The 72,089-nt window shown below is 36.3% G+C and overlaps 1 pseudogene; it reads right to left on the reverse strand.

Annotated features, from left to right (window-relative positions):
• Nucleotides 1–6,079: 6,079 nt before the first annotated feature.
• On the reverse strand, nt 6,080–17,390 carry LOC113333584 (annotated as a pseudogene).
• Between the last annotated feature and the right edge of the window lie 54,699 nt (nt 17,391–72,089).

Consider the following 72,089-nt stretch of genomic DNA (forward strand, 5'->3'; position numbering starts at 1 on the left):
GGAGTTGAGACTCTTAGGACATTTGGTTTCCATGGATTTGGGTGGCCTCGCTGTGTTTTAAGGTGGATTCACTACTTGATAAATCAATACTTTGTTTCTTTCAACAATACATACATACTCATATTCTTCCATTCAGAGACATTTTGATTGAATATGGGATGTGGGGAAATCATGTTGCGGAACTGAAGATACTTGGTGCAGAAGCGCAAATTGAGGAGATAATTAGTGTACACCGTATTTACCCTTCCCCTAAATAACGAAGATTTTAATTGGTTAGAAACCATTAACTGGATTGACAAATGGAAGCTCCCTACTCGTCCCTCACACCCCCATCAAATATTGCCCCCATCAAAAATTTACTCGTGCCGTTACTAACGAAAATTGTGGTTTATTTAGTTATCTCTGAAAACCCCAATTATGGTTATAAGTTCAAAATTGTTTTATTCTATTGAACAAAAATTGGTAAACTTAATCAATTTTTTGTGCTATCGATGATAAACAAATGGATTCATATACAAAAGTATGGGCTGGAAATATCTTCGTGGGGAATGAAGATTAGGAAAATAATAGCAATGATAATATGATTTCGAAAACACAACAAACAACATTTGTAAAAAAAATTATACTTATAATATTCGCAAAAAAAAGTACAAAAAAAAAATTATATATATCTGTAATATATATTTTTTAGAATTTGTTGAAGAGAATAAAAACCTTAGTTATTTACCGAGAAATGAAATTTGAGCAAATCTACATGGCAGAAGGATTGAGATTTAGCTGCGCTGCCATAATGAAATTCGATTCGTTGTACTTGGTCCCTGCAAAGTTAGACAGAACGTTCGAGATTAAAACATACATGTATATATCTTTTTTTGTTGTTATTGCTCCTAAAATATTAGAAGCCAGTGAAAAAGGCCCTAATTCATAATTTTTTGGGATCAATGGTTATACATGTTGTTTCTTGAGATATGCCATCATGTTTTTATCAACGATACAGTTTAGCTGCGCTGATACAATCAAGTTGGATGATATGGCATATGTATGTGTTGTAGGTGATTGTATGACCGACTTTGCAAGGTAAATATATATTCGTACAAATCGATTACTTAACAAAAACATAATTGAATTGACACGATTTTAGAAATTAACCGACATCAAGGCCCGTGCCGTTATGGCACGGGTTAAGGCCTAGTGACATATATAAAAATTAGGCATGAGGCACCACAAATCCATTAATGTTAAACAAAAATTTGAAGAAAAAATCTATCAACAATTATCTCAATCAACCAAAACAATAGTGAATCATACCTTAGTAATAGAGTTGTGCAAAGGAACTTGATTATAAAAGTGACTAAATTAAGAATTAAGTTAATTAGAGGAGTTAATGGGAGGAATACAAGTAACGGTTTGACATTAAATGGGAGGAATAACTCCCAAATAAATGCACATTAAAAATCTAATTCGTTGTCATAGGTAAAAGCAATATGTGAATTTGTTTGTCGAAAATGATATATGGCACCCAGATTCCGTGCACCCAGTGCACCCAACATTAGGTGTCATCCACATTGGAAGCCAACTCGAAATCCCTTCCTATACTCGTTTTTTTCCTTTCTTATTTACTTAACTCAATAAACAACCTAAACGAAAATTAAAAATAAATTAGAGAATTAATCACCGTGGCATGAGAACTAAATCCTGAAAATGTCAACATATATATAATCATATTAAGTTTATAATAAAAGATCATTATCTTCAAATATTGTTCAATAAAATGCAATTGAAGACTCCATATTGATTTGGGGATTATGGTAACGTAGTTTGTTTGATGTTGTGCATGGAATTTGGGTGGCATATATCATTTTTGTTTGTAGCACAGTCTGGACCATTCTTTATATGCCAGAAATGTAACTGAATAACTTAGATAAGTGCCTCAATCCGGACCGTCCTTTATGTGTTCAAAATATATAAAAAAAAACATAAGAAATGCTATTTATCGACCCAAGTTAAGGACATAACAATGAAATAGTCGTTTTCTTCGTCATTTATTTTTGCTCCATGTAAATCCTATGGTTTTGGCCTAAAGAAGTCAAAGTCTAATTGGACAATTCCCTGCCCAGAAAAAAAAATTGTAAAAAAAATAGAAATTAATTAAATGGTATGGTATTAAAAAAAACCTAACATAAGAATGAAAATGAATAGATATATAACAATCATATTTGATCAGTATCTTTTGACTACAAAAGAAAAAGCAAAATTGGGATAAATAAAATTGATGAAAAGAATCAAAGAGAAACTAAATTGTGTAATTGGACAATTCCCTACCCAGAAAAAAATAAAAAAAAATTGTGTAATAAAAAAGAAATTAATTAAAAGATATGGTATTAAAAAAATACTAATATAAGAATGAAAACGAATAGATAACAGTCATATTTGATCAGTATCTTTTGACTGCAAATTAAATAGAATAATTGGGATAAAAAAAATACTGATGAAAAGAATCAAAGAGAAACTAAACTGATATCTTTTGACTGCACCATAAAACTTAGGCATGAAGCACCATGAATTCATTGATATTAAACAAATAATTAAAGACAAAAACTAACAACAGTTATCTTAATCAACCAAAACAATAGTGAATCATACCTTGGGAATAGAGTTGTGCAAAGGATGAACCTTTGGGAATAGAGTTGTGCAAATAATGATTCAAGCTTCAGATTCACAAATACGCATCAATAGAATAATCAAAACAATTATTCTAAATCAGAATTAAAGCTGAATCTTCTACTTCGACAGAACTTTGATGAAATCAGATTTAAATATTCTGAAACTGCAATCTTCTACTTCGATGGAAGTTCGATTACTCTGAAACTGCTCAAACAAATCAACTAGATTCAACCAGATTCAAAACTGCATGTTTAAATCTGAATTTCCTCTGATTTCAACTACGAGCTCTCTCTAATCTCAGCTAAAACTCTTCCAACAATTTCTTCCTCTCTCTCAAAACTCGATTCTATCGAGAAAACTAAATCAGGGATGTTCGGACATATTAATTATAATGGAGGTTAAAAATGGAAATCAACTTTTCTTGGGTATTAAGCCGGTTGCAAAGATGCCCCTGAAGGGTGTTCGTGCAAAGCCCATGGATAGTAGGGGCATATATAACATTCCCACTAAATTAAGAGTTAAGTTAATGGGAGGAATAAAAGTAACTCCCAAATAAATTGACGATTCTCTTCTTTATATGCCTAAATGGGAGGAATAACTCTCAAATAAATGACATTAAATTAATGGACAATCAATTTAAATTCATTATCTTAGGTAAAATTAATATTATGTGAATTAATCTGGACCCTTCTTTATATGTCTAAAATATATATTGAAAATCTGAAATATGTAGCTCAATCTGGACCATTCTTTATATGCCAGAAATGTAACTGAATAACTTAAATAGGTGCCTAAATCGTGACCGTCTTTTATGTCCCCAAAATGTAGATGGCAATCCATATAGAAAAACATCATTGTCCCTTATAATATAGAAAAGGCAACATGATATATATCGTATCTAAAATACAGGATTTTATTTAGGTAATTGACCTGTAACACTTTAATCCACCAACATTAATATTCCACACCGGATGATTTTTATTTCAGAAATACTTCATCAACGCTAAATTGATTAACTTCTGCCACAAAACTCAAATCTGACTATTTACCATGAAAATGGGTGGAGATGATCAAAATGAGTGATCAGCATAAGTTTAGAAGTCCTACATTTTAACCATCATTAGTCATTCTCACTTTGGATGATTGAATCATCTTTTGGGGAACAACCAGCATTACCTCGGTACAAAATCGAGGACGTTGTATCACCTTGCCATTGAAGACAAACCAAAGTATGAGTTTGTTGATAAATTCATTTGTCAATGTACAGCCTTCGAATTGTCAAACAGCAAATCTATTTCCATCACTTAGTTTTAACCTTTCACAAAAACAAATAATTTCATAAAAGAATTGTGGTTGCTCCATGATTTATTTTTCATCATCATGATGGACATTAATCAATTGTACGTAATTATCTATTTCATGTTTTCAAGATCCTATATCTTGAAAAGACCATATATTTAAGCAATTACTCTATTACATATCTTGTTACCTTTTTTAAGATTTAAGTTAAATTAAAAAAAAAATTATTTATGAGATAACGGGACGTTTAAAACAGCCAATAGAAATACTTTGTTACGTGCACCCTTTTTAAAAGAGTGTGCACAAAATTGGACTCCACGTAACAGTACTCGGCGCTTTATGGATAGTTATTAATAAATTTTCTTAATTAATACTAATTAATGTGGTGGCATATGATGTAAATTATGTAATAAATATTAGTATTTAGAATACGGTCCGCGAGTTATAATCCCAAAGGTGTCGTTATCCATCCACAAAAAACCCGCCAAAACAAAAGTAACACAAAAACCCTAAAAAACAAAAGTAACACAAAAACCCCAAATTTTTTGATGAAACTTCATAGAATTTGACGAAACCAAATTTTGGTTTCATCATAAAATTTGATGAAACTAATTTTGAAATTTGGGGTTTTTGTATCAATTTTTTAAAATTTGGGGTTTTTGTATCAATTTAGTTTAAGATGGAGTTTTAATGAATCCCAACATTTGAGTGGGGTTTTTGTACCACAAGTTTGGTCACCTGGGGTTTTTATGACTAGTTTTGTTTAGAATAAGAATCAATAGCATGTGACGGTAATTACACGGAGGTAGTTGAATGAGATTTCTATAGACTTTCGTAGATTTTTTATTAGAGTGACTTCCAGAGATTCTCTGAGAATATAGAGATTTCTAGTGATTAACTGATGGTGGGTTTGGATGCAGAATCTTGAACATGGGATTTATGGGTACAGGGGATTTGGTGGAATTTTATTTTCCTCGATGTGTTTGGTTGCCCAAATCCGTGGAATTACATTTCCTACGGGAATCACTTTTCCACCACATCCTCCATACGGAGTCCGACCCCTCTCCCTAAGATTTGTTGGGAAACTCATCAAGGAATTTATTGACCCACTATTTTTTAACTTTAAATATCATATATATATATATATATATATATATATATATATATATATATATATATATATGCAATTTTAAGATTTTTAGAGTAATGTCAAACAGTATGTGGACTTTAAAACAAGAGAGTTCTATAAATCCTAGGAATTTTAACTGAGTTACCAAACACACGGAGCATGTACATGAATCCTTAAATTTGTAATCCCGTGGAATTATAAATTCCTTAAATTGTAAATTCCGCAAACAAATCCACCATGAGAATATAGTAGAGAGTCTTTGTGACTTATAGGGAAAAAACAATGAGATTTGTAAGGAGTCTCTGTGATGTTTATAGAAAAAAAAAATATATAATATCTAATCAAAAATTCAAAACATCTACCGGTTACTATATTATGCATGTTATAATCTTAATAAAAGTACCATATGCTTCAAAAAAAATTAAAAAAAATATCATGAATACCTAGTAAAATGTTCATTGCCAAAATAAATCCCATTGTTGTCTTATGCCTATGTTTTTATTCTCTTTTATTCCACATTTTATTTGCTATGCTATCGCCACTAGTTTACTATGCAAATGGTCTATTACTTGGTCATCAGCTCAAACAGAAAAAGAGAAAAAAAAAAGATGGTCATACTCTCAAAAATAAATATTCCTCAAATTTCCAAGTCTCCCAAGATATCACATCTTGAGGTGTTTGAGTGATTCTCATGAAATCCAATTGTACCGAATTTCTGATGATTTAAGTGACTTAAAAAAAATCTCTAACCAATAATAAGAGACATTAGGACTCTGAAAATCACTATGGAATACCAGTGGATTTCGAAACTCTCTGAAAGAAAATTTTGAAGATTCTCTATGCATTCTTCAAATTTGATGAAAAAGTTAAGGATGTCTGAATATTTGAAGGATGAAGATGGTTAATAAGGTGTTTTGACACTCTCTTTCCTCCAAATATAGGTATAGATAGGACAGAGAAGCCACTAAAAGTGTTCTTACAATGCATTTACACCGTCTTTACATTCATATACATAAACACATTTCCGCAGATTCTATAATCTAAATAAGAACATTCACCACATTGACTCCAAAACTGGTGCAGCTCAAGCCCGTTAAACGGCATATAAATTTACAGACTACAGAACTCGGAAGGCTTGAAAGTGCTTTTCTTTTTTCCAACATCTTTCAGGTCTCGGATGAAGTCAATGCAACTGACTTACCGACGCACAGTTAAAGTTGTCCAGAATATTTGATGTACCGAAGTTGCGACGCTTACCATCGGCCACATTTGAGAGCCGGAAGCCATGATTAGGGAGCTGATTGATGAGATTGGTTTCAAGCAAGCTAGCAACACTCTTGCCAGGGACTACAATGTAGAGGAATGGCACATTTTGCATACCTTCTTTTGAGCGATGTGCACGAATTCGGCCTTCAAGGTTATCCGTCTGATCAAAACATTTAATGTAGGTATTAGAAAATCAAGAAAAATTCCTGACAGCATATAATTAACAATGGGAGGAATTTTGTTGGCCCACATTCACTACAAATCAAGAAAATTTCCTGACAGCATACTATTAACATTGGGAGAAATTTTGTTGGCCCACATTGACTACAAATCAAGAAAATTCCATCTATAAATCGGCAAATTTGATCGAATCTCATGGTGAGGTTTCTCGTTACCCCCAGGATTAAGACAAGACAACATAATCAACTCTAAGATTAAGATGATTAAGATGACATATCAAACAAGTTTTTGAGCCACAATGATAAGAAATTACCTCCCCAATGTACAACTTCTTATCAGGCCTGAACAGCACGTAGACACACGAAGAACCTATCACCGCTGGAGGCGGTTGTTCTCTAGCAGCAACGGTAATACACATCACTTCTGCAGGTTCGGCTAGACTCCTTTGCTTGTGGAGCTCAGCCAACTTCTTCTGACAGATTACTGTAGTAGCAGCTGCAACTTCTTTTAGCAGGATTTCCATGGGGTTAAAAGTTTCACTCTTAAAGTTCATGGATTTTACTTCAATGGGACTTGATGGATCCTCAGTTTCACTGACCCACCCTTCGACAGAATCAGAGCTCCTATTATCTACCTCCATGTCATTTTTCTGTAAACTCAAATCCTTTCCACTGAGCGAAAGGTATAACTCACCGGCTCTCTGAATTACTGCTTCAGGAATCCCTTCCTCTTGAGCTGTTTCAAAAGCAAGGCTCTCTCTACAAATCCCATCTATCAGTTTCCATGTCGGTTTTGGATGTCCATTGACAATCTCAGTGCCCATTGCTTTGTAAACAGTATTATTTGTTTTCAATGGTAAACTGAAAATACCATGCAAGTGGGTGGAGATGATACCAAGGCAACCAATGTTATCGAGAGTTTCAATGGTGCTGCCAGCAATACAGGTCCCTTTTGCCGTTTCAGTTCCCCTACAAATTTCATCCACGAGAACAAGGCTTCTCGAGGTGGCTCCGGTGATAATAGAACGAATCTCAGACATTTCAATCTGAAGAATTGTGCAATATCAAATGAACAGAAGAATGTTCGGAGTTAGGAATACACTGATGACTAATCAATCTAAGTGCCCGGATAATAAGATAACAAATGACCCAAATGAAAAGAGAATAATAGCCGCACCTGAAATGAACTTTTCCCATCAGCAGGACTATCATATGATTTTATGTGAAGCATTATTGAATCAAAATGCGGAATCAACGCGAACTCAGCAGGCACCATCAAACCACATATTCCAAGCAATGCAACTGTGCAGATTGATCGCAGCAAACTTGACTTACCACCACCATTTGGTCCAGTCAGAATAAACAAGGATTGCATATCCACAGTATTTTGTACTGCACAGCCATGCGCAACATCAAACCAGTAAGGTGACAAGCCTGATATCTTCATCATATTCACTCCATCTACCGAGCTTTTATCCTACACACTTGAACATGTGAGAAGGTTAAAGATAAACTCCACTTGGTGTCTAGGAAAACTTTGCAGGACGTGAACAGAGAAAAAATGGCTTAATCTGTTAGAGAGCATGTTAAATTTGAGTTTGATCGGCGTTAAAATTTAAAACTTCACAGGTTTCAGACAAAAGGGTGTAGAAACTTTCAGTATTTTAGTACTACAAGAAATCCACCATTTTGCATCTCTGGTAGTGTCCAAAATACATTATTACAGAAGTTTAGGATAGCATCATAAAAAAAAGGATGCATGTTTTCATCGGTAAGGTCATGCAAATTTCTCTTGGATAAGTGAAGCCAGATTCAACATAGAAAAACAGCATAAGATAGAAAATTAGATACCATGTAGATGTTTTCGCCATTTAAACATGAATGCTGAAACATTTTTGTCAATACTTGCTTCCCCTGTCATATTTAGCAAGCAAATTTCCAAGTAAAGAAAAACACCACTAAGTTTAACCAACCTCAGCATAATAATCCACAAAACATGCTTACTAGATGGATTACTGATTTCATGCACCAGGAGCTACTAAAAAATATTACACAGTGGGTTTAACATAGATTGTACTATACCTTTGGTTTCATGAACTCGACTAAGGATGGAAAAATCCATTTCCTTCTTCTCCCTTCACTGAGAAAAATGTAAGCAATCAAGCTCATGTTGTAAAAATTGACAAGGATGTTTAGAAAAACAAACAGCAATAACCAACTAATTCACTAACATGAATAATTTTGGCAATAGAAACCAATGCAACTATTCAGCTTTCCAAACAGCATGCAGTCATGATAAATTTAATGCGGAATGAATATGAAATAGAGCTATATATATATAAAAAATAAAAATAAGAACAGTTCAGGATGAACCATATGATGGAAAAACTGAATATTTTATGGTTAAAGCTTTGTAAACAGGAATCTCAACCTCACATGAGAGAAAAGTGTCTTTGAGATGACAAGCAGCATGGAATTGAAAACAAGAACATTTATTTTAGTTTGCAACTCTGTAAAGAGTTCCTTCAGCAATTCCAAGACCCTAACTTTTGCGTTAGCACCTGCCTCGTGGTACCTGAAGCACAGACCACGGCAATGCCTTACAAATCGGTTTACTAAAATTTGACAACTGTTACTCCAATAGATACCTTGTAGGCAACCAAAACAATTACAGCGCATGCAAACCTATACCTATTTAGCGCGTCCTCGACTTTTTGGGTAGTAAACCATTCCTCCCCCACCTTTTTCCCTTTTGAATCTATAGCAGGTCTAAGCTGTTTGATTTGTTCTTCCCCAGGGGTACCCCCCCATACAGCAGGGGCAAAACGTTTACCCTTGAACCAAACTGCATCATGCTCTCTGGCAAACATTATTTCACCTTTTGGACCACCAAGAGGGGCTGTGGTAGCTTTTATTCTCGATATAATTGGAACGAAATCCCAGAAATGAAACGTAACTAATACTTCCGCCCGTTTTCATGCGTAAAACTGTTTTACGCGCGATCAAATTTAGTCTTCCACCCGTAGCGTCACACACCAGACTAAACTCAAATTTAGTCGTTTTTTTTGGTCTTTGATCTTTGGTTATACTCGCACCACTGCAGTTGCTCTTAGAGCATCCACAGTGGGCGAGTATAACCAAATTTATGGGATGAGATCGTAACACAGTGGGACGGAGTAAAGATCAAATTTGGACCAAAGATCAAATTCCAGACCAAATTTGGTCGCGACCAAATCCCAAATCCTAATATAGTCGGGCGTAAATTTAAAGTACGCTTGTTGCTGGACGGACACCCAACCATCCGCCCGTTCACTTACTCATCAGGCGGGCACCAAACCATCCGCCCCATTCAAAATGAAATTCATCAGGCGGACACCCAATCATCCGTCCGTTCACATTTCGTCAGGCGGACACCAAACCATCCGCCCCATTCAAAATGAAATTCATCAGGCGGACACCCAACCATCCGCCCGTTCACTTACTCATCAGGCGGACACCAAACCATCCGCCCCATTCAAATTTCGGGCGTAAACCAATTTTACGCCCCATTCAAGCGTACACCAAATTTACGCCCGTTTTCGTGCGGTGATTAATTTTACGCGCGACCAAATTTGGTCTTCTCCCCATAACGTCACAGTACAGATTAAACTCATATTTAGTCTTTTTTTTTTGGTCTTTGATCTTTGAGTTTAGTCGTACCATTGCAATCGCTCTTAAAGGTATAAACTACCTAGAGTAAAATGTATCCACGAGGATGTATTTTGAGGAAAGATGTAATGGTGAGTACAATCAATGCACTACTTGAGAGTCAAGGCCTTAGAGCAACTGCAGTGGTGCGATCAAAACCAAAGATCAAAGATAAAAAAAAAAGACCAAAATTTGGGTTTATTCCGTGTTGTGACGCAACGGTACATGATTAAAATTTCGTCAGACGGACTTTAAAAGTCCGTCCCATTTTTATTTTGTAAAATTTCATCAGGCGGACTTTAAAAGTCCGCCCCATTTTTTGTAAATTTCATCAGGCGGACTTTAAAAGTCCGCCCCATTAAAATTTCATCAGGCGGACTTTAAAAGTCCGCCCCATTCTTTGTAAATTTTAACAGGCGGACTTTAAAAGTCCGCCTCATTCTTTTTTTTTATTATTTAATTAAAATTTCATCGGGCGTAATTTAAATCTCCGCCCGTTAACAAGCGTACTTTAAATTTACGCCCAGCAACAAGCGTACTTTAAATTTACGCCCGACTATATTAGAATTTGGGATTTGGTCGCGACCATATTTGGTCTGGAATTTGATCTTTGGTTGGGATTTGATCTTTACTCCGTCCCAGTGTGTTACGATCTCATCCCAAATTTTTGGTTATACTCGCCCACTGTGGATGCTCTTAGTCGACCAATTATGACATGAAACCTACCAAATTTTTTAGCTCATTTGCCACCGCGTGTTGATCCAAAGAAGACTTTTACTGTTCCGGAAGTCTAAAGAATTGAATAATAAAATAAGAATATAGACACAGAAAGTGTTCCTACCAATGTTTTAAAAAGCGAAAGCGTAAATCGATACATAAATATTTATAAATCTATAGAAAAAACTTGAAAGTTGTCACCAGAATAAAGGGTGAAGATAATAGACTAATACTTTTGGTACACATTCTAGCTTGGCTAGAGTTCACAAAAGAAAAAAGAGGAAGAAGGGAAAAGAAATGTATAAAACAAGTAGCTAAATGAGACTATAGAATAGTCTGAGGGTTTTTCAATATTACTTCAAGTTATAGAAGCGCTAAACAGACGTCTAAAGCCTGTTTTGGGGCTTTAAATCCCCTGAAAAACTGATAGACAAAACTTATAAGCAAAGCGTAAGTATTAAGGCGTCTTGGAGGTGAAGCGCAAAAAAGCGGGTATTAAAGCGTAAGTTATTGCACTGGATAATAACTTGGTTTGATATAGGTCATTCTCAAGGTAATGTTTCTCAATCTGATACAGAGTATAAATTACACCTGCTTATGATAACTTTATGGTCTATCTGGAAAGATAGGTGTGCTGCTGTCTTTCAAAATGTCAAGCCAAATAGAATGCTATCCTTGGGTTCTATTTTAACTTTGGTGGAGAACTGTAAGACTAAGACTAATAATACTGACATTACTGCTGTTAGTATACAGGTACAAGATCACAACTGGGATCCTCCAGAAAGAGATTATGTTAAAATTAATGTGGATGCATCTTTTGATAAATTATCATATACAGGTGGAATTGGACTAATTTTGAGAACTTCTGCAGGTCAATGCATTAGAGCAAAAGGGTGTTTCTTCGATGGAGGAATGATAGAGGATCAAGAAGTGGAGCAGCTGGAAAGTTTGGCCATGAAGCATGCAGTGGATTGGGCAATTGCTGAAGGCTACTCTAAAGTTATATTTGAGTCTGACAATGAAGTAGTAGTAAGGTCGATAAATGAGCAAATCTCTTTAGTTCATTGGAGAAATCAAGGAACTATCCTTGATATTAAGTTTCTTTTACAAAACTATGAATTTTTTTCCTGTCATAAGGTGGTTAGGCCTAAGAACTATTTAGCAGATAAAATAGCTAAAAAAGCCAGAGTCAATAGTCTAAATTTTGTTCATGTTGAAAATCTCCCTCCAGACATCTTAGCTTGGGCAAGGGAGGATCTCACTCATTGTAGCCATCATATTTAATCAATGCAAAACCATCTTTGAATCAAAAAAAAAAAAGCGCGAGGCGAAACGCTTTTTAACACCATGGTTCCTACTAAAGTGGAATCTTCCCAACGTGTATGAAAGTAGTACCAATACATATTAAGAGAACCACCATGCATATATTATGAGAACCTGAGCCACCAGTATCTCCTTCCAACTACCCACAATAAGAAGACAATTATGACTGAAACATTAAAGATTTGTCAATCATGTCAAGGGTTGGGTAGAAAACAAGCTAAATGTTATCAATTGTGCACGCATTGCCATCGATTTTGATTAACAACACCTACACAGACTGGCACATAGAAGCTTAGGAATGATCATATGGATGTATGCTTAACAGACCTATAAAAGAAGTTACCATATAACAACCTTTGCAGCTGATACACACGTAAACTCAGGAATCGAGCATGTAACAGTGCTCATAAGCCTGCATGCCTCTGCGAAAGAAAGGACAATTTCAAATGTTTCTAGCTTCAGCTGTGTATGCAATGATAAAACAAAAAAGAAGAATAAAGAAAAGATAATAAGAAACAGAGGATCAAAAGACAATGCCTGCCTTGGATTGCCGATGCAATTGCATATGGTGGAGGGTTGAGAAGTAGATCCCTAAGATACCTGAAGAATAAACCAAAAATGGATAAAAGCCTTAAAAACGCCATATTCAGCCAGATAAAGAATGAAATAATTAACATATGAAAAGGAATAATAAAGCTGAAAAAGCTGTTATTCACTGCCAACCATTAATGACTATTTTTCAATTATTACTTCCTGGAGCTATAAGATACAACTTCCTGGAGCTATAAGATACAATATACTGTAGAAGCCTTTTGCTTACAGAACGGGAAGGCCACCACAATTTGATGGAAGCAACACCTTTAGCAAACTTGGTATTCCCTCTGTTGGTATGGCACCTAGAGAACACGCAAACACACTGAAAATCTCAACAAAAAAGTAAGTATAAAAGTGTAAGTATAGATGACAAACAAGAAGAGATTGAACCAACCAATTTGTGTAGCTGTTCCAAGGTGTAATGGACGAGGCCTTTTCTCAGAAGTCACGGTAACATTTCGAAATTCCACCTCATCATCAAGACCATAAACCTCCCTAACCTTAATAGCAAAAACAACTGCGACATATTAACGTCTTAAAATATCCCTTCAACAAACAACAATACTACAGGCCAAGTGTAAGGGAAGACCATTGATGGGACCTAAGTTTATATCTATTGAGTCTTCTTTGGTATGTAAAGTGCCAATAACTAATGTATACTAAGATTCAAACCTTGCACAAAACTTCGGTGACAGGGTTACCATCAAACCATTCGAATTGTCTTCCGTTACATTCGCCCCACAAATGCCCTCCTTCGCCAAATTCCCCCCAACGAGAAGTGCCTTGATACATCAAGTTATGTGACATATGCAGTTAAATAATGACACGTACTCAATTAACAGTAAACATGAATTTAATTACTTAAACATTATACGTAAGATAAGCCAGAACGGAAGAAAAATAACTCTTACTAAAAAGAAACGGGAAGAACAAAAGTAAAATCTCACTTCAAAAATCATGCAAACCTGAAGAATTATTTCTTAATGTTGTATGCAGATACAAGTGATGGTACCGACAAGTATGAAGCTTGGTTACTATAGCTTCTTCTGTCAAGCCATCTTCCAATGAAAATGTCTTCATGGTCTCCAGAACTGAAACTATGCAATAACCCTTTGCTGAACGAGATACCCCTGGAAATACCAAATAGAAACTGAAAGTGAGTAAGGGAAGACATTTCAAAAGAAAATAATACTGAAGACAACACTCAGTTTATACGGTGAAGTGTCCACACCAACAACAGGCATTGACTCAGGAAAATCAACATCGTGATCAACTCCAGCAAGACCAAATACATAAGGGCTACCTGGATGTGCATGCCTAAAAATTTATAACAAGTCAGATTAGTAATTAGTAAATGTGTCTGTGCAACAAACATTGTACGAATTTAGTGTTTTCCATGTTGTTTACAGTAGGTTAGTTCAATAATGAGGCTGCAACAAGATTATACGTATAAATCAAAAATGTTTACCCGGATATAAAGCGACCTTTACGAGAGCGGGCTTGAGTGGGACCCTGGACCTCTTCAACAATGCACTGCAAAGAACAAGATGGAGCGATAAATATCTCCACTATTGAAAGGTAACTGCATTTATTTTAACTAGTCTGACAAAAAAACTAGCATGGTACATTGGTACTGGTCCTACTGGAGTCACAGAAACATAATAGTTTCTAAACCGAAGTTAATCTTAGTCTTTCTAAAAGCTCCTCCGTCACCTATCCGAAGTTAATCTTAGTCTTTTTAGAAGCACCTTCATCACCAGGTATACTCACAACGATGCCAGGGAAGGTGGACTTCTAATTGGTTGAGAGAGTAAGATTCAGTTATCCGAGTGGAGTCTATGCTAAAAGCCTCGTCATTTTCTACAGACACCGGTATTTTGTACACAATTGATGCTTAAAATAGTTCTTGCATTACCAATGATTCTTTGAAGTTCACAAACACTGATGTGCTCGTCCATTGAGAACCGCATAAAATGGTTTTCAAGGCGTCATATAATCTGACAATATCTTACCAGGATCCATCTTTTTAATTTGGTACGGGAAAAGTGAAGACATGGAATAGAATCATGAACTATAAATGCATAGCAATGAATACTCATGCACATAATGAACTCAAAAATCTTTAACTAGTGATACTTACAACTGAGTACCCACAGCTTGTCAAGTCATCCAAAGTCTGCCGTAAGTTCTGTAGAAGGATTAGTTAATCAGAACACTGGCCCATGTGTTACTTAGTTGGTCATCAAAGAGGCATGCAACAATAATAATAAAGTTGAAAGTAATTGCAAATACGAAACTTAAAATGAAAGATAACATCAAATTGTCACCCCTTCATTAGAACTTCCCTTATTCTTTCTCATTAAAGAAATCCCACCATTCTACACATCATAACTCAGCCAATTATAATTGGGGTTATGTAAGTGAAGAGCATAACTATAAACAAGTTCATATAAACATCTCACAGGAGCAGGAGATACTAAGATAAACAAGTACCACTACAGGGCAGCCAGCTCTTGGAATACTATCTGCACGGACACCACCAAAAGGATTCAAACCAGCATGCTCAACTAGAACGCAAGCGCAATTCCAATAGCTTCATAAAAATCCCCAACCTGACATAGAACATTGAAAGGTTAAATCAATGAATCCTCTTACAAATGAGTATATTATTAAAAACCAGGTTTCGATCAATCAAAAACATACTCTACAAAGTAAAACTTCACGAGGAAACCTCGATTTGAATTGCAATATCTCCCAGTTAAGTGTTCCTTCTTTCAAACTACGTAAAAAAAATGGACTAAAGGTTGTCACATAAGCAAAGAAACAAGTGAGAATCGAACATACGGAGCCAAATGACATTAGTAAAATAAGACAATGGTCCATAGATGAAACAATCAGCTCAATGTCACACCTTCCGTTTCTCAGAGTGGCATCAACACCTAGTAGATTTGAGTATATGAGCCTCGTCACCAACTGAATGGTGGAAGATTTCCTAAACATTTGCATCTTCTGCAACACAAAAAAAAAAAAATTGCCAGCTAACAATTACACAAACATCAGATCAAATCTTTTAGCGCAAAACATTACTAAATATTTTTTAATAAGGAAGAAACTCCAATATGTTCTAACCTCTTTCCACCAGATAATATGACACTCATCTTTTTCATCTAAACCCTTTTTAGTTTCTTTTGATTTCTTTGCCGCAGCAGCAATAGTTGCTCTTAGAATCCTCTGTGTTTTAATAGAATTTACTGACCTTCTATTTCTGCATTTAACAAAAGATACACAAACCCTTCAGATAAACATTAAAAAATATAAAATCCAAGGCATGAATTTCATTTATTTGCCAAAAAAAAAAGGACATCAAACAATATTCTGATGAAAATTTATAACGAGAGAGAGGGATTACGATGGGAGTAGAGAAGAACTAAAAGAGTTATATTTGTGAAGAGAGTATGAATGAAGCAAAGCTAAAGCGCGTAATCTAGCGAGTGAAGTCATGACTGTTTTAGTTGTTAGCCAAATGCATTCTCCTCTGTCTTTCTCTCTCCTAAGGTTTTTCGTTTTGGTTTGTCTTCCCGCCACACAGCCACATAGAACATCACAAGAGAAATACTCCCTTCCCTATCTGGATTTTGGGGGATTGGGTTAAGTTAGAAAGACCCAATGGCCAAATCTAAATGCATGTTTTGGTTACGGTGTTAGCCTAACAGCAAGCCTCGTGTGGAACCGGCCAAGGAAGCCGAAACGGATAGGGGTTGGTTATGTCGCAAAGGGCAACCTAACTCTACCTTTAATATTAAATTCTGCAATATTGCGCCATGAGGGACTTCAAATTCTGTAACATTGTGTCATCGAGGATTCGAACATGGGACCTCCTAAAACGCATCAAACTTTTGAGCAACGGGGATGACCAGCTGAGCTAGCTACTGTCATGTACCCAAGAGTACGATGACAAGGTTGGATCAGAATTTGGGTAAGATAATCCTCAATTCTCACAAATTGAGGTGGATAGGGTTTATTCTCAAACCTCACGGTAAGAGTCTGCTAGTTCAAAGAACCAGTTTGAGACAATGTGACTGAAAATAGACTGATCGATTAATTGATAGGGTTTCTTACAGATTACTAGCATTATATAGCTAGGTCAAAAGATAAAGCAACCATTACTAAGGCACCCCTACAAATGATAATTACTAACTACTACTAACGACCCATTCCAATACGATAGGGGCACTCTCCTTTGATACCGGGTACATGACATTCCATTTCCCTTGAAAGCATCCTTGTCCTCAAGGATAAGAACTGAGTTTTGCTCAAGAAGGAAGAGTTGAGTTACAAGTTGTCTTAAAGTAACATGATAACGATGTCGATGTATAACTACTGCCCATATCAACCAGTGAAGACTTCTAAAACTGTAGCACTCCCCAGCTTTCTTTACATTTTGGAGCAAAGTGAAACTTAAAATTTTTCAGGAATTTCGCGATAAGGAGAGTTCACCTGACCGTCACAACAACTCCATCATAGATCCGCATCACAACTAGGAGTATCATAAAAAATGTGATACCAGAAATCTTTGTGTGAATCGATCTTAGCAGTGTGCTCGTTGACAATATGACAACTTCTTCGATCTCCTTTGGGTCCCATACGCCACAAACCAGTGAAAATGAATCTGAATTTCCACATGAAGTGATCCTGTTTAGATGACATTCTTTGCTTCTTAGGAGGTTATTTTCTTTTATTTATGAATCTAAAGACTATTTAGATGCCATTACTTCTTGTAGGATTGTTATTCTTGGGTACTGTTTCGATTTTCTGTGGAGCATTCAAATGTGACTTTGTTTGTTCAAAATGGTGATAGTTGTGATGATGGCCAGATGTTTCATAAAAGGCCTCAACAAAGCAATATTCCCTGGACAATTTTGATTTTTCAAGAGCCAAGGCATAGTGAGTCTGGCAATGCACAAAATTTGTTTGATCAGTTGCTTGGTGGTTTTAGATTATTTTTTGATGAGGTATTTATTTCTGGTTTATTCATTCTTAATGTGGGTTCACTTTCGCTGACATACTACAATGGAAAATTTGTTCATAGGCTTATTGGAAAGCACGGGTTTGAATCAGATTCATTGCTTTGTGCTTCAATTTTTTTGGTGTTGGTTAAATCGAGTACTACTGGTGCTAGCAGTGAGTTATTTGTTCAAATATCATAAATAAATAGAATTTTGAGCCTTTTAATGGTAATAGTAGTGGAACATGACAAGGCACTAGAAATGCTAGCTAGCATGTTTGAGGTTGTCGTGTGGAATTTGCTGGAAGGGGGTGCTTGTTTTTATCACCTACTTCCAAAGGATGCCTTGCGACAAATTAAGTTGTCAATTCAAGTGATTAAATTCTTGGACTCGGCTAGTAATTTTGTAGTGTTCCATTACCATTCTCTTATGCTGCTTCTTTCATTAATTAGCAGTGACTTCATCATTTTACGAATGGAGTTATCTGTGCGTTATATATTACATACACCTAATGTCTACAGCAGTTCTATGATACCAATGGGTATTTTGACAGCAACTCAGATCTTAGTCGTGGTATTTCAACTTCTTAATATGTTGTTGTGGGTAGGCTACTTGAGGTGGAATTTCCGATTGGTTCCATTTGGTTTGTGGTGTATAACAAGTGGTGTTGTTTTCACTTGGGTTTTTACTGATTTACTTGAAGAATCTATCTACACAGTGAGTGGCATGGGACGCTGTTCGGGTTGGGCAGAGTTTCCAGTGATGAGACTAGACCTGCTTGTTCAGATTGATACTCGTAGTGTGTTGAATTTGAAGGATCAAGGTTGGAGATATCAAGCTCTCTTATGTGCTCACTCTTCAATTGAAGTAAAGTTGCTGGTCCTTGTAGTGGAAATTGTTTTTAACTAGTGATGCTCACTTAGCTTATGTACTGCTCTTGGTAGTTACAGAAGAGGTTGTGGATCTACATTGTCCCACTGTACACAAGTTCAAGACTGGCGATGACAGGGGTACTCTTAGTACAACTTACCTTAGGGAAATGAGCACAAGGGGGTCAGGTCCACTTGTTGACCTTAAGAAAAGCACCAGAACCTTGTGTGATGGTCAATTCTTTATTAGGCTGGGAATTGAAGTTTTTAGCTTTGAGACTAAATGTTTGCTCCTGTTGACTCAAATTTTCTATGTCTGGATACGGGTTGATTACTTGATGTGAAAATTCAAATGGGAACCAACCGGTTGGTGGAGTGTAACAAATGTTGGTAGGAGTTTTATATGAGTGCTTTAACGACAACTAGAACTCCATGAGTTGTTTGTTTTGCAAAGCTACAGTCCACATTCTAATTGCAATTATTCTTATGAGAAGCAATCTGTTCCCGGTAACTTGGACCAGATGTCTTTCAAAGGCAGTGGAAAGTCATGTCTCTTCCCATTTGCTTAAAGTTCAAGGTCTGAATTATGGACATAAGGTATTTGACCGTGTCAAGGGGTTTCAGCACATGAGTTACTCTTGCTTTCTTATAAAATGTAAGTTGGCATCAACTGGTGATGCTCGGCTGAATGATGTACTGGTGCAAATTCCTGGTCAGGTTGCGATTGGTAGGGGATCGGAAACAAGGACATTTCTCTATGAAATTGATGCTTTCACATTTTTAATGGTATTCACACGAGTAGTGAGGGTTTACATTATTGGAATTCAAGTACGTAAGAACCTCACAGGAGTATTCATTGGCGTTGTGGCTACGGGTTTCTCCTGTGTACTAGACGGTGTTACAACTGCCATATCATCTGCAAGTTGGAGTGGGATTTACCGATTGCAGAACATTTCCTATTTCTACTCAATTGCTCCTCAACTATAGCAGGCGCTGACTCTCCAATTTTTGGTGATTCACTCAACTCTCATCTTTGAGGAAAAGGATGTTTTCGAGAGGACAGCAGTGTTGTGTACCCCTATGATGGGGAGGTGCCCATATCATGTGTAGTGTCGGTGTTATGGTTGGCAGACTTTATCTTATTAGTAGTTGATATTATCAATTATAACGTGTGGTCTAGATGTGCACACGTGGGCGAGTAATGGTCGTAGATATTAGGAAGGCAACCCTAGTTATATAAGTCACTGAGAGTCCTGTAATGAAGCTATGGAATTATTAATGAATCCAAATAAAAGCTATTGTTCTTCGTCTAGGTTGTGTTCTCTGAACCAGTAGGCTCTTACCGTGAGGTTTGAGAATAAACCCTATCTATCTTCACTAAATTATTAACCCAACCTTGTCATTATACTCAGGCACATCACAGCTACCCGTTTTTATTATTTTTTATTTTTTTCTCATATGATTGTGAACATGTACCACAGTAGTTGAACAGGTTGTCGTGCTAGCCTACCAGCGAGTCTCATGAGAAATCAACCAAGGGAGCTGATTATGTCGTAAGAAGGGCAAGCTAACACTACCTTACATGTCAAATTCTGTTGCGCCATCGGTGATTTGAACCTGTTACCTCCTGCAGCGCATCAAACCTGTGAGGAACGAAAATGACCAACTGAACTAGCTACCGTTACATTTATTTTTATATGAATTATTTTGAAAACCGTGAGGGTTTAATATGGAGTGGGAGACCCCAACAGCCTAACCCAAGGCGCAATGCAACAAGAAAAAGGAACTGAAAGAATTGAAAATTCATTAAAGAATAATAGTCACCTAGAAGAGGAAAATCATGAAAAATCACACAGAACGGACGCTAATAGCATGTTTGGATACCATAAACAGAAATATAGCGCTTATGTTTTTCCATAAATAGATTCGATCTCAGAAATCAGAAGCAAAAACAATTTGCTTCACAAGTTTTTGCTTATAGAAGTAATTTTGATATTGTGTTCCCAAACTAATTTCTCAAGTATTATCCAAACATGTTATAATCTAAGTCTTATGCCTTGAAAATTGCTGACACGTTAGTTAGAGGAACGCCAACGTCTTATGGTGAGTGCGAGGATCCATACCTCGCTTCACATTAAAAGTTGAAAAGGAAATTTATATCTCGCTTGACCATTGACTGAGTTGACTGGAGAGTATTAAAGTATGAGGAACACTAGTACAAATCTTCACATATGCCACACTTAATCACCGTGTCCATAGGCTTTTGGCCATGAAAAATTTTCACTCTACAAATGTGGCATCAGGTGCCATGACAATTGGGTAACTTTATGGCTACATAAACTTTGAATGACTATAAAATATGATTTATCATGGCCATAACGTTATAACCGTGTCTATATGGTACACTTTTCTTTTTGTGTAGTTGAGCATTTTTCCTTTCACCATGGTCATAAGATCCTTATAGACATGTAATTTAATTTGAACGTGGACATCGGTTACCTTAAAGCTACATGAATTTTGATTAAACCGTGGCCTTCGTTATCAATTGGACATGCAAAATCTGTTTTATCGTGACCAATCCATAACTTACAGTTACGCAAATATCATACACCATGGTTATTATTTACCTTTATTACACAGTGAACCAATAAAACCATGGCAATAAAGTCTTTATAAACACAAACTATGGATTCAACGTGTCTATTGTTTACTTTAAAAGCCACATGCATTCATTTTGTTCGTGGCCATCGTCATCTTTCAGCCATGCAGAGAGCATTTAAACATGGGTGCATATATGACCTATCAGCCATGCAGATAGCATTTAAACATGACGCATATATGACCTACGGCTAGGAGTATTTTTCGATTCAGCCAATATTTAGCTATGAATTGCTGGCCGGAGTTGGGCCGACAGATAATTATATACGTCACAAATTAATAAGGAAAACCGAGGAATATTGCAAAAGCCAAAATAAATACTGCCTCGTCCGTTTTTAAAAAATAGGCAGGTTTTTTTTTTGAATATGTCAAAAAAATAGACTTGTTTCCATATGTGTAAAGTCAAATGTTATGATTTTACTACTATATACCCATAGAGAGACCATTTCTTTCTCTCCATTTTACTATTATACCCATTAAAAGCAAACGTCTGAAAATGTCAGTGGTATACTCAACTGACATGAAGAGTTATCACATATTCAAAACAACGGAGCCATCACCTATCAGGCATCTTTTGAATAGGAAATGGAAATTAGTTGTTCTCCAGGATAAATACTAAATAGAATGGAAAAGAAAAAACCCGAAAATATTCTTTCCTTCATTTCATTTACTTGTAGGGTAGTGAATTTATACCACCATTTTTCAGCTTTACATGTTACATAGGTCCAAAGATCAAAACAATCTCAATAAACCTTATATAAAATTTGCGGAAAACTTATAAGGAAAAGAAAAATTACATCACCAAAAATTTGAAGAAAAAAAATGGGAGAAAAATTGTGCATACAATTTAAGATCCAGAGCGAATCCTTACTAAATAACTCTCACCACAAATATGTGAAACCCTAAAAATCAATCAAACCTTAATTCCCGATAAAAAATATAAAAGACGAATTACCTTGATAAGGATTGTATCACCGTGAAAGGGTTGTCACTTCTCCATGGTCTCGGGGTTTGTGGGTACAACAGAGTTATCACCATTCACCGCTTAATCCACAGAAAATTAACCTGGCGTTTTTAGGGGCCACTCAAAAGGATTTAGGGGCCAACAATAAAACAAAAAAGGTCACCCAAAGGGAAAATGTAGCCATCCCTTATCTCGCGTAATTCGTAATGGCGAAATTACCCTTATATATTCGGAGGATATGATAACATTGTTACCCTCCGAATGCAATCGGAGGCCAAAATATTTGCCAGACGTCCGATTATACGAGGTGCAGTATTTCTTGCACCATGTTTGTTTACTCCTGACTCATCTGAGTCGTCTGGATCTGAATCATCTGGATCTGAGTGAAATCACCTGACTCATCTGAATCTGAGTCGATATGTTTGTTTTGAGTCAGATCTGACTCATCTGACTCGGAAATAAGTGAGTCAGTGGGTTGGTCCCATGAGTCAGGGGTATTTTGTTACCTGACTCAAATGAGTCCGAGTCAGGGGTTATGTCTGAGTCAGAGGTCGAGTCAGATCTGACTCAAAATGGAAAACAAACGGTCTGACTACTGACTCGGTCCGAGTCAGGGGTTGACTCAGATTCAGATGTCGAGTCAGCTGCAAACAAACAAGTTCTTGGTTCGTGTTTTGGATTCAGCATTAATCGGGAGTTAAATATATTACAAAACCTACCGATTATAAGTTGCCGCAAATTCAAATTTTGAAAGCTACCATAATTGGTAGATATGCTAAATCCAATACCTACCGATTATTGGTTTCTCCACATTCAACTTTCGTCAAATTAGCCGTTGGAGTTTTTGGGAAAAACAAAAAGAGCCGTTGGACCCTAAACCTATATAAAGAAACTCATATCTATCACCCCAATTGCACCAAACTCTTTCCTCTCTTCAGTTTTAATTTTCATAACAAAAAACATGGATATTGCTTTTGCCGAAGAAGAAGATTGTGCTATTTATAGAGCGTGGGTTGTGGTAACTACTCATGATCGTGTTCACAAGCTCCACAAATCAGAATCCAAAGAGAAGATATGGAACCGTATCTTAATGGTATTTGAGGCCTTAGATGGTAATCGAATTCGAAGATCATCCAATGACATTAAGATGAGAAAGAATGCGCTAGATAAGGAGATTGACAAACTTGAAGATGAGGAACGGTTTGTTAGGAACGCTTTTCCTTGGTGGACGTATGAAAAACGAGTAAGTATCTCTGTAACTCCAATTCACATTAACAAAAGTTAGTACTAACTTGTTACTCATTCGTAATTTCAGAGAAATCTTGCGGATCGCCGGTATGTGGACCTCTACGGGAAACGATTTGAACATGAAGGATGCTACAAAATCAAGAGGGACAATTTCTATGGTCACTGGAAGTTATGATCTGTTTTAATACTTTTATGGTCAATTAGGAGTACGGATTTAGGTGCTTTTGACGAAATTGTAAGGTTAAGGCCGTTTGAACTTTATGTAATGGATGTAATCGGAGTATTATTAATATAAAAACTAGCCGATTATACGAAATCGGTAGATTATTTTGTTAAACAACCTACCGATTGTAATATTCGGTTATTTTATGAGTCAACTTTCTTTCCGATTATGGTGTTGTTTGGTTCCAGGAAATAGTTTTTTTTGAACTTGTAATATTCGGAGGATAATGTTTTTGTAAAGTTCCGAATGTACGATGGCCCAAAAATCAGAATTTGGAAAAACTTATACTTTTCAAATTTTGTCTTTGAAATAATCGGACGTTAAATTAGTTACCAAAACTTCCGAATATGGGATGTTTAACCTTCAATATGGGCCCTTGGAACCACCTGGAGCCATGGCGTGGTTTGTTTTGAACTTGTGATATTCAGAGGATAGGTTTTTTATAAAGTTCCGAATGTACGATGGCCCAAAAATCATAATTTGGAAAACTTATACTTTTCAAATTTTGTCTTTGAAATAATCGGACGTTAAATTAGTTACCAAAACTTCCGAATATGGGATGTCTAACCTTCAATATTGGCCCTTGGAACCACCTGGAGCCATGGCGTGGTTTGTTTTGAACTTGTGATATTCGGAGGATAGGTTTTTTATAAAGTTCCGAATGTACGATGGCCCAAAAATCAGAATTTGGAAAAACTTATACTTTTCAAATTTTTTCTTTGAAATAATCGGAAGTTAAATTAGTTACCAAAACATCCGAATTTGGGCTGTCTAACCTTCAATATGGGCCCTTGGAACCACCTGGAGCCATGGCGTGGTTTGTTTTGAACTTGTGATATTCGGAGGATAGGTTTTTTATAAAGTTCCGAATGTACGATGGCCCAAAAATCAGAATTTGGAAAAACTTATACTTTTCAAATTTTGTCTTTGAAATAATCGGACGTTAAATTAGTTACCAAAACTTCCGAATATGGGATGTCTAACCTTCAATATTGGCCCTTGGAACCACCTGGAGCCATAACGTGGTTTGTTTTGAACTTGTGATATTCGGAGGATAGGTTTTTTATAAAGTTCCGAATGTACGATGGCCCAAAAATCAGAATTTGGAAAAACTTATACTTTTCAAATTTTGTCTTTGAAATAATCGGAAGTTAAATTAGTTACCAAAATTCCGAATTTGGGCTTTCTAACCTTCAATATGGGCCCTTGGAACCACCTGGAGCCATGGCGTGGTTTGTTTTGAACTTGTGATATTCGGAGGATAGGTTTTTTATAAAGTTCCGAATGTACGATGGCCCAAAAATCAGAATTTGGAAAAACTTATACTTTTCAAATTTTGTCTTTGAAATAATCGGACGTTAAATTAGTTACCAAAACTTTCGAACAGTAGGTGGGCATGTGTGAACAATCGTGAGATTGTCACCACTAGAAGAACACAACTCCAACTCCAATTTGTAGTAATCTCCCATTTTCTCCAGAGGTTGATGTTGTATATACACGTGTTGTCGCATCACCCTAGAGGGGTTATACATCACATATCTTGTGGGGCGCCACAATGGTCCAAAATAAAGGGACAAGTCCGACGGAACATTTATATGCCCACTGACTCGATCTTCCTTGTATGGATCAAAGCATACGTCTGAGGCCTTCAATTGGTCCAAAATCTCCCTCATGCGAATCAAATGCTGCTCCTTTGTCCTAGAACGGTTGTCTTCAAATATATACTTTGTTCCTCTAGGAGTACCTTTGCACCACCCCGGGTTCTCTCCGGCCAACTTCAGGATAGGGAAGTGGTCATAGATCCATGCCTATATACATAAGAAACCAAGTTTTAGTAAATAGATTGTGTATATTCGGTAGTAATTTCCAAACATAATTTCCGATTATATATAATCGGAAACAAAACTGAGTACTATCCACCGAATACCAACATTCGAAATATATGGATCATTTCCTACCGAATATGCGTCATTTGGAGTTCAGTAACCTATAGTTTTTCTGGCCTGTATATTCGGTTCTAATATCAAAAGAATATTTCCGATTGTATATAATCGGAAAACAATAAGTACCTAGCCACCGAATAACCAACATTCGGAAAATAAGATGGATCAATTCCTACCGAATATGCGTCATTTGGAGTTCAGTAACCTATAGCTTTTCTGGCCTGTATATTCGGTTCTAATATCAAAAGAATATTTCCGATTGTATATAATCGGGAAAACAATTAAGTACCTAGCCACCGAATAACCAACATTCGGAAAATAAGATGGATCAATTCCTACCGAATATGCGTCATTTGGAGTTCAGTAACCTATAGCTTTTCTGGCCTGTATATTCGGTTCTAATATCAAAAGAATATTTCCGATTGTATATATCGGAAAACAAAGTAAGTACTAACCACCGAATAACCAACATTCGGGAAAAGAGATGGATAATTTCCTACCGAATATGCGTCATTTGGAGTTATGGATATGCATCATATGTATTGTCTACTGAATAACTATAGAGTGAGTTATAGAGTTAAAGAAAAAACCTGCAATAGAGCCACATTCCCGGCAACTTGGCAGGTTCCTAGCCTCGAAGCCTTTCTCAACTCTTCCATCAAGAATGCTAGGCATGCCGTGCCCCAAGAATAGTCACCGACTTCATGGAGAGGATCCAAAAGTTGTATAAGGTTGGCGTCGATCCGGTTGCCAGAAGTATTGGGGAATATGACACATCCCAATACACAAAGGAGATATGCGGTGGCAGCGTGGTTCACTTGCTCATCAGTTAACGTTCCATTCTTTTCCTTCTCCAAGGTGCCTCGAAACATATTCATCAAAGCTGTAATGTTGATCTGTCTTGTTCTGTAACTTGCATGCCTCCTAAACTCTGCTGTTGTTGTCTCTTCATCCCAACCTAAGCACTTGTTAGTTAGAGAATAAAGTTGTGCCCAACTTAACTGCTTTGTGTAGTTAAACTTCACAGCTGTGCCTTGGTCGGGAAGGTTAAGAATCTGCACAACATCATCCGGGGTGATCGTCATCTCCCCAAACGGCATATGGAAAGTATCGGTCTCAGGATACATTCTCTCCACGAACGCCGATATGGCCACACGATCATGTTCCAACAATGAATTCTCGGCGGCATTAGCTAACCCCGAGTTGGCAACAATTGTCTTGAACCTTTCACATTCACCGGATAAAGGCCACGCAAGCATTTTTGTTGGTGCGGCGGTAGGTTTGAGTAGACGGACCGCATCTTGATGATCCTATTAATACAAGTATTACGATATAACACATAGACAATACATTAATAAAAAATAGTAATTTTATTACCTCGGTTTCATAATTTCTCTGGCCCATGAGTCTTTGTATCCAAATAGCAATTTTCCTCCATCCGCTGGTAGTCCAAGGATTGTGCCTGCTGGAATACCCTTCTTCTTCAAGTGCTGAGGGACAAGATGTGATGCTTTCTTAGCAATATCCTTCCTTACACATCTTTTCCTTTTTCTTTTTGGGTACCACTTGGTTGTCCTTCTTCTTCTACTCTTGCCACTGGATCAACTGGTTCAACACTTGGTCCTGCACTTTGTTGAGCGGCTTGTTCAACACTTGGTCGCACCCCTTGTTCACTGCCTTGTTGTTCAACAGTTGGTTGCACTCCTTGTTGACTGCTTTGTTCTTGTTCGCTTTGTTGAGCACCTGAATTATCTTTGGCACTCCTTTCCCTCCTAGCACTAGCTGTCACTTTCTTCCTCCCTTCTCGACTTTGTCTAAACAACAAAGAAAGGAACAATATTTACAAACTATACAATCGGAAGACAAAGTATGGAAATATAACCCGAATGTACACATTCGGACGTAAGAAGACACATATTGTTCCCGAATACAAAACATCGGAAGCTAACTAAACATATTTGCAACCGAATATACATCAATTGGAGTTCAGAAGCTGTAAATTTTTCATCCTACACAATCGGAAGAAAAGTGCACCTCTATAACCCGAATGTACAAATTCGGAAGTAAGAAGACACATATTTTTTCCGAATGAAAAACAATCGGAATATAACTAAACACGTTTACAACCGAATATTCATCAACTGGAGTTCAGAAACTCTAAAATTTTATCCTACACAATCGGAGGTATAAAACATTATATTGTCTTCCGAATAAATACTGGCCCCAAAATGGGATTTTTCCTATATCATAAATTTTGAGATTTTTTCAATATATACATTCGGTAGTGAGTGTTCTTCCGAATACTTTGTGTCTACTTAAATATATTCGGTAGCCAAAAAATTCATTAAACTACCGATTATTAGCAGTTTGTATCCAGGAAGATATGGCCACCAATATTCGGCAGATAATCATCAAATCTTTCTCCCGAATACTGTCGATGTTCTTGAAAATGAAGAACACGACTACATTCGGAAGTAAATGAGCATGCATATCGTCCGAATCTGGATAAATAACCGAAAACCCTAGAATTTTTTTTCTCGATTCGACGAATTAAAGCGAAATAAACCCCAAAAATGATAGATTCTTACCTAATTGGGGCCATTTGAAGTTGACGAAGTGTTTGAGTCTCGGAATCGCCACCACCGACTACATTGCCGGGTACTTGTTCTTCGCGTTCTTCGCGTTCTTCTTCATTTGCAGCAAGAATTTCTTTATTTCTTGCTAAAATTCCAATGTTTGGATCGATACCCCGAGCAACATTTTTGGTTCTAGGTCTGTGGGTTTCATTTCTCTTATCCATTGTTTTATAATCGAATCGACGATGTTTTGATTTTACGATTCGCGGCGATGTTTCGGTTGAACGAGGAATTTTTTTTTTCTTCCACAATCGGAAGATAATATGAAACTGGAAGAAGAAGAGTTGAAATGAGTAGAATTGTTTTTGATTTGGTTTTTATACAGTTTTACCAGAAGGGAATTTATGTAACTTCAATATCATATAGGGTACTCCTTAACTAGAGTCTTTGGCTGGGTATAAATTGATGGCTCCTAAATCCTTTTGAGTGGCCCCTAAAAACGCCAGGAAAATTAACTTGCAGTTTTCTTACGGTTCAAAATAGTTTGGTGTACTAATTTCTCTCTTTATTCCCTTCCTGTATTTAACCATCACGCACAAAAATCAATTTCAATCTCAACAACCAAAATCAAATGAAACAAATCAAGGTGATACATCCAAGTGAAAAGAGTTCATACGAGATTGAAGATTCAGAGGATGAATCCATCATCTTCTTCTTTGTGATCAGCAAATCAGAGAATTGGATCATCGAATTAGTTAGAGACGAAGAAGTGAAGTTGAGGAGCGGAGAAGGAGAGTGTATTGGAGGCAGCTTAGTTTAGGGTTTTTCTAACAAGCGATTATAGATAAGACCATCTAACATCCAACGGTGGTCATTCACATATAATGTGTAAATTAGGTAGAAATAATATTCATAACGCTTGTATTTTTTTCTAACCTTTTTTTTATGCATAATATCAAATAATGACATAAAATCAATTTATTTATTATTATTTGTCTTTTTTATGAGAACTAGTATTTCACCCGTGCGATGCACGAGTCTATTTTTTGCATATGGATTATTGGATCCATGTTTTAAAATTTAACTACACTAAAAAAATATTATTAGAAAAATAAATAAGCTAATACAATCCAGATTCTTAAATTGACGTGCAAAGTAAATAAAATGAGAAATCTCAAGCAAATATAAATCCAGTGGAGACAATGTTATTAAAAGCAGCGAGTCTACACTCACACAAATTTGCACTTCGAAACGTCCCGAGATAGGATCGCACGGACAGTAAGGAGCATGCTTAGCATCGGGATTAGAAAGGATAAAAGTGGGCCCAATGTTTTGTCTCACAGCTGTATCACCACATAAGCACGGTGCAAATCAGGGTGCAATAATTCGGTCAATCTAGAGTTATTGTATTAAAAGAAACTCAATCTTAGTATTCTTCCATCTGCTCTCCGTCCAGATTGTAAGCACTTCCACCTCCTCTTTGTCCTGCATGTAAACACAAACTAATAAGCTTTCGAGACCACAAACATCTTAGAATGTTGGATTACGCTTCTGATTCAATCTTTATTCTTATTAGTCTATAATTTTAGATTTCTGGATCCAGGTATGTGCATGTGGTCATACCTAATCAAAATGGTGAAATCTTTCATTAAGATACTTACATCTACTTCAACCATGTCTACAAAATAAGGTTGCTTGTATTATTTATTAACTACCACCTTAGAGGTTGATTGTGCTCTTTTATACTTGGATGGATGGCTTACACATTGCTTGGGAATTGGGATATGAAGATCATGCATGTCATTTGTGTTATGCCCATATAGAAGACGGTTAACATAGTTTTCAGTTGTGTCAAATCTGTATATATATATACAAATCTATCTATCTATATATATATATATATATATATATATAATATATATATATATATATATATATATATATGACAGAATTTGATTGAAAAGAAGTCCTGAACAGAGAGCTCAAAAATATATGGGTAAACAGAGCAAAAAAAAACAAAGCAATTAGTGATTTTAATGTACATTATAGAACCACCAAGTAGCGTGATGATTCTCATGCTCCCTCTAATTGGCAAAAAACAGACCCATCAAAAAAAAGAGAAAAAATAAAGAAGTTAGCGACTTCATGTAGAGGATACATCTTAATTAACTAAATACCGATAACTACAGGGTAGTTGATTCCACCAGAATGCCCGTCACACAAAACCCCTAAAGGTGATTAGCTGAAGAGCAACGTAGGCAAAAAAAAGAGAAAAAAAAAAGAGAAAAAAAAAGAGAAAAAAAATCCAAGTCACCAATTAACTGTGTTGGAAAGCATTATCTGTGTTCATGGTTGCTGCGACCGTATTGTACATAAATGTCTTGTCCATTCTGACATTTTCATTCATGGTTGCTCCTAGATAACTTTCTCAAACAGATATAGTCCGAATTTCTGGTTGAGAAGGTGAACATTGTGCGAGTATGATACCAAAAAGATGCTTGAGTTTTTCGGGGGCTAATGTCATTTATTCTTCTAGCTGTATCCAAACACAATTTTATGATAAAAAAATGAAACTGTGCTAATGACTTATGAATCGTATATTCCGTTGAAGCTTCTCTCCACTGTATCCACCAATCACCCATATAAGCATTCCTCTGCTTGCATTGCTCGGCTGACCTGTCTATTACTGCACTCTCTTGTAGTTTGGAAAACTTAAGTGAGATTTCTCTTCTAACAATTCCCCTACTCTTTCATTTCTGTACCTTCACTTCACACTCTGATTTTCTTTGTCCGGTATCGAATATACAATTTGCAGTTATGCATTGCTTCCTCATTTGGTATCACAACATAAAATTATTTCCTAACTATGTTTTTTACATGAGAAAAAACGAAGCAATTATGGAACATACTTTGAAAATCTCATGAAGTTCCGAAAAAAATGATTGCCGGCAGTATAGGGAGGATATGTATGTACAACTTTTGTTGCAAGCACGACAAACTGCTCTACTTGTTATATCCACATTCGGCTCTCTTCAGGTACAAATGTAACACCGTAGTATTTGATGCAGTAGTCTACGAAAGATCTTGAAATTTGCCAATTTTCCTTCTTCTTTGTGAATAACCCACACCAGGTGTTAGATCCGCAGTACTCGACATATGATTTCAACCAGGAATTCGGTAATCATCTTCAGAAGTAGCATAGTTTTTGCATGAGTTCTGGTGATGACATGAACTTTGCTGATAAATGGACAATTGGCAACCTTTTCACTCTTATCGTTCTGATAATCTACAGCTTTTAAAAGCAGAGCTGCGTGAAACAATTAAAGGGTGTTTTTCTCAGATACGAACACTATTCCAGAAAGATAACCTCTATCTACATCCACTTTTTGCCTTGGGATTTCAATTTCAAGTTTGTGTGCATAAGAAGTTTCTTGAGAGTATCCGGTGGAATTTCTCTAGCGTTCTAATAGGAGATCCTCAGTCATGAGGAGATCCTCGTTCCCCGACATAAAAAAAAATCCCGAGCAGAGAATATATGTCAGGTGTCAAGGAACGTAATGCTACCCATCTTAAGTGCAACCATATGTTCAAATACTTTTCCTTTCAACAGTTGCAAATAATCGAACAAAGTACCTTTTCAGAATCAGGTTATCGTCCCAATCTTCTCAGCGAATCTGCCAATTTCCTAAAACTCTAAAAAAAAAAAAACAGGCAAACCCATCTTTTATACAAATGTATAACCCATCTTCTCAGCGAATCTTCCAAGGCATGGATACCATTCATTTGAGCCCATTTTTCTTAATGGCTCTTTCCATGCATGCTACTTCCTCTATGACCAGTCCTGCACAATATTGGTTTGAGTGACAAAGTTAACGACCATGGGTCCATGACTCTATACTAGTGACCTTTAAGTAATTTAATATTGCGAAAGTTCTGTAGATAATCGAAATTATAAACTTCTCAATACAAAGACACGAAAATAAATAAAGCAGGTGCATTTTAAAGAAGACGGAATTGATCATAAACATACACAAACCACGACCACATTATTCTATAAAATTTTCCTAAAAGTCAGAACATTGTTGAACTGAAAGAGCATCGATATCGGTATTTTCAATTCTCTAAAACAACACCAACCATATTAAAACAACACCCCTTGTTTTTTCTTTTCTTTTGAAAGGTCCTTGCTGTTTCATTTATAATACAAACAATTTTTCATAATCTTTCATGGCATATATAGCTTAACTGGTAATAATATCTTGACAACTTAGCTTTCCATGATTGTTAAGTATATAGATGTCTTGTAGGAGAGGGAAACCTGTAAAATAAATTAGTATATCACTCTATCAAGGAAATGAATTAGAGCTATTGGATGGTTACCTTATGATTGAAACAGATACGCACAGAGAAGAAAAGAAAGAAAAAAACATGGTCATTTTCAACACCATCTAAAAATTGACCTTTTCTTCGGGATGCTAACCATTTTGAATGCATTTAATTTTAAAGGTGCCGGTATAAGACACGAATTAGGCAAATAGAATTGAAGAAAAAGTGAACATTAGCACACTATTTACCATCTATAGTAGAGGTCACAAAGGAACAATGTTGCAGTCTCGCAAAATTCTGAAAAAGACGATGATAAAAAAAATTATTATTATAAAGAAACATCATCTGATGTACAATTTTTTTAAGCAAAGAAAAAAAACTATTAAAGGCAGGATTGAAAGAGAAAGAAGAGCGGAAAGTAGATAAAATTTTAATTACATCATTCACTCAATCAAAGTGATTACAAACTCTACTCGAACTACATGTAACCAGTGTATTAGGAAGTCCAAAATACTAAAAAAAAGATGCTGATCAGGCGACAACCACTAAAGCCGCAAGCAAAACACACACACACACAAAAACATTATTATACCACTATTGGAAATCCAAATACTAAAACATAAAGCACACAATGCATAAGAAGAAAAACGTCAATGCAACCCTAATTACATTTTTAAGAGAAGAAAAAAGAAGTAAAAATGCATTATCAGAAAAGTATCAGCAGCGGAAAATAAAGAGAAAGAAGGTGAACGAACGAAAAATGGATTAGAGTTAGTAAAGAAAAAAGGAGCAAATCACAGCCTCTTATTGAGCTGTATATTTGTTGGACAAACCACAAAACCATGCAAGGGCAACTAAAAAGGAAAAATTCCAACAGAAATCATCTTGAAAGCCCATAGTCTTTAACATTAACCGTGCAATCCCAATGAAAACAAAATATGCACTCGACCATATAAGTTTATTAACAAAACTCTTAAGCTCTAAATTAAGCCTCTAATATTTATTAGGTCGTCACTCGAATGGGAGAAGCAATATCACGGCTTTGGATTCATCATGCTACGATTTTTTGATTTCGTAAATCGTACACCAACCTAAAACAAAAAGAGGGTTAGAATTCAAGAAAATCCATCGAAAACATTAACCAAAACCATCAAGATAAATTTCGTAACCTCTGATATCAGCATTCGCGATCTCCCATTGCCGCAGCTGTTACGCTTTCCATGGTCCATGCAAAACAAATCACAAAAATATAAATCACAAAAAAAAAACGTAACAGTGAGATTTGGCTCTTGATCGAGTGATTTATATAGTGAACGGACAAACCTAAAAATTCTATAAGAAATTATGAATTTCTACATTAGTTAATAATATCTTAAAATTTATAGAATTCCTGTAATATAGGATTTACTACAAAAATTCTAGATACTACATTTACTGGTAGAGATATTTCTGTCCAAAAATACATTGAATATCTTTTACATATCCAATAATAATAGAAATTATTTTTACTTAATTTTGTTATGGAAAATAATACTATTAAGAAAATAATTGCATGATATGATTGAAAATAATTACTAAGAAACAAATAACATGATATGAATGGAACCACTTGTTTTATGATCTTTTAGAGACATAGTCATGCTCCCAGAAATTCAAAAACAAGGTAATGTAGTTTCCACACTTAGATTTTCTGACCAAATGAGTAGTTTTGATCCTATATTTCCATGACATATCTGAAACACATAAACATAATCAATCTGAAACATATAAACACAATCAAACGAATTAATACCTAAACCAAGAACTTGGAGTTCGGTAAGAGAATTTTGGCTGTAATCGGTGAGGAAGTCCCTTGTGATCCATGTTATTCAATGGCTTGGACTGGTTAACCGAAATCCATCAAATATATACTCGTGTAGAACATTAGAAATTCCAGTTTCACATAAATCTTGAATCCCGACTCTGCACTGTGGAGGACTATAATAGTAAAAAAAATATACCAAGATTACTGTAAAATATAAAAAAATCATAATTTTGTACCTTGAATGATGGAGGACTATCATCAATAGTTAAAAAAAAAATGCCAAGATTACTGTAAAATATAAAAAATCATATTTATGTACCTTGAATGAGTTTGTTAAAAAATAACCAATATCATATCTTTTAGCTCAGATTGTCGTAGCCGTTGATCACATCTAGGAGCTCCATGCAAAACTAAACACGCCGCGGCCATTGTTCACGTGATGAGAGCTTCACGCAAAGAAAAAGCCGATTCTTTTTAGCAAACAAAACAATAAAAACGAAACAAACATAAAACAACAAAACTTCAGAAAAGAAACCCTAAAAACGAAAGTAACAAGAAAAAACAGAACCACGAAAAGAAAACAAAAACACCCAAACTTTGGGGTCTCGCGTTGGCATGAGTGCTTTATATAGGGAGCGATAGTTAGAAATTTCAAAAAAAAAAAAGATTACTTCGAAGGAAAAATCTTGTGGATTTTTAGAGTATATGTATTCTTAATTTATTTCTATTGTTATTCTCTTAATTCAATTTCTTGTATAACAAATATACTTACATATCAAGGTATAACAAATTTAGAATTTAGCTTCAATTAATAAAATATTATTTTAGGCTTATTTTATTTTTAATTATGGTATGAACAAAATTAAGAAAAGTAATATGAAATGAGGTTTATTATTTTCTTATTGTTTGAATTTTTGCCTGCTCGTTTTGGTATCGACTCGCTTTATATTTCGATTCTTTTTTCAATTTTTTGTTTCAGATTTTAACAGTTCTGTAATTTTTTACTTTTTGACAGGATCACTAATAAAATTGTACGCAATAAAGACACAAGGATTCAAAGGTTAGTACCCATGATCAATTTTATTTTTTCTAATTCTCATGGGAAGTTTAATCTTACTCTTTAATTTTAATTGATTGAATGGAGTTGTAATTAGTAAAAAAACGATTCTGAGAACTGTAAGCGGACATTGAACTTTATATATATATATATATTTTTAATTCATAAATTATGCCATTGATTCTGTGATTGATGCATGATTGATTTAATTTTTTGATTTTTATGATTGAATGTGCAATTGAATTTTGATTTAATGTATTTTTGTCAACATTATATTTTTCAAGATAATTGTTTTAGGTAAAAAGATATCTGCTTTCCATTAAAAAGATATGGTGGGGCTAGAAAATATTTTCGGTGTTTTCAATTCGTCCACGTCAAATAAATTTCCTTTAAAAAGTTTGGTGGGGCCAGAATCAACCAGAAGCTCTGATTAACCACATCGCTCGAAAAAACTCTGTTTTTATATAAATAATTTTTTTTCTCAATCGGTTTTTTCTAACTTATTAATCATAAAACAAAAATGTATTTTTATTTATCTTACCAGAAAAATAAAAACGATTTTTTTTTTAACTTAATCAATTTTTTGTTTTATTTTGGAAAACTTAATAAAAAATAGAGGTGGATTGTTTTTCAATTACTTTTAATAACATATGACACTGTTTATTAGCTTTTCAATAGTGTTCTACCTATAAACAAAAACTAGAGCAAGAAAAAAGTAGACAAAAATTCATGACGAGTATGACTATTTATTAGCTTTTCGATAGTGTTCCACCTATGGATGGAATTCATTGATTGAAGAGTATGATCTCATAATATTGACTGGGAAATTCAGTACATTTGGATTGAATTAAATGGAAATGCATAGCTAAATTACTTATGGTGAGTATATTCAACCACGAAGACTATGATGTAATGATTTCGATGAAATATTATGCAAAGCTGGGTGAAATTGGATTGAATTTATTGATAATCAATGATGACGAGTATGGTCTGGTATTGTTTACTAACTGAGTACTATTGGATTGACTAATTTCAGTATATTCCTTCATAACTTATTCAACATCACTGGCTCATACTCAACATGATCGATGTTCCATCCAGTTCCATTTAATTCAACCCAATTATGCTCAATTTTCACTCAACATCACTAGATCACACTTAGTTTGACTAATTATCTACAAATTTAGTCCAACTAGGTTCCATTTTTCTTGTCTTCGTCAAAATCATGAGTTCATAGTCAACATCCAATTCATTTTTTTTTTTAAATTTCGTTAAAATTATATCAGTTTTGATCTAATTTCCATCAATATATTCCAACTAGTTTTCAATTATTATCATTGAAGTATCAAGTTTTTAAAGTCCTTCAACTTGGTGCAATCGATTCGATTCAATAAAACTTGGGCTATAAACCAATTTATAAGGCACAACATTAAATTATGGATCTAACCCGATATTCAACATCCAATTTCGATCTCTCATGATTATGTCATACATTGTAACACCAAATGGATGCAAAAAAAAATTAAACATACAACATAGATACGTATGAATAAGTTTAATATAGCACCCGATCTCATTTGGTGCTTAGAGTTCTATCCGTGTTCATTTAATTCATGATTTCATACTTCTTTATATGATATCTCACCGAAATTCATTTGATGCTTAAATATTTAATTAGATCAAGTAAGTTTCTTTATAATTAGGGATTTCAAATTTCTTTTTATCTCACCGGGACTTCTTTAATGCTTAGAATTTTCCAAAAATTTATCATATGATTTATGATTTCTCTTTCGCTTTATCATAATCAATCTCATCAAATGTTTAGATATTTACATTACTTTACTTGAAATCAAATTTCGTCTTGTCTCCCTTATCCCCTTAAATTTTCGTCCTACTGAGGGGATCTCATTCGATGTTACTCGTTGTGCACCATTGCATAAAAAGGTCACAAATTTAATTAAGTCACTAAATTGTTAATTGATTCACTTATGGAAAACAAATCGATCTAATATAATAACGATAAAACTAAAAAAGTTATTTATATATCAAGAGGTCTGAGGACAATATTATATGAATAATATCTTATAAGATTTCCAACAATTCTTTTCCGAGTCCAAACGACAATGTATTTAAAGTTATATTTTGATGATACATTTTTTTTTATTAAACTTTAAATTCTACCAAAAATTAGCACAATCCGAAATATCAAACCTCACGATTTTAAGTTTGACCATAATTTTCCACGGTTGATTTTCAAAGTGGTAAATGGTCGCGTTATACTCTTCGGATTGTGCTCATTTTTTTTTCTTTTTGTAGGATTGTCGATTTTCATAAGAAAAACGTATCACCAAATTATTGTCTTTCTTCATAGCCGTTTGGACTCTAAAGAAAGATTGGGTCAAATCTTATAAGATAAAGATAGTGTTCATATAGGATTTTCCCCCGAGCATCACCCCTCGTACATCCATATATATAAAATTATCGAATCACATTGTTTTCATATTGAAATTTTAGGAAATAGAAAAACATTAGTATTACAAAAAGAACCAGGGGCGGATCTATGTAGTGACTTGGGCTGGCTTAAGCCAGCCCAAAGTCGAAAACAAAAATCCATTTTGAAATGCAATTGTGTTCGGTTACAAAAAAATCAAGCTTAAACAATAGGTTTAAGCCAGCCCAAGTCAATCCAATTTATTTTTAAGCCATCTCAGCATTCATTTTTTGGTTCTGCCACCGGAAACAACAACAGTGATCCGTATGCGGTTTATCCGACCAATTGAAAGTCAAAATCTCTAATCCTACGAATATAATTGCAAACACAAAAAGGACATGGATTACCACTTACAAAGGATAGAAAATTCCAATTTCGACCGGCGGGAACAACAAAATTTTGGCGCATTATTTCCCCAAAATTCCACTAAAATTTCATTCCCCTATTAAAGCCTAACCGAATCTTGCGATTCTCTGTTCAGATTTTTTTTTATTCTTATTTTCTTTCCAAGCTTGAAACCCTTCAACGAAACCGAAACCCATGAACTTCACCACTTCCACTGTTCACCACCATAACCTAGAAGTAGAGTAACCAAATCAGAAAACGGCACCTCTTTCCCGTGGTTAATACCCCCTAAACCAAAACCCATCTTCTGTTCTTTCAGATATTATCTCATGAAGTTCTTCATATTTGCAGACATATTGAAGATGGAGAAAAGGAAGATATTTCGATGTATCCTGTCCCCTGTTATCGTACATTGATTCTGGGTAAGAAAATCTGTGTTAATTTGAAATTTTTATCTTGTTATCTTGGAATTTTTGAAATTTCGATTTAAGTATTGATTCAAATAGGTTTATGTACTTTTATGTTGTAGATTTTCTTATCGGTTCATGTGAATCATGTCCCTCAGCTTCTTGTACTTTCGAACCTTCCTTCACTGGTGCTGTTTTGAAATTTCTCTTTTGCGAAGAAGAAGAGAAGAGAAAATGGTTTGACCATAACGAACAGGTTAGGTGTTTAATTGCAAAAAACTCATTTGTTCTGTTGATAACTTGATCTCCTTTATGTGTTTGTTGAAATGGTTAACTAAAATCTGCTTGGTTTTTATAAATAGGTAGACAAGATGGATGGATGTACAATCAAGTACCAAGAGAAACAAAATTCAGTCTTGGTTCCTTGATGCGTTTGACTATGCTATTGCAATCAAGATGGATCTGCTGAATTTGAGTATAAGAGGCCTTTGATTTCTTGGACCTTCCTTTAGTTGAGAAGGTAAAACATTTGTTCGATTGGGGATTACCTGCATACCAAAATTTACGACTATGTTCAATATACGCATGTTACTATTAGTGTAGTTTGTAAGAATGGGAAGCAGAAAGAGGTCAGGTGATAACTTACATTGGAAGGGAAAAAAGGTTTGGATTAATTAAGAAAATGATGAAGCAATGACCAAACGAAGTGAGCTGCATACTGCAAAGACATTAGCAGAACACTTGAAACTCAACTTGCATTTTTGAGAGATCATCTTCATTGTCAGATTGTAATAGAGGGAGAAAGACATGAGGCTATTGAGTTATAGAACTTACTGCTCTGGGACTTACTATGATCTCATATTGCTTGATTAGTCTTTCCAATTTCTTAAATTTGAGCATCATACGTGAAAACTGTTGCAGTTTATTTCTCTCTGTCATTGTTCAATCATACTTCATGAACATTAGATTTGGTGTGAGTACATTGGCAGGGGATGGTCCAAGCAGCAATGTGTCACTAGTTTTCAACTGAAAATTAGATTTGGTTGATCGCAATTTATATTGGTAGCTTTGAAAAACAATTTGTAATAGAACGGGATTACATTACTTAAATAGATTACTTGTAATTGCCTGATCAAACTAAGTTTCTAAGTCAATTACTTGTTCAGTTGTTTTTTATTAAAAATAATTGGGTTAACATGATCTAATTAAAATAAAGAACAAATAATTGCTCATCAATTTGGAATCAAACACTATGAGATCCTGACCCATACTCGCTTCTCATGCCTGAACAGATCTATGGAATTCTGAATGCTGGAGGGTTGGGGGATGATGTTTTCTGTTCGCACGGTAGGTTGCGCATGTTTTAAAGCAGCAAACCATGTAATTGGAGTTGCAGGCATGGAAACACTGTTCCCCGATATATTGGAATCACCCTCTTAACTTTTGCAGCATAATTCCTCCTACCATATTAATTTTCGGTGTGGACCGGCAAGGTAAAATTTTGTCTTTCCCATATTGTTGGGATGAGGCTTGTTCTGGCACCTGATTTTTCACAGAATATGTGTTCTTATCTCTTGTTATAGCCTATAGGTGATTAGTTAAAACTACCTAGTTCCCTCCCGTATAAAATCTCATTGAGCAAGTAATGCTTACTAAAAAGCTTGATCGAGTACACCTGAACTAGTTAAATGCAGTAGTGACTTTATGTTGTATTATCGACCTATGTGTGTGGGCTGCTCTTGTTAGTGCTGAATTGTTTAATTAATTCTCTCGGCAATGCCCCATTATCATATTCTTTCCTATATATTGGTTTTTTTAACATGAACTTCATGCTACAACCGTTGTAATCCCTTAAATTTTGGAAGTTCCATAATAAACTAGTACCACTGCAACAGTGGGTGCCGACTTAAGTTGACTTATTTTCCAGCAACAATGCAGTGAATTGGAAGAAATTGTAGTTATTTATTGGTTGGGGGCAGTGTATTATAACTGACAGGCATTACTTTTAGGCACCAAAAGAGGGCCTCCTATATCAGCCTACTAAGTTACTTGTATCCATTAATACAAGATTAACCAATTCTTTCTAATCTAGACTTGGTAATCGATATGAAGACCATTGTTACAAACTTTTTGGTGTGTGCATTTTATCTTAGAATGGAAACCTTGTAAAGATTATTTATTGGCTTAATTTATGAATTTAATTGGCACATCAAATTCAAATGAAAAACCATAAAATGCTAGTTGCATTTAGCATTTCTGACATCACTATTAGTACATTAATGACGCTGTTAATTATGGAGTTCTTTGCAGGAAATTTTCATGAGAATTATGGAAGTGGTAGTTACAGATCCAGTTGCCAGAAAGAAGGTTCAAAAGGAAACATGGAGAGACCGACTCAATAAGAAGTTAATGGAGTTGGAAAGGCAATAAGTAATGTATTGCATTCTTTACTTGTATTGCTCTATTGTCCATTGCTGGTCTTCTTTTCCACAATCCTGATTTTATGCTACAGAAAGCATCTCGCAACATATTTGTATGCTTTACTCTTATTCTTATGTACTCAAATAGTTAGAAATAGAAGAACTTAATTTTTTATGTAAGGTAATGTTCATTTTTTCTTCATTTTAGCTCTTTGCTTACTTGGTTTGTGATATTTTTGCTTCTAAGTTTGATGATATAACAACAGCAACCCCAGATGATCAACAACAACTCCCCTCCACCCCCACCCCACCCACCCACCACCACATGAATGTCAAATCTTTTGTCCGGTAAGTAACTTTGTCAATCTATTCTTATGACTTACCTATTTTGGGTGTGCATTTCATTTTTGATTCATGTAATTTTTGAATTAAGAGGTATTGAGAACTTAGGAAGTTATGTGCATATTGGAATCTGAGTCTTCTTTAATACATTCGCAATCATTAACTATGAAGTTTGAAACTGTTAATTTTCAGTTTGAGTATCATAAATGAAAAATGTGAATGAGTTAATCTGTGTCTAGATTGAGCACTATGACAGTGAGCACTGGTATTTAATGGTATACAAAGTGATGAATTTGTGGTTTTACGTCGACGTCTTACATGCCGTTGAATCACATTTCTTTTTCTTTTTCTATCTCTTAAATTGGTTCTTAGTGTGTATTACATGTATCATTTCAGGTTTGAGTCTGTCACTTTTAGAAGAACCGAAGGAAGATACTGAAAAGCAAAATCCAATGAGACAAAAGACTGGATTGGTAGAAGTTGTTTTGTTTAAGGTCAATGATAGGGATAGGATAGGTGGTTCTTTTGTTGGTTTTGATGCATTGTGTTGTACTCCTGAATTTTCCAAGCATGGAAATTGTAAGGTTGGAGAAGTTATTATTCACCATCGGGATAATGGTGAATGGCCGTACCCAAACATTCTTAGAAGGAGAAGAGAAAGAAGCTAAAATGACACCTTTTTCTGTATAAGTGGATAACACTTAAATGTATTGTCTAAGCATTTTGGATACAGAAGTACTTTTGTCCAACTGCTGGACTTAGTGGCCCCCTTTAATTAGTGATTTAAAGATCGTAATATGTTTATGTTGACAAACACAAGGAGCCTGATATTTTACATTCTGGGAGTAGCTTACTCAGTTGGTGATTTACGTAATGGGGCTGGTATACATACACATGTTCGTGTCTTTGTAAGCATAGGGTTTATACTTTGTTTTGGATAGTATTTGCGCCTTTTTTGCTTTTTATGTTTAAGTAGGATACTTTAGAGTTTGTACATTGTAAGGGACCTCATAAATTTATAAAATATCAAATTATTTGAATCCGTAATTTGAATATATATACTTTTCTCTTTTTTTTTTCTGTAATGCAAGTTTTCTGAAAGATGCACATTAGCATGGTCGACTTTGGCTAAGAGGGAAGCATTTATCTTACAATGCACCATTTCTTAGTACTATATGGTTGTCTAATAAACCATATATTATGGACACGTAAACAAACCAAGGTGGCTAAATGGATTACCTTTCCGTCACAGGTTAATAGGTGTGTCTCTTACCACCCTACACATTCGACACATACATAATTGCTTAATGTGGCCATATATGCATTTATGGCTACATGTGATGGGATTAGACTGAAAACTATGTCCAAACGATACCATACGGCTACACTTGATGGGCTTAGTATTAAACCCATGACCAAATAGTGCACTATGGCTACAGGGTAACACAAAACGTGGCTATAGTTATACTGATGACCAGTAGCCACGTAAATAACCTGATACGTAGCTAGGCTGTAAACCAAAAAACGTGGCCTATGTGAAGGTTTGTACTAGTGGAAAAACTATGAAATACTTAAGTTAGAACTTGAACCTTGCTCAAAGTGAAAAAAGCGAGAAATGAAACCTCGTCTTTCATCTTTTTATGGAAAGTACTAGAAGTTCACTTAAGTTTTATTCCCTTATGTATTCATTGTTTTGATTTCCGGTCATGTTATTCCTTGTTTTTTCTCCATATATAAGACTTAGCCTAAGGGTAGTCGTTGCTAATGATACCATCTCATTTAAAAATCGAAGTACTTAAAGAGTAGCCTTCAGATAGCTTAATGGGTAAAACCGATTAAGCAAAGTATATTTAACGGATATAATAAGTTGAGCTGCATTTTTTCTTTTATCACCATATAACCCATCAGATAACAAAAGGTAATAGGCTCCAAATAGTTTAAACCTGTAGTTACCTAAAATCGGTGAGAAGCTAAAGTGGGATTCTAGGGTTTCTGAAAGTGGGTTACGGGAGGTTGAGCATGAACAGTCTTTGCCTAAACCACGTACAGTGGCCGTTCAAAGGATGCTTCTGTCACATGAGATGTTAGGGATGGTCTTAGGGAGGGAAGCATATGAAGAAAGAGATCATAGAATTCTAGGTTTGAAGAAGAATTTCTCTGAGAGTTTATGAGAAAGTTTTGTGCTAGCTTGGAGAAATAGAGGACCTATTTATAGCTGAATTCTCTAATCTCGGGTCGGTGAAAATAAGGATTGTTTTCCGTGCCGTGCGGAGCAATTCTCCTGTCTCTTCAGGAATAGATAGAGATAAACTAGATTGAGTTTATCTCATTATTAGACCTCCTTTACTCTCTTCTACAGTGAAAAATATGCCCAGTATTTCTCACACGTGTCGTAGAACGCCAGACCAAAACCTTAATTGTTATCCCCCATTCGTGTGAAACTGAGTCAACCTTTGTGATGATGTGTTGAGAGTGAAATATTCTCTTTATCCAAGTTGGCCAAGATAGAGAGATATTCACTGATTTGTGAGAATGACTAGGATGAGTCACGTGAAAAGGCATGGAATGCCTCAGGAATCGTGTGCAGATTGTGAAAGGAGTTGAGGCTAAGCTCCCTCTCTCCATGGACGGTCACATACGTCATGTGGAGACTGTATTATTTCTTGTGGATCCCTTTGTTGAGCACGCAGAACTCAAGAGAGCTTATCCACGTTTTTGGATAGACATGTATAGTTCAGGATCAATTTACTAGCCATGGGTATATTTGAGAAGCTAAGAAATAGGATTGAGACCTAGGTAGGGAGTGTTCCTATCATGGGGAATATTCGGCCCTGTCTGAGATTTCTTGAGAGATTTAAATCTCTCAGGGATTTTGAAAAGAGATGTGAATCTCTTTGAGATTTTGAGGAGGGTTTGAATCTCCGCGGGATTTTGAGGAGAGATGTGAATCTTTCTGGGATTTTTCGGAGAGATGTGAATCTCTTTGAGATTTTGAGAAGAGGTGTGAATATATTTGAGATTTTGTGGAGAGATTTGAATCTCTCCGGGATTTTGCTAAGAGATGTGAATCTCTCCGGGATTTTGAGAAGAGATGTGGATTTCTCCGGGATTTTGCCGAGAGATGTGAATCTCTTAGAGATTTTATTGACGGATCTGCATATCTTTGTAGTTAGCTGGGACTGTCTGGAAGAGAGAGAAAATAGATTTGTGCGCCCGATTAATATCTTTGCGAGACTTTGGCTCACTTGTCTTTGACCAGCGTATCTTGCAGAGATGTTCTAGGAATCAATTGTGTCCATATAATGGGGCCGACAAGACCAGCGTATCTCGAAAGGATGTTCTAGGAATCTGTAGAAAGGGCCCGGAGGCAGGATAACCAGTGTATCTCTCGGGGATGTACTAGAAATTATTCGGAAGCCTCGGTAAGTCGAGTCAGAGCCTAGAGTAGACATGGTCAGTGTATCTCGCGATGATGTACTAGGAATCTGTCCTTGATCTTAAATAGGGTGAGTCGTGCTTACAGAAGACATGTATGTCTCCGCTCTGGGTCATAAGTCTGTTGGGGACGTTTTTACGCATCTACAGAGAATACCTGACCAGCAATATCTCGTCGAGGATGTATATTAGGAATCATGGCATCAAAATCAGCTACGTCTCGCGAAGACATGCTGGAATTGTGATTGTTCTGGTTCATAAGTCTGCCGAGGACGTTTTACGGTTTACAGAACCTGCGTGACCAGCAGTATCTCATCGAGGATGTGCGCTAGGAATCACGGCATCACGACCAGCAGTGTCTCGCGGGGACATATACTATAAATCGTGGCTAGAGGACCAAGGGCTTAATCTCTCCCGTGAGAGTTGAGTTTTGTCTATGGTCTTGAAATGACACTTTTGCCCCTTATCCAAATTTCACCATCTACAAAACCAAGCTCTTGTTTTCCTTTGTTGACCATTTCTCATATATTGGATTTTATACTTTCGGTAAACGCACATTTAACACCAAAGCTTTTAAGGAAGTAACGCCAGATTTTTACAGTTTCCTTATGGTGTAAGAGTGAGTGTTGATAAGTTTCTTGATCAACAACATATCAGAGATGCGTACTTGAATTAAAATTTTTAGCTATGAAGACCCAAAATAGGTGTAACATTGGTTCAACAATAGTTAACCGAAGCTAGCCATACGAACATTTTTGTATTAACCACATTCATATAACACCTATAGATCAAATATGATGATCAATCAATTACGAAAGGTAATAAAATGAATCTAATTGTGTTACTTATAGAGTTGTTCAATTTTTCATATCTCATAGAAGTATACAAGACACAATTGAAACAAAATCGAATTTGATTCATGATTGTACAAAGTACTTATACAAGAATCAATTCATGAACATTAAGCCACGGTTTGCAAATATTGCATTCCTTAATTTATAAATGTATTTGGTCATGAGTATGGAATCATACTTAACCGATTTTAGAACTTTAACCATTAAGTTTGCAAATGGGTACACAAACTATATTTCGGACTTTGGTCTTGTCCAGCAGTTTGCAAACCAGTATGCATACTGTCGTCCCGGACCTTAACCCGGGTAGAACCGTTCGCATACTGGTATGCAAACTTGGTTCCCGGGTTTTAACGATTAAAACCGTTCGCATACTGGTATATAAACAAGGTTTCCGGACCTGAATCATACCAAAACAGTTTGCATACTGGTATGCATACTGTGTTGTATCCATACAAAGGTTAATTGTTCTAAACTCCCATTTCAATCATTGAAACATCCTTATAAGACGACAATGGCCGTCTCACAAATACCATTAGCTTATAAGTAATTTTCAAGTGATCGATCAATACGAAACATTCTGAGTCCACATCAAATGACCGTCTCACGCAAATCATGTAAGATGTTTCAAGGCAATTTTCATATGATCATCTTTTAACTTATCTTTTAGTTTCCAACAAATAAATTGTTTCCAACTAAACTCGACAAGAATAATGATGAACGTAAATCTTCCAACACACATTTCTAGAAATATATAAGCGAGTTAAACTCGGCTCAAAATATCAAATGTGTATAATATAAAAGTCTATATAGATATACGACTTAGTCTCAATAGGACATAGAATAGAATAAACTTCTGAGTGATAGATAATTTTTAGTCTTCACATACCTTTTGTTGATGAAATTCCTCCAATCTCTCCTCAGTAGATCTTCGTATTCAATCGATGAATGTCGTGGAGTCTAAAGCTCAACTACACATTTTATCCTAATCCGAGACATAAATATAAATATATTAGAAATCAAGGCTATAGTTTTGATCAACTAAACTTGACAAACAAGATTGAGATAACAATGCTTGCGAGTTCGACCGAGAATTTCTCTCACAGTAAGCAAGGAAAAGTCTCACACAAACTTTCTCGAGATATAGCCACTCGTGCTCGTCTGGATCTTATTCATATGGATGTTTTTGGTCCCATCCAACAAGCTATTGTTGGAGGAAAGAGATATGTTCTCGTAATGGTAGATGATTACACCCGGTTCACTTGGGTTGCTTTCCTAAAGCACAAAAATGACATTCTTGATGAGTTCAAGATTATTGCGAGTAGAATTCAAAATGAACAAGGTTGCAAACTTAAGAAAGTAAGAAGCAATCGTGGTACATAATTTAAAGATACAAAATTAATACTGTAACAAACTAGGAATCTCTCATGAATTCTCTTCTCTCATTACACCGTAGGCAAACGGTGTGGCTGAAAGGAAGAATAGGAATATTCAAGGAATGGCTAGGGTAATGATTCATAACAAGAATCTACCACTAACCTTCTTGGAGGAAGCTGTTTTCACAGCTTGTTATCCCATAAATAGAGTTTATATAAGATCAAAAACTCTAAATACCCCTTATGAGTTATGGTATGGAAGAAAACCCTAAGTTATTTAAGGGTTTTCGGAACCAAATGTTATATGCTTAAGGACAAAGAGCATAGATTTGATTCCAAAAGTGATGAAGGAATTTTTCTTGGTTATGCTTCTGATAGTCATGCCTTCCGATAATATATTATCTTCGAACCAAAGTCATGATGTAATCAGTTAATGTAGTTATTGATAACATTAGTGATTTTCGTCAAGACAATCATATTGCTGCAGAACTTCCTCCTTCAGGAATTGTTAATAAAGAAAAACAGATCGAATAGGAACCAGAAATTGTTCCTACCATCTATGACATAGATGATAAAGTTGACAATGACAGTATAGTTGAGCAACCCAATGATACTGAAAGTGAAGTCCACAAACTTTCAAAGTGCGTACATCAAAGACATTACACAGATGATATTATCGGAGATGCCAATGCCAGAGTTATGACTCGAAGGGAACTCCAGAATGTTTGTCACTACACATGCTTTCTTTCTTCAATAAAGCCAAAAAATATAGAAGAAGCTCTTAGTGATCTTGCTTGGGAAAACTCGATGCATGAGGAACTTAATCAATTCGAAAGGCAAGGAGTTTGGAAACGTGTTCCGAAACCAGATGATGTCAACATCATAGGAACAAAGTGGATTTTCAAGAACAAATTAGATGAATATATAACTATTATTCGAAACGAAGCCAAACTTGTTTCTCAAGGATATTCTCAAACTGAAGGTATTTATTTCGATGAAACTTTTTCTCATGTTGCTCGTTTAGAATCAATTATACTTTTACTTGCATATGCTTGCAATCTTAAGATAAAGTTGTTTCAAATGGACATTAAGTCTGCATTTCTTAATGGAAGCTTAAAATAGAAATGCTTTGTTTCTCAACCTAATGGATTTGAAGATCCATTATTTCCTGATCATGTCCTTAACCTCAAATAGGCATTATATGGCTTAAAACAAGCTCCAAGAGCTTGGTATGATAAGTTAAAATCCTTTTTACTTCAAAAAGGATTCTCTAGAGGTGGTGATGATAAGACTCTTTTCACCAAATGAAATGGAAAGAATGTTCTTGTTGCACAAATTTATGTTGATGACATCATCTATGGATCCACCTCAAAAACTCTCACCGACGAGTTCCTTAATCTTACGAGTGGGGAATTCGAGATGAGTAATGTTGGAGAACTATCATACTTTTTAGGTTTGAAAATTCAGCAGCAAAAAGACAACATTTTTCTATCTCAAGAAAAATATGCCAGGAATTTAGTTGAGAAATTTGAGCTAAAGGGTACAACCCCTATGGAAACCCCAATGCCAACCACTGGGAAACTTCAGTCTAATCCAGGTGAAAAATCTGTAGACCAGAAACTGTACAAATCCATGATAGGAAGTTTATTGTACTTGACTGCAACAAGACCGGATATTTCTTTCAGTGTAGGATGTTGCGCCAGGTTTCAAGCAAATACTAAAGAATCACATCTAAAAGCTGTGAAAAGGAACATAAGATATGTCAATGGCACCTTAGATTATGGTATATCGTATTCAATCGATACGAATAGCAGTCTTGTTTCCTACTTAGATGTTGACTGGGCATGATGTGTAGAAGATTGTAAAAGTATATCTGGTGGTTGTTTTTATGTTGGTCAAAATCTTGTGGTCTGGCACAGCAAGAAACACAACTCACAGTCTCTCTCAACCTGTGAAAAAGAATACATTGCTGCTGGTACTTGTTGTATTCAACTTTTTTGGATGAAGCAAATGCTCATTGACTATGATATAAATATTCCAACTATGAGTATTCTTTGTGATAACTCAAGTGTTATTCATCTAACAGAAAATCCAGTTGAACATTCTCGTACTAAACACATAGATATTAGATATTATTTTATTCGAGAATTGTATGAGAACGGAGTCCTCAAACTAGAATATGTTCTCTCTGAACATCAACTAGCGGATATTCTCATAAAGCCATTAGACCATGCGACCTTTGAAAATTTCAGGAAGTCTATTGGTATTGTTAAGGTACATTACTACCTTACTTTTCGGTTTTCAACTTTTGCTATTGGCAAGCATTAGTTAAAACTGATTCAACCTTTCTCTAGTAAAGGTTGCTTTTGTTGTTGATCTTTTTTTTATAGCGAGAGGATTACAACACACATGAGGAGAGTTCTTATTTGAACTTGCGCTTTCAAAAAGTGGGGGTCTAACAACCTCACCCAATATTTCGCTTAGCAAACTCCAATATACTTTTAAGAGAATCAACTAGACAATCAGACTCAATCTTAATAAAAAGTATATCAAATAGTTATATTTCAATTTCTCGATTCAATCCTCACTCGAACAAATAGAAATCTGCGAGCCTGATTGAATACAAGAGAAATACCTTGAACGGTACCAAAGACCAATGTTCAAGGATCAATCGATTTCAATCAACAACCAAAGGTTGGATTAATTGATCGATTCAACGCACAACCTGTGATATTTCAACTATATAACAAAATATAATGCGGAAAAGAAATAATACAGACACCAGAAGTTTTGTTAACGAGGAAACTGCATATGCAGAAAAACCGCGGGACCTAGTCCATATTGAACACACACTATATTAAGCCGCTACAGACACTAGCCTACTACAAACTAATTTCGGTATGGATTGTAGTTGAACCCCAATCAATCTCACACTGATCCAAGGTACAGTTGCGCTCCTTACGTCTCTGATCCCAGCAGGATACTACGCACTTGATTCCCTTAGCTGATCTCACACACAATTAAGAGTTGCTACGACCCAAAGTCGAAGACTTTAATAAACAAATCTTTCTCACACAGAAAAGTCTACAGGAATAGATAAATATGTCTCCCATAGAAATACCTACGAGTTTTGTTACGTCTTTTGATAAATCTAGGTGAACAAGAACCAATTGATATACCAGACTTATATTCCAGAAGAATAGCTTAGAAATATGAATCACCTCACAATAATATTAATCGATTAGGGAAATAAGATATTGTGGAATCACAAACGATGAGACGAGGGTGTTTGTGACTACTTTTCTATCTTGCCTATCGGAGATATAAATCTCAAGCCAATCTTACGATTGTACTCAATCACGATAGAAACAACAAGATCATATCACGCAACTACAGAGAAAATAGTTGGGTCTGGCTTCACAAATTAAGTCTTCAAGTCGTTAACCTACAAGGTCTCGAGATAAACTTAAGGTTAAAGGAGAATCGACTCTAGATTATACAACTAGTATCACATAGTAGGTGTAGGGATTAGGTTTCCCAGTTGCTAGAGTTCTCCTTTATATAGTCTCCAAATCAGGTTTTGCAATCTAAGTTACCTTGAAAACAAAGCATTCAATATTCGCAGTTAGATGAAAACCTAATTAGATTTAAGCTAGTATCTTTCAACCGTTAGATCCAACTTAGCTTGTTACACACAAATGAAATGTAACTTCATTTAGGTTTGAGTAACCGTACCTAAACGTGTACACTTAGTTGGTTCAACAATAGTTAACCAATGGTTAGCCATATGGGCACTTTCATATCAACCTTATTCATCTTCACCATAACTAGTTCAAATGACTCAAAAGAACTAGTTAGAGAGTTGTTCAATTGCTTAAATCTCATAGAAGTATACAAGACACAATCGAAGCAAAAACGATTTTGATTCACTCGAATCGATTCATGAACATTATAGCGACGATTTGCAAAGATTGCATTCCTTAATTTATAAATGTCATAGTTCACGAATAAACCGTTTTTAGAAAATAACCCACTTAAGTACGCATACCGGTACGCATACAGGTATGCATACTTAAGTACCCGGAATGAGCTTGTTTTTAGTTCACAAACTCCAGCAGAAATTCACGGGATGTGAACTTCCGACAGTACGCGTACAGGTACGCGGACTTAGCTCCGGACATCCTAAACCAGTAAAGTACGCATACTTTGGTTCAAGGATTTCAGACTTACACAAGTATGAGTTCACATACAATGTTTATATCCATTCATGGTTATATCTTGTAAACTCTCATTTCAATCATTTTAGAGGATGTTATATAGTTTTTATTCACAAATTATTTTTCATCAAAGCGATTTTCAACAGATTGAAATAATCAACATGACTTTCGTCACGAGTAAAGATAAACTTAGCCAAAGCGAAAGCTTACCAACACATATTTCGAGAAATAGACAAGCGAGATAAACTCGACTCGAAATAGCAAATGTGTATAATCGAAGTCTATATAGCAATACGACTTTTGTCTCAAGATAGGAGATATAATAGATCGACTTTTGAGTGATAGATAAGTTCAAGTATCCACATACCTGCTTTTCGTTGAAGTTCCACAAGTTCTTTGAGTAGTTCTTCGTCTTTGCATGATGAACACCGTGGAGTCTAGAGCTCAACTACACTTTCTATCCTAGTCGAGACTTATATATTACAATTCAAGACTTATAGTTTTGGCAACTAAACTTGACAAACAAGCTTTAGATAGAAACGCTTTCAAGTTCGACCGAGCAGTGCTCTAACAATCTCCCCCTTTGTAAATTTTAGTGACAAAACTATCAATACTATGGAATACAAAATAAATAAACTTTGCAACTTCTCTTTCACATGCATGATCTCCTTGATTCTTAAACATTACTCGAAATCTTCGTCACTTCCAAGTACTCCAATGATTCCAAAGGTTGTAAGTTCACCATCATCGTTGTTGAAAATCCGTAGCCATAACAATGAGAAAACAAAAGTTCCCAATCATTGTTATACAGTGTCATAGTATTATTACACAACATCAAAGTTCAATTGTATCACAACTTCGACAACAATACTATGGTGATATGTATCGCTCCCCCTTAGTCAATACTCCAGCTCACATGGAAACCACTCCTCCTAACATAATGATCCGAAAACCATATGTATTTGTAGTATGAACTACACATTAATTATCCCTCTTTTTGTCAATAAAATTGGCAAAGGTTTGAAAACTAGTAGGATCTTAATGAAATTTTCATAGAGACACTTCATAACAAAAAGAAAGTGCATATCAACTTTTTAGATGCAATCATATAGACGAAGCTAAATGTATTCATCAAGGAGTTTATAAAGATACAAGATAACTCCTATAATATTCCACATCCGCACTCCCCACAAAGATTTGGCAATTAAGCACAAGTTTAATTAATAACTCTCCCCCATAAAATGTCATTCCCGAAAGAACAACAAGAGCGACCTTACTTTCACAAGAAAAGAAGGATTTCTTTGAACAACAACAAAACTCATAAGAATATGAATTTGTATCCAAAATACTCAATTAAATTAACCACAAGAGAATCCATGATTAATTTATGATAGGTGTAGAATACACCGTATTTGCTATCTGTAGTTTATGCTTTCTTAACTATTTTTCTTGTAAATCATGTATTTTACGCGTGTTTTGAGTTGTATAGGTACTTTGGAGTCGCACGGAGAAAAAGAAGAAGAAATCACCCAATTTGAGCAAAAAGGGCAAAATTATCACTTCCTGAGCGAGCACTATCTGGAGCCCAGTCAAGGTTAAGGGGTAACTCTTATGGATGAGGATTAAACACATACCAGCCAAGGTTAAGTGATAAGCACGTATGTGCTACATTTTATACCCATATTTATATTAGCGAGGACTTGATATTATGACTAATAATACCATTTTGAGCTTTTTACAGGAAAAACAAACAAATCCGGTTAACCAGAAAATAAACAGCTAAAATGGGTGTTTGTTGATGAAAATAACAATTTGCGGCTGGCCTGGTATTTTCTATATATCAACAGTGCTCAAATTACTAACGGCACCAAATGGTTGTCCACTGGGAGTTAACAATTGACTGGACGTGGAGGCTTAAGACTACAATTATAGTGGCATACTTGTCCAGCAAAAGACTCGTACTCTTAGGTGAATGTAAAAGGAACACTCATACTCTTTTCTTCCCAGGAAAAAGAGAAGTTCATTTCTCATTTGAGCAACAACTACGATTGTGAATGAAGATCAGATTTGGCAGTAGGTGATTGTCGAGCTCCCTACGGCAGCAAGATCACTGGGGTTACGGCAGTAATGGGTTTAGATCGGCAGCGACGAGACAAGGGTTTTTGGTACTGGATTTGATTGAGACTCGTTTATGCAGTGGCCTAGGTTTGGGGTTTCGGTCTTACATTCAATGGCAAGGAGCTGGTATCGCTGCCATGGTTGTCGTGATTGTGCTGGAGAGATTATTTCGAATGCGAGATGCCTGAGAAGTGGAGATGAAGGACAACATGGAGAGTGGTGACTGGTGACCGTTCGAGGGCTGTACAGCAACATCGTCTATGGAGTTAGGGGTTCGCATTGCAGTCTAAAAATGGGTTCCTTTTGTTACATGGTTCGAATTTGGTTGAGCTAGTTGCAGATGAATTTTGGGAGACGAGCAATGAGATCAAACTGACTTTCTCAATTGAGAACCAAGTACAGTAACAAGGAGAAGAAGACTAAGTTGATTATGAAGCTGTATAAAGTCCTGGTGTTTCAATGGTGGCTCTGCCCATTCACAGCAGCTAACATAGGTTTCGTTGGAGGAAGCAAGTAATGCTGTGACCTGAATCTGATCAGTGTCGACGGTTAGGGTCAGAAGACAGAAACTGGAGCTCAGATGGTTGAGTTTGTTTGACCAGGCAGGGAGGCGTACTACGGAATCATACATAACTTGCACTAGTTGGCTACTAAAGGAATTAGATTACCACAACATTTCTTAGTTTGTGGGAGACTTTTGAAATCATGATGGAGAGCACGTTTCTATGAGGGGAAAGGACATGTCAAGTAAATTAATACCAAACTTAAACATTTTGTTCTCAAGGGGTCACATAAGCTTATCAGACCAAAATGGAAGTATCAGTGCAAGACAAGGAAGAAGATTAATTGAGAATAAAGGGAATTTGTGTGAGTCCTGCGGATCATTTATTCCCATTGGTCATCCAATATCCATGCATGCATGTGCTGTTATGAGGTAAAAATTAAGAAACAATTCGTGCGAGCATTTTGTGGAGTAATAGTTTCAAACTGGAATGGGTGGTAGAAATTATGTGGCACGCTTTCATTGGTTTATGACATGTTGGTGTTGTGAAGAAAAAATAAATTAGGGAACTCAAGACTTCTGAAGGATATACTGGCGGACGGGAGAGGCTGGCAAGGGGTTCGGTTTTTGGTCCGACAGTATTACAAACACACTGCCTAGTTTGGAATAAAGGTTAAGAATTCTAGCATGCCAAGAGTTATATGCAGATGATGATTTAGATGAACCTGTTTATACGGAAGATACTATCATTGAGTCTAACGACTTAGAGACAGTAGACGTTCATAATGAGGTACCTTCTAGTCGTTTGAATAGTGAGATTCTTATTAGTCACTTAGTTGCAGACACTAATGAGGTGATTATTCATGATATTGTCGCTCCATTGAGCTCCTGTTTTGCTAACTCATCTTGTGATTTCCTGATTGCTGATGTGAATGTGGAGGCGATTGGTACTGGCCAGGTAACTGCTGATTTTGAACCAATCTCGGTTTGCTTAGCCCACTTTGCAGTTTCTGATGAGACATTGTCAATGCATTGCGCCCTCCAATGGTTAATCAAGGTAACTCCATAACGGAAATTGTTTCTGCGGACATAGAACCAGATTTAGGAGTGACTGATTTTGATAAACTTGAACCACTAAATGCATATTTAGGTCACTGTGCTGAGTTCGATGATTCTTTGCCTTTTGAAAATGTCAATTCATTACCTCCTCTGATTTCTAGCGAAGATAATGTATCGACCGAATGTATTTCAGCTGATTTTGAACCTGATTTAGAGTGTGCTTCTCGAATAGAAACTAATATGCATTCTATGTTTGTTGTCCATGTGAGTGATTTACTTATCTCGACTAAGGATGTTCTCTATTCGGAATGAATTTACACAACTTTTTGGAGGTTTATAGTGTTTGCAGGTTCATATTTTCAGCTAGGCGTATTGGTTGGGTTGATCCCCAACTTTTCAGACTTTATATATATGATTGGAAGCTTACTTTGGGGTATCAACCTCATTTTATTTGAGATTACGTGCTATTGAAAGCAGGGAAACAAATACCTTTCGCTTCGTGGGAGTCAACCCATCAGATTTATTCCCATTTCTCTATCTTTTATTTTAATTTATTTTTTTATTTTTTTGCATTTTATAATTTCCCACCTTAATTTCTTTGTTGGATGACTCAATTACATTGAGGACAGTGTAATGTTTAAGTGTGGGGATGTGGTTAAAGTTTTCGCTTTCGTTATTTTAAAAAAAAAAATTGCATCAAAAAAAATGAAAAAAATGCATCTTATGACCAGCTGTTTAGCGGGTCTTAAAAAAATAAAATTGCATGATATGATCAACTGTTTAGCGGGTCTTTCTGTCTAGCTGTTTAGCAGACTTCTCTACACCACTGTTTAGTGGTTTCGTCTAATTGTTTAGCAGACATCTCTCGATCTTGCTGTTTAGCGGATCTGTCTAGCTGTTTAGCAGACATCTCTTGATCTTGCTCTTTAGCGGATCCGTCTCGCTGTTTAGCAGACAACACTCTTCATATCCAGCTGTGTAGCGGATATATTCTTTGTTTTGCTCGAGGACAAGCAAAATATAAATGTGGGGTGTTGATAAGCACGTATGTGCTACATTTTATACTCATATTTATATTAGCGAAGACTCGATATTATGACTAATAATACCATTTTGAGCTTTTTACAGGAAATACAAACAAATCCGGTTGACAAGAAAAATAAACAGCTAAAAAATGGGAGTTAGTTGATGAAAATGACAATTTGCGTCTGGCCTGGTGTTTTCTATATATCAGCAGTGCTCAAATTACCAACGGCACCAAATGGTTGTCCACTGGGAGTTAACAGTTGACTGGACGTGGAGGCTTAAGACTACAATTATAGTGGCAGACGTGTCCAGCAAAAGACTCGTACTCTTAGGTGAATGTAAAAGGAACACTCATACTCTTTTCTTCCCAGGAAAAAGAGAAGTTCATTTCTCATTTGAGCAACAACTACGATTGTGAATGAAGATCAGATTTGGCAGTAGGTGATTGTCGAGCTCTCTACGGCAGCAAGATCACTGGGGTTACGGCAGTAATTGGTTTAGCTCGGCAGCGACGAGACAAGGAATTTTGGTACTGGATTTGATTGAGACTCGTTTATGCAGTGGCCTAGGTTTGGGGTTTCGTTCTTACATTCAATGGCAAGGAGCTGGTATCGCTGCCATGGTTGTTGTGATTGTGTTGGAGAAATTATTTCGATTGCGAGATGCCTGAGAAGTGGAGATGAAGGATAGCATGGAGTGTGGTGACTGGTGACCGTTCGAGGGCTGTACAGCAGCATCGTCTATGGAGTTAGGGGTTTGCATTGCAGTCTAAAAATGGGTTCCTTTTGTTACATGGTTCGAATTTGGTTGAGCTAGTTGCAGATGAATTTTGGGAGACGAGCATTGAGATCAAACTGACTTTCTCAATTGAGAACCAAGTACAGTAACAAGGAGAAGAAGACTTAAGTTGATTACGAAGCTGTATAAAATCCTGGTGTTTCAATGGTGGCTCTGCCCATTCACAGCAGCAAACATAGGTTTCGTTGGAGGAAGCAAGTAATGCTGTGACCTGAATCTGATCGGTGTCGATGGTTAGGGTCAGAAGACAGAAACTGGAGCTCATATGGTTGAGTTTGTTTGACCGGGAAGGGAGGCGTACTACGGAATCATACATAACTTGCACTAGTTGGCTACTAAAGGAATTGGATTACCACAACATTTCTTAGTTTGTGGGAGACTTTTGAAATCATGATGGAGAGCACGTTTCTATGAGGGGAAAGGACATGTCAAGTAAATTAATACCAAACTTAAACATTTTGTTCTCAAGGGGTCACATAAGCTTATCAGACCAAAATGGAAGTATCAGTGCAAGACAAGGAAGAAGATTAATTGAGAATAAAGGGAATTTGTGTGAGTCCTGCGGATCATTTATTCCCATTGGTCATCCAATATTCATGCATGCATGTGCTGTTATGAGGTAAAAATTAAGAAACAAAATTCGTGCGAGCATTTTGTGGAGTAATAGTTTCAAACTGGAATGGGTGGTAGAAATTATGTGGCACGCTTTCATTGGTTTATGACATGTTGGTGACGTGAAGAAAAAATAAATTAGGGAACTCAAGACTTCTGAAGGATATACTGGCGGACGGGAGAGGCTGGCAAGGGGGTTCGGTTTTTGGTCCGACAGTGGAGGAATAGAGCCGACCGTGGAGAGAGAAGAAGAACATTGTTGCGGCAAAGATCTGAGCATAACAAAGAGAAGAGAAGACGACGAACCTTTAGTTCTAATCTCTTTATCTTGTCTTATTTGTTTTATTTAGGTTTTTAAGAAATCATTGATCATGTCTTGCTAGATTTTTATGTAACTAGGGTTTATGGTGGAAACTACTTGGGGTATTAGGCTATTTGATTTGAATAATTGAGCAAAGACCGTTATGATTTGAATAAATCGATTTTCGAATATTGTTTATTGATATATTGAAAAAAATGAGTTGTTGCTCCATGATGATATTTTTTTGTGATGTTGTAGTAAAAAGTTCGTTGAGACTTGTGAAAGCAAAAGATTCTTGATTTACTAAAAATAAAGAAAACTTAAATCAAAATTTGATTTCAAGATATTAAAGATTACCAAGACACTAGAATCCACTACTACATATGAATGAATGACATCAAATATTTCATTACTGTAATTAGCCTTTAAATCCTTTATATCTTAATCCACAAATAATCAAACATATTCTCAAATATTAATTGTATTCCCTAAGCATAGACTATCAATTGATTAAACAAAGTATAATCTATCAAATTGAATCACAAGTAATTAAGAAAATTATGTAAACATTTAAAAACTCTGCAAAAGCAGTGATTGAGTGAATTATAATTAAACATTAGAGAAAATGAAATAGTCACCCATTATTCATGTATAAATAGCTTTATCCATTGCCTTGGTTACGCGAGAATTTAACCTCTCACCATGTTGGAAACACGCTCAAAAGTTGATTTCATTTATGCTCAAAGATGATTTACAAATGATGAAAGTGTGAGAATGATTAAAATTATAGAGAACGATATATGTTGACTGTCGTTGTTACTATAACAAATAAGACTTTCGTGCAACAGTCGCTGAGACTGTAGCTTCTATGACCCATGGATGTGTGTCGTTATCACTGTTGATAAACGACTGTCTTGGTTGGTCTGTTCATCAGCTATGCAGCAGCAGAAATGGCGTTTCCTGCAACTTTGATTTCTCGACTCTCTGTTCGTTCTAACTGCTCCCCAAACTCCCTATCACCCTCTATGTTACCTCAGCACTATTTATAACCCAACATCATCCAAATATCTCTCGTAATAACTACGATCAATCTACTTTCCTTATTTGCAGGTCACGGGAATAATCCAGCTTTTCTTCCCTTTTTTTATCTCTTCTACACGTCTTCTCCAGTTGTATAATATCTCTCCCAATCAATGGTATAAAATCTAGAGAATATATCCTCCCTAGACTGCAAAAAATCACCAGAAAATCAACCATAAATCCCGTAATATTTCTTCCCTGTTTTATCGAGAATCAACCCAAATCTTCCCTTATTCGCGTGCATGAATCAATTACCTTCCCTGTTTTAGTGAAACAGGATTATTCCAAGTCAAATCCGAGAGAAACTCGGCAAAACTCACGTCCAATTCTTGCTCTGAAAGTTGTGCAGCGGCAAACTCTATTTTCCCGCCAAAACAAGGTGAAGAAGAAGGACACCCCCTATCCAGAGTAGGGGTGCGAATAGTAGATGCCCAACTGAGATGCTCCTTAGCCAAAACTGGGGTCCGAATAGCAAATCTCCTCCGGGGGTCCAAATAGCACTTTTCGAGCAACTTTTTCCACATAAATGTATTTCTCTAAAAACACCTACAAACACATAAAACACCATAATAAGCATACAATCGAGTACCAACAATACAGACATTGAGGACAAATCAGACACAAAAATGTGTCTATTGCTCCACCGGTTTAGTAATAATCTTTGTGCGTAATTTGATAGTTTTACAAATAGTTTTGGTCTCGTTATTTGATAGTCCATGCTTGGGTTGAATCCTTTGATTGGTTATACTTAGAAGAGCCAGATACAATTTGTGAATCAATAATTTGGTTTCGTATAACTTTCTCGCTAACACAATTTGATGGTGCTTGCTTGGGTTTAGTCTTTTGATGTGCCATGCTTAGGGTGTCCCAGTGATATTGCGACTATAATACATATAATAGGTGGTGTGGATAGAACGAAGAATAAACATATATTTGCAATCATGTTTCATTTCAGTAATTAAATAGAGATGGTAGTGGATATAATGAAACCCTGGTTACCGGCTTTTCCTTTGGATTTACTCTATTAGTTTAGTTTAATTTTATTATTTCATTCTCAATTCTCAAAATCCAAAAACATTGTTTCGTGTTAGTCAATTAGGAATATTGGTTATTGATATTTCCACCACTCCTCGTGGGAACGACCTGTACTTGCCTCTGGCTACTAGTTAGACACCGTGGGATTATGGTTTATATATATATAGGTATCTTCGGATCCTATCAATTTTTGGCGACGCTGCCAGGGAGCGGCTGTGGAATATTTTAATTAGTATTTCTGATTTTGTAAATAGATAGGTTTTTATTTTATTTATTTATTTTCATTGTTTTGTACATATTTTTATTTTTTATTTTAGAATATTTAGTTCCATTTGACTTGTTTTTCGTTTTAGAATTTTATTTCAGGTACTTTTTGAAGATGATGACTCCTTCTCAAGAGACTTCATCTAAGATGACGCTTGGAGAATATATGCGTCGAAGATCACACTATCAGGAGATTTCATCTGAGATGACGCTTGGTGAGTATATGCATGGGTCACGTTATAAAGAATTTCTTGCTCCACATATGGTTAGTGAAGAATCACTTAAAATGATATAAGAGAAGTATTACAAACACACTGCCTAGTTTGGAATAAAGGTTAAGAATTCTAGCATGCCAAGAGTTATATGCAGATGATGATTTAGATGAACCTGTTTATACAAAAGATACTATCATTGAGTCTAACGACTTAGAGACAGTAGACGTTCATAATGAGGTACCTTCTAGTCGTTTGAATAGTGAGATTCTTATAAGTCACTTAGTTGCAGACAATAATGAGGTGATTATTCATGATATTGTCGCTCCATTGAGCTCCTGTTTTGCTAACTCATCTTGTGATTTCCTGATTGCTGATGTGAATGTGGAGGCGATTGGTACTGGTCAGGTAACTGCTGATTTTGAACCAATCTCGGTTTGTTTAGCCCACTTTGCAGTTTCTGATGAGACATTGTCAATGCATTGCACCCTCCAATGGTTAATCAAGGTAACTCCATAACGGAAATTGTTTCTGCGGACATAGAACCAGATTTAGGAGTGACTGATTTTGATAAACTTGAACCACTAAATTCATATTTAGGTCACTGTGCTGAGTTCGATGATTCTTTGCCTTTTGAAAATGTCAATTCATTACCTCCTCTGATTTCTAGCGAAGATAATGTGTCCACCGAATGTATTTCAGCTGATTTAGAGTGTGCCTTTCGAATAGAAACTAATATGCATTCTATGTTGGTTGTCCATGTGAGTGATTTACTTATCTCTACTAAGGATTATTTTCTATTCGGAATGAATTTACACATCTTTCTGGAGGTTTATAGTGTTTGCAGGTTCATATTTTCAGCTGGGAGGACTGGTTGGGTTGATCCCCAACTTTTCAGACTCTGTATATACGATTGGAAGCTTACTTTGGGGTATCAACTTACGTGCTATTGAAAGCATGGAAACAAATACCTTTCGCTTCGTGAGAGTCAACCCTCAGATTTATTCCCTTTTCTCTATCTTTTATTTTTATTTGTTTATTTTTTTATTTTATTTTTTTGCATTTTATAATTTCCCACCTTAATTTCTACGTTGGATGACTCAATTACATTGAGGACAATGTTATATTTAAGTGTGGGGGTGTGGTTAAAGTTTTCGCTTTCGTTATTTAAAAAAAAAATTACATCAAAAAAAAAAAGAAAAAAAATGCATCTTATGACCAGCTGTTTAGCGGGTCTTAAAAAAAATGCATGATATGATCAGCTGTTTAGCGGGTCTTTCTGTCTAGCTGTTTAGCAGACTTCTCTACACCACTGTTTAGTGGTTTCGTCTAGATGTTTAGCAGACATCTCTCGATCTTGCTGTTTAGCGGATCTGTCTAGCTGTTTAGCAGACATCTCTTGATCTTGTTGTTTAGCGGATCCATCTCGCTGTTTAGCAGGCAACACTCTTCATATCCAGCTGTGTAGCGGATATATTATTTGTTTTCCTCGAGGACAAGCAAAATATAAGTGTGGGGGTGTTGATAAACACGTATGTGCTACATTTTATGCCCATATTTATATTAGCGAGGACTCGATATTATGACTAATAATACCATTTTAAAATTTTTACAGGAAATACAAATAAATACGGTTAACCAAAAAATAAACAGCTAAAATGGGAGTTAGTTGATGAAAATGACAATTTGCAGCTGGCCTCGTATTTTCTATATATCAGCAGTGCTCAAATTACCAACGGCACCAAATGGTTGTCCACTGGGAGTTAACAGTTGACTGGACGTGGAGGCTTAAGACTACAATTATAGTGGCAGACGTGTCCAGCAAAAGACTCGTACTCTTAGGTGAATGTAAAAGGAACACTCATACTCTTTTCTTCCCAGGAAAAAGAGAAGTTCATTTCTCATTTGAGCAGCAACTACGATTGTGAATGAAGATCAGATTTGGCAGTAGGTGATTCTCGATCTCTCTACGGCAGCAAGATCACTGGGGTTACGACAGTAATGGGTTTAGCTCAGCAGCGACGAGACAAGGGTTTTTGGTACTGGATTTGATTGAGACTCGTTTATGCAGTGGCCTAGGTTTTGGGTTTCGTTCTTACATTCAATGGCAAGGAGCTGGTATCGCTGCCATGGTTGTCGTGATTGTGCTGGAGAGATTATTTCGAATGCGTGATGCCTGAGAAGTGGAGATGAAGGACAGCATGGAGAGTGGTGACTGGTGACCGTTCGAGGGTTGTACAGCAGCATCGTCTATGGAGTTAGGGGTTCGCATTGCAGTCTAAAAATGGGTTCCTTTTGTTACATAGTTCGAATTTGGTTGAGCTAGTTGCAGATGAAATTTGGGAGACGAGAATTGAGATCAAACTGACTTTCTCAATTGATAACCAAGTACAGAACAAGGAGAAGAAGACTTAAGTTGATTATGAAGCTGTATAAAGTCCTGGTGTTTCAATGGTGGCTCTGCCCATTCACAGCAGCAAACATAGGTTTCGCTGGAGGAAGCAAGTAATGCTGTGACTTGAATATGATCGGTGTCGATGGTTAGGGTCAGAAGACAGAAACTGGAGCTCAGATGGTAGAGTTTGTTTGACCGGGCAGGGAGGCGTACTACGGAATCATACATAACTTCTACTAGTTGGCTACTAAAGGAATTAGATTACCACAACATTTCTTAGTTTGTGTGAGACTTTTGAAATCATGATGGAGAGCACGTTTCTATGAGGGGAAAGGACATGTCAAGTAAATTAATGCCAAACTTAAACATTTTGTTCTCAAGGGGTCACATAAGCTTATCATACCGAAATGGAAGTCTCAGTGCAAGACAAGGAAGAAGATTAATTGAGAATAAAGGGAATTTTTATGGGTCCTGCGGATCATTTATTCCCATTGGTCATCCAATATCCATGCATGCATGTGCTGTTATGAGGTATAAATTAAGAAATAAAATTCGTGCGAGCATTTTGTGGAGTAATAGTTTCAACCTGGAATGGGTGGTAGAAATTATGTGGCACGCTTTCATTGGTTTATGACATGTTGGTGACGTGAAGAAAAAATAAATTAGGGAAATCAAGACTTCTGAAGGATATACTGGCGGACGGGAGAGGCTGGCAAGGGGGTTCGGTCTTTGGTCCGACAGTGGAGGAACAGAGCCCACCGTGGAGAGAGAAGAAGAACATTGTTGCGGCAAAGATCTGAGCATAATAAAGAGAAGAGAAGACGACGAATCTTTAGTTCTAATTTCTTTATCTTGTCTTATTTGTTTTATTTGGGTTTTTAAGAAATCCTTGATCATGTCTTTATGTAACTAGGGTTCATGGTGGAAACTATTTGGGGTATTAGGCTATTTGATTTGAATAATTGAGCGAAGACCATTATGATTTGAATAGATTGATTTTCGAATATTGTTTATTGATTTATTGAAAAAAAAATTAGTTGTTGTTCCACCGGTTTAGTAATAACCTTTGTGCGTAATTTGATAGTTTTACAAATAGTATTGGTCTCGTTATTTGATAGTCCATGCTTGGGTTGAATCCTTTGATGGGTTATACTTAGAAGAGTCAGATACAATTTGTGAATCAATAATTTGGTTTCGTATAACTTTCTCGCTAACACAATTTGATGGTGCTTGCTTGGGTTTAGTCTTTTGATGTGTCATGCTTAGGGTGTCCCAGTGATATTGCGACTCTAATACATATAATAGGTGGTGTCGATAAAACGAACAATAAACATATATTTGCAATCATGTTTCATTTCAGTAATTAAATAGAGATGGTAGTGGATATCATGAAACCCTGGTTACCGACTTTTTCTTTGGATTTACTCTATTAATTTAGTTTAATTTTATTATTTCATTCTCAATTCTCAAAATCCAAAAACATTGTTTCGTGTTAGTCAATTAGGAATATTGGTTATTGATATTTCCACTGCTCCTCATGGGAACGATCTGTACTTGCCTCTGTCTACTAGTTAGACACCGTGCGATTGCGGTATATATATATATATCGGTATCTTCGGATCCTATCATTAAGGGGGATATGAGTTGGGTGGTTCCTATACAGTCGGGTGTCTAAATCCTATCCGAGTCTATAACCCTAAATCGATTACCTCCTCTCAATCATTATTTGCACCCGAACCTGAAATTGAGAAAGAAAAGAGGCAGTAACTGCTTCAATTATTGCCAAGACTAGATCGAGAGTTAGACATGGAAATACAGGAGAGATGATGTTCAAAGCTCATAGGGAGGAAGAATCAGCAAGACCTGTTGGTGGAATTTATTGAGATCGAGAAACAATGAAGAAATTAGGGTTTATGTTCATCTGATGCTGATATATGGGTTTGGACTCAGAGTTGAGCCGTTGCTGCAATTGATTGAAGAACACAAAAGAAATTGAAACAGTTGTTGCTGATGAATTCGAGAAAAGAAGCTGTTAATTGTGCTGAGAAACTAGTCAAGATGTTGTCGATACTCGAGAGATGAAAAGGGGATATGTGTTGAATTGAGAAAGAGTGGAAAATGGGTTTTTGGTCTGAATCTGAGATGGTAATTCGTGGTAATTGCTGTTGAATCCAGAAGAACAAGGGTTTGGAGGAGGATGAGTTAAATAGAGACTGGATGAGATGGGTTTGAATCTGTGATGAAATGGGTCTTGTGGTTGCTGTTAAGGAGAGAGCAAATGGGTATTTGGTGGATGCATCTGCTGCTAAGAAGGGTTTCTCGCGAAACTGACATTGTGGTAGTGATTCATTTAAATTAGTAGTGGGTTTGCTGTTGAATCGAGAAGAAACTCTGGTGGTACTTTGAGGCTGAGAAGAGCAAGTGATGCAGCTGCAATTGGAGATCGAGCTACAAGTCTGGCATTGCAACTAAGAAGATGGCAAGAGAAGAAAATGAACTGTTATTACAGGGAATGAAGAAATGGTGAATTGCTTGAATAGATGTATGTTTAGGACTGTGCAGGAATAAAGCTAAGAATGGTCGGCATTTGGCCTGGAAATGACCGAGAAACAGCCAAAACTCGGCTGGAATTTCATTCAAGTGATTCAACTCAGTGACTCAGGAAATCCAACTCAGTAATCAGACCTTTCAGCTGAGTTACCGACTGACCGGGAAGCTGACTCAGTGGCTGACTTCTCCTCTTCCTGACCCTCTTGACTGACGGTTTGACTAATTTGACCGTTAAACTTAAAGGTATCGGACGGGATACTCCTTCAACATTAACAGAGCGCAGGTGACCGGCATGGAGGTTTCTGGCCGGATTTCGGTGGTACCAGTGAATTTCTAGCGACCCAATTTGTGAAGAATTTTATAGACTCATGGGTTTGAGGAATTGGACTTGAATTTGGAAAGTGAAGATGGAATATTTGAGAAAGACAAGGACTTGGAAAGAAGACTTACAAAGGGAAAGGGATTCCATTCCTAAGAGGATTGCAAGCAAATTGAAGCCTATAAATTGAGAAGTCCTCTACTTTTCTACACACACTTCTATACCTTTTTACACACACACAACAGTTGTGTTTTTGCTTGCTTTTTAAAAATTCTTCTTTTAATTATTTGTGTGAACTTCAAAAATTCTCCTTTTAATTATTTGTGTGAATTTCAAAAACATGAGTAGCTAATTTTCTTATTGATTGGGGATGAATTCCTAGTTCTTAACATGTTTTGAGTTTTGTTTTTAAATCTACTTTGAAGTTTTTCACATGATTATCGTTTGTTTTTACTAGTAGGAATGTTTTTACATTCATGGTTGATTGATAGATTGTTTAGGTGGCCAACTAAATTGATTTGTTAATTGATCTAAAGCTAGTGAAAGTTAGGGGATACGTAATCGTTTCTTGACTCTTTACACAAGTAGCAAACATGAGAGCTTGCGGAGGGATTCCGTGGAGCAATTGTGTGTAAAAACAATGTTAGCAATTAGACCTTGATCTAAGAGTCTAACTACTAATATCAACCTAATAAGTTCATAAATCTTAATGCGTTTATTTAAATTACATCTTGAGTGATCTACTACTAGGTGGTTTGGTATATAGAATCCGGTAGTCGAGAACTTCCGTATCCGGTGATACAAGGGATTTAGGGGTTTAGCACTGAGCTAGCTGCTTTACCTACGGTTGGTGATAATCTGTGACTAATAAAAAGTGGAAAAGAACATAACTTGATTCATTGTTTTGCAACGAATAAGGATTCCTTGATCTAACTTCTCTTATTGATTTCAACTTAAACTTTTGATTCCTTTATTTACTTTCTTTTGCTTTTCAAAACCAAACCAAAATCCCCCGTTTTTGTGACAATTAAACAACTAAAAACTCTTACTACTCGTGGGAACGAACTTGACTACACTATATTACTTATTAATTAGGTAGTAAAATATTAATTAATTTGTTGTGGTTACGACATTCATCAAATTTTGGCGCCGCTCCCGAGGAGCAGCGGACGATTTTAGTTGTTTTTATTTTGCTTTTTGCTTTATTCTTGCTTTGTTAGATTCTATATCGTATCTAACTTAGTTTTTAAGAATATTGTTTCAGGTACTATATCTTTGATGAATGCTTAACGAGGGCAGACCGAGTTCAATTGGTATACGTCTTTGATCCGGCACTCAACTAAAGGACTTCATTCGAGCAGTTAACACTCCGCTTCCTCCTTCTTCATCAAGTGAGTTCGCAGATTCGGACATCGAAGAAGACGCAATGGGTGGTCGTACACTCAAGGACCTAGTTTCTCACAAGATCGATACACAACAATGGTGTATCCAAACTAACTCAACCTTCGAGATCAAGCCGGGGTTGATTAGAGAGTCACCAAAGTTTCATGGCATGGTGAATGAAGATCCCAACAAACGTCTTATGGAATTCTATACCACAGTCATGGCCATGCTTCCATTGGAGACTAATGAGGATGGAGCAATGTTGAAAGCTTTCCCGTTCTCTTTGGCGGGTAATACTAAGGAATGGTTGTATTATTTTCCTTCCGGAAGTATCACAACATGGAATGGGCTGAAGAAACTTTTCCTCGAGAGAAATTTTCCTGCATCAAAAACTACTCAAATTCGCAAGGATATTTGTGGGATGAAGCAAAATGTGGGAGAATCATTGTATGAATGTTGGGAGCGATACAAGAGATTGGTGGCAAGCTGTCCACTGGTGGGCCCGGGAAAACGTATAAAATTGAAGCGAAATGAAACGGGCCTACAGTAATACCGCAAGTGCACGGTCGTCGGTTGTAGCTCGTGCAAGTACGGGTCGATCCACAGAGACTGGGTGTGTTTGGAGTTTCTATCTATTTGGGCTCTAAATTGCTATTGGGCTTTAGGTATCAAAGGGTTGTGGTACCAATGGGTTATGAATACCCTTTGGAGCTGTTGGGCTTTGAATACCCTTTGAGTAAATTGGGCTTAATGGGTTTGTTGTAATGATGAAGTGCTTTAGGCCTTGGGCCTTTGAATGATTTTGGAATGAACTGTGAACTAGGCTTTGGCCTTAAACTTAGGCTTGGGCTCAGTGTAGAAGTGAGCTTTGGGCTCAGTTGGCTTGTATGAGGATCTGGGCTTGACAGTGACAGGTCTTAGCTTGGAAAGTGAACTGTGAGCTGGGCTTGATAGAGCTATCAGTTTGGTTTTTGAATGAGTCCACAGTGAACTGGACTGGGCTCTTAATGATCAATGCACTTAGGCCATAGTGAGCTTCAATGGACAAATGGGGAGCAAAACAGAGAAACTAGAAGAGCAAAAGATAGCAAAAGAAAGAGAATAAAAGAGAACACAGACAGAGATGAGGAACAGGGAAGAATAGGGAACAATAACTAAAGGATTAACAATGGCAGTGAAACAAACTAACAATGATCATGGGAAAGAAGCAAACATCAGTGGCAAAAGGATGCAAATTTACAATGGCAAAAGCAAACAGTACAAAGTATTATGAGAAGGTGACAGAACAATGAAACTAAACAAAGAACAATGGAACCAAGGCCTAAGCCAAGGGCAGGGGTGTGAAGAAGTAACAAAACAGTTAAGTTGCAAGTGACTGTGAAAACAGAATGTGGGTTAAGCTGAGGCTTTGAATCCACCCTTGTGTCCTAGCCAAACAATGTGATCCTAGGTTGAGTTGAAAATCCTATGCATACATCTAGAATGGGAGGAAAATCAGCTTGCTCACTGATATGCCCCTAGTATTGACTGTCTTTTGACAGCACAGTCAATCACAGGCATACCAGAGCACTAATTTCTTCCCATTGCACAAGCAAAACACTGCACTAAGGCTCTAACCTAGCATTCCACTATCTAACAGTGCACTACAGCTTCATCTGAGCCTCAGCAGTGAACTCAGAACATAATTAACACTACAATGGAACTAAACATGATCAACAGGAACAACACATGAATAACAGGAACAACACAACAGGGCTAGGGCTTCGTCAAGTTTTAAACAGGAAATTAAACTAACTAGCATGTGAGAAACAAAAATTGAAAGATGGAATTAAACAGCAAAGAACAAACATAAACAGAAATTGAAGAACCCTAAATATTAAATTCAAAATTAAAACTAAAATTAAACAGTGATTAACCCAAATTTGGGGGTATCTCGGCTAACCAAGAACAAGTTTTAACATCCTACATCAGTTCCTATTTATAGTTTACAACAAAACACAAAACCCTAATTCGAAACCCTAAAATTTTGGGGAAAATAAAATTCTCTCACCAATTTCCTGAATTGAGCTCGACCCATGCTTTGGGTATGTCCCCTCTGCTCTTCTGAAGCTTTTCCTGCCCTCAATTTTGTACTGCAACCCTAGCTCGAGTTGTTTCATCAACTCCACACCTAGGTTAGAGAGATGTGGGTTTGAAAAAGCAACTAGGCTAGAGGGTTGGAGAAAGTGATGTTGTCGGGTGGTTGTGGTGGTGGTGTGGTTCGAGGTGGAGATGTAGCTGGTGGAGGTGATGGAGTTGCAGAGCTCTGCAAATTTTGGGAAGAAGGGGAAGAAGAGCTCGAGAGAAGAATGGGTTAGGGGATGTTTGTTTTGGGGTATAAGGGTTCGGTTGCTAGGGTGTTGAGCGGGTGTAGCGAACTTTGATGAACAGCAAGTAAAGAGCGTTGGATGATCCCATATAGATTGAATCGAACGGCTATGATGGAGAGGTATGTAGCGACCGTTGGATTATGAGATACAACAAAATTAACGACACCAGATGGAGTTAGGTGTTGTAGTGTTAAGCGGAAGTATCGAGGTTTGATGCGCAGGCAAAGAAGCGACCGTAGGATCTAAATGTGATCTAATCTGAAGGCTTGGAATTTAGGTACTATGGTGTTTTGCAGGGACTTCAGATTTTGATGAACGATGAAGAAGCGACCATTGGATGATGAGATGAATCCGATCTAACGGCTGAGAATGGAGGCGGGTATGGATATAGAAAATGGGTTTGGGTAAGGGTTTTGGGCCTTGGGTATGCCAAGCCCATATCTTCTTTAAGAACAATTCTTCCTTCTTGAGCCCATTCCTAGCTTTTTGGACGTGCGCTCCATTCTTTGCGGCTTCCTTACGTAATTTCTTCCGGCTTTTCACCACTCTTTAGCTCTTTTCCGCTCCGCAAGTCATCCAGACTTTATTTATTACCTAAAAATGCAAAATTAATTAATAAAAATATTTATTCTTGAAAACAATGAAAATGCAGAATATGGGATAAAATGTAGAATTAATGCGCAAAAGATGAGTTAAATGCCAACAAAAAGGGATAAATATATACAATATTTGGCACTCATCAAATACCCCCAAACCTGAATTTTACTTGTCCTCAAGTAAAACAAAACTAAGGAAATCCTACCTATACCACTGTCGCTGGTCTCTCGAATGCATTTAGCGTATGCACTAAGCCTTTTAAACCACTAAGTGTCCCTAGTGGACGAGTTGAAGTCTCGTGAAGGTTTGCTTAGAACGTACCTACAAAGTTCTAGGTCAAAATATAAGCTCAGATTCCATCAAATGTGACATGTGCAAGTCAGTTAAGCTCACAGCAAAATGGAGATGTCAATCTAGCTATCGAAGGCACAATCCTATCACTGATAACAAAAAAAGGACATGTGATAAGAGTGTAAAGTGTATTTACACATGTGTAAAGAAAGATCTGAAGTTATGACTACTAATCACCAAGAGATAGTTTCTCAGGCTAAGAACCAAGGTCGAAATCTAGCTAGCTGTCCGGACTTTACGAGAATTGTGAATGAGTTGGAGGTGTTTCACAATTACTCGCGTTGTACATCAATGGCATACACCCTCCTTGCTTATTACAATGAAACAACAAAATGACTCTTTACATGACTCTTATTTACATTGACTACTCTCTTTTATTTTTGGAACAAGAGAGGATGGAATTGATAAATACTTGATTGATTTTTCATTTTTTTTTTTTTTTTTTTTAACAAGAACTTGAAATTGATTTTTACATATGGTAGCTCTTTTGATACATAACAAAAGAAACAAAACAAAAAAAAATTACATGACACTTTGCAAGAGGTAGCCCTTTTTGATGCACCCAGTTAAATTCGATGGTTGTCTTTCTTAATGTAACCTCCACCTTCTATCCCAACCAACCAAAGAACAAGCTAGTCAAGTTTCGTTCAGTATTCTAAAGTGATTGGCAATCGTGACTTCCTATCAAACACCTTGAAGATCGAGGCCATACATGTATTGGTAGATCGTGCGCGTGCAAATTTCTTATCACTATGTGAATTGTGCTAGAATCAGGGTGCCTAAATATCTAGACTAAGACTCCTAATAATTACATATTTGCACAAGAGTCAACATTTCAAGGTAAATGAGCTCCATTTTTATGTTTTTTTCAATTTTTAATTTTTTTTTTTTTGATTTTTTTTTTTTTTTTCATTTTTCATTTTCTTTTTTTCAAAAAGAAGGAGTTCTTGTTTTCAATTATGGCATATATCAAAGTATCTACTTTTCACCCCCAAACCTAAACTAAACATTGTCCTCAATGTTTCAAAATATGAACAAAATTATAATACAACATATGAAGAGGATCATGTTGAGTAGAGAAAAAGGAAAGAGAATACCCGATTTCGGCGAAAGCAATATTAGAACTCCGTTATTCAAGGCAAGAATCCAACATATGTCAGCCGAGATCATATTGGATTAGCAAAATATATACAAAAGGAACAAAAAGGTTTTTAAGAAATTTTATCTACTGGATTATATACAAAAATTCACCATACACTAACAATCTAAAGAGTTGAGGATCAACCCAAAAGACAAAGTGTAGAGGTTTCAACAGCTTCACACAATAATAATATGGTAGGCATGCAAGTGAAGCTGTGAAACAAAATGAGCTACCCCCAAACCTGGATTTTACAGAAGATATAATTTTGAAAACAAAATCGCGCAGTTTCGGGGGTTCATCATGCACAAGGTCTAGCTCGAAATAAACTGTGCTAGGGACGGGCAAACATGCTAATTCCAACCGTGGTTCCTCAAATGTATTATACTTAGAAGCAAAATAGTCCAAGAGGACTTGGGAAGCACACAGTTCCAAACCTAGATTAGGGACTCTCAGAAAAGTCGGTTTGACAATATGGGTACAAACCAAATCTAGGTTGGGTGGAAGGCCATCGGATTGTGACTTATGTAGGAAGATAGGCACATCATTATTAATCACATCAAC

This window comes from Papaver somniferum, unplaced genomic scaffold, assembly GCF_003573695.1.
Source record: "Papaver somniferum cultivar HN1 unplaced genomic scaffold, ASM357369v1 unplaced-scaffold_133, whole genome shotgun sequence".
Classification (NCBI taxonomy): Eukaryota; Viridiplantae; Streptophyta; class Magnoliopsida; order Ranunculales; family Papaveraceae; genus Papaver; species Papaver somniferum.